General features: G+C 34.2%; 3 protein-coding genes across 4 annotated transcripts; all 3 read right to left on the minus strand.

The window, feature by feature from the left end:
• Window positions 1-13,355: 13,355 nt before the first annotated feature.
• On the minus strand, window positions 13,356-14,759 carry LOC105971471 (uncharacterized). Its single transcript, XM_012996325.2, has one exon. The coding sequence runs from the start codon at window positions 14,757-14,759 to the stop codon at window positions 13,356-13,358; it is 1,404 nt and encodes a 467-aa protein (XP_012851779.2).
• Window positions 14,760-29,469: 14,710 nt separating this feature from the next.
• Window positions 29,470-32,717, minus strand: LOC105971527 (uncharacterized). 2 transcript variants are annotated; one of them, XM_088823952.1, is made up of 2 exons: window positions 32,123-32,717; window positions 29,470-31,410 (listed from the first exon to the last, which is right to left on the minus strand). In XM_088823952.1, the coding sequence occupies exons 1-2, from the start codon at window positions 32,637-32,639 to the stop codon at window positions 31,337-31,339; spliced, it is 591 nt and encodes a 196-aa protein (XP_088680078.1). In that variant the 5' UTR covers window positions 32,640-32,717; the 3' UTR covers window positions 29,470-31,336. The 2 variants fall into 2 exon arrangements, with proteins under 2 accessions (XP_088680078.1, XP_012851834.2); XM_012996380.2 differs by lacking the exon at window positions 29,470-31,410 and having other exon boundaries at window positions 31,868-32,717.
• A 16,177-nt stretch (window positions 32,718-48,894) lies between these two features.
• Window positions 48,895-51,051, minus strand: LOC105951580 (uncharacterized). The gene is made up of 4 exons (XM_088824843.1): window positions 50,772-51,051; window positions 50,095-50,385; window positions 49,923-50,024; window positions 48,895-49,842 (listed from the first exon to the last, which is right to left on the minus strand). Exons 1-4 carry the CDS (start codon window positions 50,772-50,774, stop codon window positions 49,546-49,548), a joined length of 693 nt encoding a protein of 230 aa, XP_088680969.1. The 5' UTR covers window positions 50,775-51,051; the 3' UTR covers window positions 48,895-49,545.
• Window positions 51,052-53,669: the final 2,618 nt, after the last annotated feature.

A 53,669-nucleotide genomic window follows, 5' to 3' on the forward strand; every position in this document is an offset into this window, starting at 1 on the left:
GAGTTTTGACCACAAAGGGTTGTGGGCCCACGGCTAGCTTACACCTGAACCATCGAGGGTCACACTGCTCGTGCACATGAGATCTTTGAATAAACGGTCAGAGATAAAATAGTTTATCTTTGCATAATTGGAAGTCAATACGATTGAATCCAACATTCGTGGTTTGGAATCACGAATGAGAATAAGAAAAGGAAAAGAATAGGCGAACGTGTTAGTGAACTTTCTAAATCGGGAAGTTTCCAAATTTAGAAAGTCCACTGAACTAGGGTTTCCACTTTTGGAAAGTTGGAAAATGAAAGATGGCACTCGTAATGACGAGGACATTATAATGAATCCGAATATGTAATTGTTACAATTTTCCGATCATTGAATTGAGAGAGACGAGCAAGTAAAGGAACTAACGAGCTTAAGCTGTTGGGCCCGGTCCAACTTAAGCCCGCTAGGGTTTTATGCAAGGGACTATAAATACTTGATTTATAGGCCTTGCACACACACACACAACAAACCCTAACCCTAGCGGCCGTCCACTTCTCTCTCTCGGCCACTCTCCCCGCGGCCACCACCGCGCCGTCGCCGCTCCTCCGTCGCCGGAATCGGCCATCTATTGGCCGATCCCTTTCGGTACTCTTTTCTTCTTTCTTTTTCTTCCGTTAATTCTAACTATTACGTGTCTAGTGCCACGTGTTTAGTAGATCGAAGTATACGAGGTGAAATCCGAGAGGAGGAAGATCGAAGATCGAGGAATCGAAGAGCAGCGCACGAGCCGAAGCCGCACGCTGCCCCACGCGCCGCCCCGGAAGACCGCGCGTGTACCTCACGCGCCGCCGTGGCTGATTCGCCGCTGGTGCTCCTGCACCGCTGCTGCCCCGATTGTACGGATTGGTTTCCGTAGCAATCTCGACTTGCTAAACGCTCCTACCTCACGCTTCAAGAGGTAAATACACGAAACCCTAGTTTCGGTTCGTTTAGGTTTAAACTATGAATTCATGTTTGCTATCATGTGATTTTATGTGATTATGTGTAATCGTGTTAATCGTTGCAAGCATGATTATTGGTTTAAACGCGAGCATGTTAATTGATTTAAATTCGGTTAAATTATTTAGCATGTATGTTGTTTTTATTTTCGCTGGAAGCGCAAAGGTACGCAATTAATTGATTTTAATTTGTCGGGCATGTGCTTGTGTGCTTTAAAGTCGTTTAAATCACATTAAATTTTTGTTTTCCGCTGCGTACACGTGCCCGAAACCCAACATTATTGATGTTAGTATTGGTAATGGTAATGGTAATGATAATGGTAATGGTAATGGTAATGATATTAGTATTGGTGATGGTAATGACAATGGTAACAGTAATGATAACGATAATTGTAATGGTAATGGTAATGGTCAAATTAATGGTCAAAGTAATGGTAATGATAATGGTATTGATAATGGTATTGGTATTGGTATTGGTATTGATATTAGTATTTTTATTGATATTGGTATTAGTATTGGTAATGTTATTGGAATTGGTAATTGTTTTGATATTGATATTGGTATTGGTATTGGTATATATTGGTGTTGATAATTGTATTGATATTGGTATTGGTATTGATATTGGTATTGGTATTGGTATTGGTATTGGTATTGGTATTGGTATTGGTATTGGTATTGGTATTGATATTGATATTGGTATTGGCACGTATTGGTATTGGTATATTAGTATTGGTATTAGTATATTAGTATTAGTATTAGTATTAGTATTAGTATATTAGTATCAGTATTAGTATATTAGTATTAGTATATTAATATATTAGTATTAGTATCTTAGTATTAGTATTAGTATTAGCATTTGTATATTAATATTAACATTACCGAATTAATATTAGTAATAGTGTTAGTATATTAGTATTAGTATTAGCGTTACTTAGTATTATGATTAAGATTAGAATTAGTATTAGCATATTAGAATTGATATTAGTATGAATATTAGTATTTGGATTAGCATTATAATTAGAATTGGTATTAATATCGGCATTAAGATTAGAATTATAATTAAAATTAGAATTTGCATTACCATTAACATTAGCATATAAAGATTGGTATTAAGATTACCGTTAGCATTAGCATATTTGCATTTCTATAGGGATTGGAATTATGATTCGTATTATTATTATGATTAAGATTATGATTAGAATTAGTATTAAGAGTAAGATTATCGTTACCATTAGGATTAAAATTTGGATTAGAACAATGATTGAGATTAGTATTAGAATTAAAATTAGAGTTAATACCACGATTAGGATTAGCAATAACATTAGAATTACTAACACTAATAGTAATAGTATTATTATCATATTAGTATTAGTTTTAGTATTAGTAATGGTAATGGTAATGGTATTGGTATTGGTATTGGTATTGGTGACGGTAACTGCAATGGTAATGGTCATAGTAATGGTATTGATATTGGTGATGGTAATGGTAACGGTAATGGTATTGGTATTTGTATTCATATTGGTACTGGTACTACTAGTACTGTACATAATATATTTTTTTTATTTTCTTTAACTTTTCTACTAATTTGTATTGCAAATCATTGATCTTACTATTTCGAGGACTTTTTTTAAATAAAATATTTATTTTTACGATGAATACTCCGTGCAACGCCCGGGTGAAGTACTAAAACAGTGTATTAGTATTAGTATTAAAATTTATCATTATATTAGTATTAGTATTAGTATTAATATTAGTATTAGTATTAGTATTCGTATTAGTATTAGTATTAGTATTAGTATTAGTATTAGTATTAGTATTAGTATTAGTATTAGTATCAGTATTAGTATCAGTATCAGTATCAGTATCAGTATCAGTATCAGTATCAGTAATCAGTATCAATATCAGTATTAATAGTAGTATTAATATTAGTATCAATATTAATATTAGTATTAATATTAGCATAAGTATTAGTATTAGTATTAGTGTGATATTAGTATTAGTATAAGTATTAGTATCAGTATTACTATGAATATCAGTATTAGTATCAGTATCACTATCAGTATTATCATTATCAATAACAACATCAGTCACAATATTAGTATCGGTATCAGTATCAGTATCAGTATCAATATATGTATCAATATCTATATGAGTATTGGTATGAGTATTGGTATGGCTATTGGTATGAATATTAATATTGGTATTAGTATTAGTATGAGTATTAGTATCAGTATCGGTATCGATATCAGTATCAATATGTGTATGTGTATCAGTATGTGTATTAGTATTAGTATCAGTATTAATATCAGTAGTAATATCAGTATCAGTATCGATATCAATATCAATAACTATGGTAATATATTATTATCATTGTTGTTGTTGTTGTTGTTGTTGTTGTTGTTGTTGTTGTTGTTGTTGTTCTTCTTCTTCTTCTTCTTCTTCTTATTATTCTTATTATTATTATTATTATTATTATTATTATTATTATTATTATTATTATTATTATTATTATTATTATTATTATTATTATTATTATTATTATTATTATTATTATTATTATTATTATTATTATTATTATTATTATTATTATTATTATTATTATTATTATTATTATTATTATTATTATTATTATTATTATTATTATTATTATTATTATTATTATTATTATTATTATTATTATTATTATTATTATTATTATTATTATTATTATTATTATTATTATTATTATTATTATTATTATTATTATTATTATTATTATTATTATTATTATTATTATTATTATTATTATTATTATTATTATTATTATTATTATTATTATTATTATTATTATTATTATTATTATTATTATTATTATTATTATTATTATTATTATTATTATTATTATTATTATTATTATTATTATTATTATTATTATTATTATTATTATTATTATTATTATTATTATTATTATTATTATTATTATTATTATTATTATTATTATTATTATTATTATTATTATTATTATTATTATTATTATTATTATTATTATTATTATTATTATTATTCTTATTCTTATTCTTATTCTTATTCTTATTATTCTTATTCTTATTCTTATTATTCTTATTCTTTTTGTTATTATTATTATTCTTATTATTCTTATTATTATTGTTATTATTATTATTATTATTATTATTATTATTATTATTATTATTATTATTATTATTATTATTATTATTATTATTATTATTATTATTATTATTATTATTATTATTATTATTATTATTATTATTATTATTATTATTAGGATTGGAATTCATATTAGTATTAGTATTAGTATTATTATTAGTATTAGTATTAGTATCGGTGTTCGTAGTAATATTGATGTATTAGTTTTAACATTAAATATCCGTATTCGAATTGGCGTATTATTATTAATATTAGTTTTGGTATTAATATTAGTATTAGACTATTTGTATTAATCATTGTATTAATATTAGGATTAGTATTAATATTAGTATTATTAGTGTTGATTTTAGTATTAATATTAGTATTGATATTAGTATTATCAATGTTGGTTTTAGTATTAGTAGCAGTAGTAGTTGTTGTTAGTGCAATATTAGTGTTAATATTAGGGTTGCATAGGCAATTGTACGCCGCAATGTCCAGAGTTAAAAGTAGATTTGAGATAAAGATATTTTTCAACTCAGAATCGGGTGATATAACTAAAATTACGAGCAATGTTGTGTGCACAAAAGATTTTCATCGAATATGAAGGTAAATCACAAACAAATTTATATTTTGATTCAATAAAACATTTTTTTTGGGTATAATTTACATGTATATCAACTGTTCAAAGTTTTCGTTCGTTTTATTTTATCCAAATTTTTTTTTAAAAAAAAATTACTCCCGTGCATCGCACGGGTGAATTACTAGTTTATTTGATTTCAGAAATTTTTAGGTGATTTATGAAAGAAAAAAACGAAAAAAAATGGAAAAAAAGATTAAATTTTTTATATTTATTTTTATAAAAAATATTATTATTTATAAATAATTTAATAAATGAAAAATGAAAATTAAAAAATAATATTTAAATAAATATAAAAATGCATCAAATAATGAGTAGTGGGGTAGTTGGTATTGAATAGCGAAGAGGGGCAAATTGAGAATATAAAAAAAGCTAGACCTATTACTAATATTAAAAATGGGGATGAATCCCTCCTTATTAGAAAAGCACTAGAGGGAATTATCACTAATACCCCCTATTTGTCTAACCAAATACTATAGGCCAAAAAATAAGTACATTAGTAAAATCTATATAATATATAAAGGGAGAATACACAATCAAAGTTTTTACATTCTTCAATTTGGATACAATATTTTTCACTTCTTTCATTTTTGGACTTCTTTCTTTAATTTGAATTTATTTTTCATCCATATTTTTTATATTTTCATCCATATTTCATTTTTCATTTATGTTAATTATAAAATAAATTTTATATTGATATGTAATAAGGAAATTTCGAATTTCCATTGATTTGGCCAATCATATCTTTTATTTTTTTCTTACAAATTTGAATACCTGCATTTATTATACAATTTTATTTCAATGATGCTTTATCATTTTTATTTATTTATGTATATTGCTTTCAAAGAAATTTTAAATTACCATTCTGTTTTATTTCATTTTTGTTTAATATATCCATTCAAATCTTCATACATTTTTTAATGAGTTTGAATTATTCTTTTTGTATATTATGTTCTTTAGTTTTGGTTTTATTTTCATATTTTAAACAACTCTAATTGTTAATGCTATTTATTTTCATATAATTTTATTTCAATAATTTTGTAGCATTTTATTATTGTTTCCCATTATTTTCATTATAAAATTCGATTCACTATTCATTTTTATTTCTATTTTTTATTAATTTCATTCAAATGTTTGTTCAAGTGTTTAACGACTCTGAATTATTTTTATATATTTATATAAAATTGGAAATCCATTCTTTATTTTTTTTTAATTTATTTTAATTTTCTAAATATTTCACGATTTTATGGTATTCATGTATATTTTACATGGTCCCAATAAATAGACTAATATACCGTATTTTAAACCAGATTTATTTCCTTAGTGACTTCTTTCCTTTGTTACTGTTTATATCAATGGATTTCACAATGATTTTTTTTAAAAAGTATTTTACCTGTTTTTCGATATTTTCATGAAATCTATATAATATATAAACGGAGAATATACAATTGAAGTTTTGGCATCTTCAATTTTGATCCCAAATATTTTTATCTTTTTTCATTGCATTCAATATGAAAAAAATTGACCGTAGTAACGAGTTTATGGTAATCAAATAATCACATTATTTTAATTATGGAAAGTTTGTAAATATCACATGATTTTAGTAATAATATATTTCTTATAGTTAATCAATATTTTCCGTTTTTAATATGAAAAGGAAAGACAATAATTATAGAAAATTATTTTAATATGAACCGGATTAACAATATTTTAGTCTACTAATTCATCCCCGTGCATTAACATACAAAAAACACCTATTCAATATTATGGAAAATATATTAATAAAATATTGGATTGAAATGACATATCAAGATGGAAAATCAATAATGGATGTGATCAATGATTTTGGAATTGTGGCAAATAATCAATAATTTTCTCAATTAGCTCCAATCTTATCCTGATTTTCTCAATAATTGTATCAATTTAGTATATTAAAAGTATATTTCCTTAAAGATATATATTATTTACCTTTTATTACATAAAAAATAAGTATAAATACCTCGTTCCAAATCCGTTCTTACTCATTTGTATTCTCCATCCAAATACTAAAAAGCACAAGAAAACCAACAAGGGTCTATACTCTAATGCCGTTTTCTCATTTATTTATTTATTTTCGCATTTTTTATATACTATTGTCTATACCCTAAAAAAATATTTTGATTTTTCTATGGTTTTCTATTTAAACTTTACAAATTTCCTTTAGATTTGATGATTTTGTTAATATTTTGGGTTTTAATTTATTCTTTACCTGATATTCGAATCATGTCGTTAGCGGAAAAAATTATGTGCCGAAATTATGGAGGAATGCCAGATGTGGTATTACAAGGAGACATGAATAGTTCTGATATCGAAAATTGCATGGAATCGCCTTCTTCGTTTTGGCGAATAATGTGTATATTTTACATTTTTTTAACATTGTTTCCGGATTACAATTTATGGGAAAACAAAATAACATCTAAATTAATTATGTTTGTTTGCTATGTACTTTTATAGATCCATTGATAGCAACGTATGTGTCATATACGACGACATCGGCACGAAAGAAGCCTTGCGTTGTTGTATACAATGCAAGGATATGATCCACATATATGGTATGGACGGATTGTTAAAAAAAATAATTCTGATTTTCAATTTGTAGATTTGCCACATTTTGCTTCGACCTTTGAATTTAGATTTTGAACTTAATTATTATCTTCTGATTTTGAACTATATATCAAATATTATTTGTTTTATGCGATCAAAGTGTTTTGTTTTCATACACGCTAATTCTTTATAATTAGCGTAACCACACTTTCACCCTAACTTGGGGTCAATTTATAATCACACCAGTTTGACTAGCAGCTCTAGCTGAGCCATTTCATTATTTTATTTTTCCTTAATTACGGGGTTTTTATAGTTTCCATTAGGGGTTTTTTATTTTGTAATAGTCTGCTTAGTATTTCTTTTTGCAAGTTAATAAAATTTTAATTTTATTAAAAACAAAAAATACCAAATATTATCGTCAGATTTTGAACTATATTGCAATTTTTGTTTTTTAAGCCATCAAAGTGTTTTGTTTTCATATACGCTAATTCTTCATATTTACCGTAATCGCACTTTCACCCTAACTTGGGGTCAATTTGTCATTTCAGCAGTGTGACTAGCATCTCTAGCTAGGCCATTTTATAATTCACGTAAATTTGTTTTTCATTAGTTAGGTAGTTTATTATCTCACTTTCACCCCATCACGATGTTCTTATAGTTTTGCCTTTTCACCCCATTAGGAGGTTTTTATTAAAAATTATGCTTAGGATTTCATTTTGCAATTTAATAAAATTTTAATTGTATAAAAAAAACTGCCAAATATTATCGTCAGATTTACAACTTTATTTCAAATATTATTTGTTTTATGCGATGAAAGTGTTTTGTTTTCATACACGCTAATTCTTCATATTTAGCATAATCAAACCAGAGACCGTGACTTGGGGTCAATTTGTTATTTCACCAGTTTGACTAGCTGCTCTAGCTGGGCCATTTCATAATTTCAGTAATTTTGTTTTTTCCTTAGTTAGGTAGTTTATTATCTCACTTTCCCCCTATTAGGGATTTTTTATATTTTCTACTTTTCACCCCTGATATTTTAAACCCTAAAAGACGCAAATTTTTTTAATATATAAAATAGATATAAAATATAAATTTGTTACCATGATTTTTGGTTGATATTAAGGACAGCTAAATCATCCAAAATTTTCAAAAAATTTGGATGATTTAAATTGAGAATTTGTTGATCTACCAGGATAGTGATATGTATAAGCCAAATTTTTAAAAATTTAAGCGACTTTAAAGGATATAGACTTCTTCGACCCTACAGTCGGTGATAAACATCGGGTGGTATTCTGCTGCCACGTGTCATTTTTTGTATTTTATAATATATTCCTCCACTAGGGTTAACCTGTAAGGAGTTTTAGAAAAATAAAAAAAAAATGACACGTGGCAGCAGAAGACCCACCCGATGTTTATCACCGGGTGTAGGATTGAAGGAGCCAAGGATACATGTGAACCAAATATTCTTCTAAATTATTAAATAATATTTCCATAAAATAATATTAAGTAAAATGACAATTTTAAGGGGAAAAATATGTAGATTTGTGACCAAAAATTATGGATACTTAATTAATGTATTTATTAAGAGCATCTCCAATGTTAAACTCAAGAAAAACACTAAATATCCTAGATGTTATTATTACCAAATGTATTTTAAAATTTTCTCTATCCTATTTGGCAAGATTGAGATTCTCCACTGCAAAGTCTTCTAATATAACACTCAGGACTCAAAATATTTTCTTATGTGTAATTTATTATTGGGTTTTAAAATTAAAATTATTAATTTGTTATTAAAAAAAATTATTCCGCTAGAAAGAGAAAAAAGTTTATTGATGTTTTAGTATTAGTTGGGTTTATCCAAATTTATTTGATGAGAGAGAAAAAAAAATATATAGGATTTTTTTGCGAACATTCATTTGTTAAATATTTTAATGATCAAATTTTAAATTCACATTTTTCCTTTTCGTTTAACCACGAACATATATTGTATACAAACTAGAAAATTATTTATATCACGCGTACGTTGTACGGTTCGTTTATTTTAGGTCAGAGGAATCACATTATTTCAATTGATTAAAGTTTGAGAAAATTTTTGTTAAAAAAAAAATAAGTAATTAATTAGTGTTTTTACCTGAAAGTCGATTTTTTAGAGAAATATATAATTCCAATAAAATAGTATAAAAGAAGTTGGAAAAAAAATAGAGGTAATGGTGAAATACATATACGGTTTGAAGATAATTTAATTATCTTAATTTTTTTTATACAAAGTAAAAAAGAAAAAAAAAATTGTATTAAATTATGAGTTGGCACTTTATAGATCCTCAGGATGACACTATAATTTTAGAGTGTCATCTTAAGAGTCTCTAAAATCACAAGTGTCACCTCATTGCCACATCATTTGGAGATTTTTCTTAAGATTTACATTGTAAATGACTTTTTAACAAACATCTCTAAATATCCTATATGGCATTGGAAATACTCTAAACTTTATTATATTAAATGAAATAAAAAAAATTAATTAAAGCAATTATAACAGCAAATTAACGGGAAGCATTTCCTAACCTTAATGTTATTATTAAGATACATAATGGCTTTATTAAACTTGATTATATTAAATAAATAATTAATTAAATAAATGAAAATTATAACTATCAAATGAGTGGAATTTTTTTCCTACGATTTACCATGAGGAACCTTATTTTTATTAATAAGATAAGAACTAAATATATTTCTAAATTATAAAATAATCCCATAGAAATAATATTAAGTAAATAACAATTTTAATAGGAAAATATACATATTTTTTTTTAATAAATAAACACCAACACATTTCTTACTCCTAATTTCAACAATAATTTTTGTTTCAATTATTTTTATTTGTTTGGAAAAAAGATACGAAGCGATAGATTTGCCAAACAATTGCAGAAAAAATGGGAATGATAATTTAAAAATTAAATCAATTAGGACAATACAATAATTTTGAAAATTGAATTTAAAAAAATATATATTAAGGGCTTATTTTATATACTCCCTAAGTGGCTATTAAACAAGGAATAAACCCAAGTCGGATTCTTTCTTTAACATATCCCCTGAAAAGGCGAAAGTACTATACTATCCTTATGTGCAATTTTAGGCCAAACTGCATTCAATATTTCTGGTTCTGCATTTATCATTTTCGATGATTTATTTATTATTATTATTTCTTTTTTTTATATATATATAAACTTGTTTGTTTAATTTATATATTTTCCTATTAATTTTTTTTATTGATTTTTCTATTTACTTTTTTTTTTGTTTTTAAACTTTTTTTAAATCAATATGTTTACCGTACTGAAAATAACTACCTGTAATTGTAGTAAACTATAGTCATTCGTAGTTATGTTCTTTTTTTTTTACCCCATATTTTTAGTCGATTAATTATGCACACGCACGAATACTGGCTTATACAAAAGAAATTCATAAACTCCAACAATAAAAAATTACAAATTGCAATATTTATATTATAAATCACTTCAAAACCAATAAAATACAAATCAAAAAATACACAAATATATGCATATGTAACTACATGTAACTGTAGAAAATGTAGTCATTCGTAGTTCCTGTTTTTTTACCCCATATTTTTAATCGATCAATTATTTACGCACACGAATACTGTCTTATACAAAAGAAATTTATAAACTCCAACAACTAAAGTTTACAAATTTCAATATTTATATTATTAATCATCTCAAAACTAATAATATACAAATCGAAAATACACAAATATATGCATATGTAACTACATGTTACTAGTAATGTATAGTAATGCATAGTAATGTACAGTAATGTATACAGTCTGTTGAACACTGTAACTTGAAGCAGATGTAACTTCAGCCAAATTTTTTCACACCTTCAAGAAGAGGATAATGGCTTTCATTAAGCTGTAGTCGCAAAATCATAGCAAAAAAATTATTTTAGTGCAAATCAATAAAAATTGAAGAAACATGAAAACACTCAAATCAACAAACACTAAGAGATCGAGAGAGAGAGAGAGAGAGAGAGAGAGAGAGAGAGAGAGAGAGAGAGAGAGAGAGAGAGAGAGAGAGAGAGAGAGAGAGAGAGAGAGAGAGAGAGGGGTGTCATAGCTGCGAAATGCTACGAATTTTAGACCAACCCGCCAATGACTCATCACCCCAAACGCCTCCTACCAAAACCCTAGCCGTCGCAACTACCCAAGGTTCCGCGCTCACAAATGAAAAAAATATAGAAATAAATCAGACAGTAAAAAAAATGAACGAAATTACCATCAAAATATAGATCTCGATGAGAGGAATCCGACAGCCCGTCAAATTCCGACTGTCGGAACACTAATTACACCTCTGGCAAGACCCACCATCGTCATACAAACGGATTGCAAAACAATTGCAGAAACAGATCAAGTGCTCCAAACAGAATGAAATCCCCACCAAAAGAAAGAGCTTGACGAGAGGAATCCAACAGTAGTTAAACCTCGAATTCCGACCACCGAAGAGAGATTTATGACTCCGGGAAGCAATTTCGTCGGTTGGAGTTCCATGGAGCGGGATTTGAATCTGAGATTTGAGAGAGAAAGAGAGAGACGACTGTGAGTGGCTAGAGTTTAAAAATAATTTTAAATGAGCAATTTAAGTACTTCAGGGTGGCCGAAGGGGGTATGTCAAATTATTATCGAAATGGAGGGGGTTTGCACTAGTGTGTAATCCTCATGGTAGTTAGTCCTATATAATTTCGAAATGAGGGGATCTTCAAAATAATCCCATATATTAAATAAGATAATTACAACAATAATTTTCAAATAAGCGGGGAAAAATTACCCTAGAGTTTCACCGGAGCAACATTTTCTTTTATTAATAAGATATCTTCTATTAATAATGTGCGCACATATTTTTTTTTTTAATAAATAAAAACCAGCACGTTTATTACTCCTAATTTCAACAACAATTTTTGTTTTAATTTATTTTTATTTGTTTGGAAAAAAAATACGGAGCGATAGATTTGCCAAACAATTGCAGAAAAAATAGGAAGGATAATTAAAAAAAATTAAATCAATGAGGCCACTATAGTAATTTTAAAAATTGGATTTAAAAATAAAATATATTAAATAAGATAATTACAACAATAATCTTCTAACGAGCGGTAAAAGTTGCCCTAGGGTTTCACCAGAGCAACTTTCTTTTTACTTTTTCTTTTATTAATAAGATTGATTGGTCGTTGAAAAGGATAAATTACACTTACCTCCCCTAAGATTAGGCTAATTAAGTACCTCTCTATCGGATACATCCATCTATAATTCACCGGTCCAGCAACCATTGCTTCATGAGCTAGATGAACCGGCAAATGCATCATAACAACAAAGAATGCCGGAGGAAACAATTTCTCAAGATCACACAAAATTTTCACAATGTCGGAGTGCAGTTTTCGAAAATCTTCAATTGAGTTAGTTTTGGAACACAATTCTCGAAAAAACTGCACAACTGGATTATGATACTAGCCAACTTTTTTGGTAAGTCCACGTTACAGATTGCTAATGGAAGCAACTGTTGCATTAGTACGTGGTAGTCATGGCTTTTTAATCCCCCTATTTTGTCTTCACCAAAACAACGGGCTATATTAGATGCATAGCCGTTAGGAACCTTAACATTTGCTATAACATCACACACGGCCTTCTTGGATTGGGAAGACAACTTGTGATACTTTCCTAATTTTGGAACGAGATTGGGAAATCGAGGACCGGGCTTGCCTGACGGTGGCTTTTTAATTTTTCCAATGTCCACCTTAGCATTGTCAAACCCGTCATTTTTGCCAAGAATATTTAATAACCACCTAAGCAATAATTCACCGACATTTTTCTCAATATGCATGACATCAAGATTGTGCCGAATGAGATTATCTTCCCAGTACGGCAATTCAAAGAATATACTCCGTTTTCTCCATTGGGAAGCTCGATGCATTGTTTGGCCTACGCCAAATGTAACATTTATACCCTCCGTTTTTTATAACACCTCATCTCCTGAAGGCGGAGGTGGAGCCCCGTCTTCAGAAAAACGACTATGACCCATATAGCACTGTTTGTTAGACTTGTACAAAGGTTCAGACACGGTATTTTCGGCACAACTTGGGCAAGCAAGATAGCCACTTGTTCTCCAGCCCGACAAGTTACCAAGTCCAGGGAAGTCATTGATAGTCCACAAAAGTGCGGCTCGCATATTAAAATATTGCTTGGTGTACGCATCAAAAGTTGTTATCCCAGAACCCCAAAACTCATTAAGCTCGTCGATCAACGGCTGTAGATAAACATCAATGCCATTTTTCGGGCCTATAGGACCAGAAATAAGCAATGACATCATCATATTAGAGCGTTGCATGCACATATTTGGTGGTAAGTTGTAAACCATTATAATTACAGGCCATGTGCTATGTTTGCTGCTCAATGATCCAAAGGGATTAAAACCGTCAGTAGCCAAGCCAAGCCTTACATTTCGAGGGTCCAAAGAGAATGACTCGTGTTTCTTGTCAAACTCTTTCCAAACATCAGAATCAGCAGGGTGCCTGAGAACGCCATCGTTACATCGAGACTCAGCGTGCCATCTCATGTTGATTGCTGATTTTTGACATATAAATAGCCGCTTGAGCCTCGGAATCAATGGAAAGTGTCGCAAAACTTTTTTTGGTACCCTTTTGCGCTGAGAGGTTGAAGAACTCGGTTGGTTTTCTACTGGATTCTTCCATCTTGAAGCATTACACACTTTGCATGCATTTAAGTTGAAGTCATCCTTCCAAAACAGCATGCAGTCATTCTCACACGCATCAATCTTGACGTAACCACACCCCAATTTACCGATGAGCTTCTTAACTCCATAAAAAGAGTCGGGTATATTTAAAAAATCAAGTTTTCTCATTAACTGAAGGGTTTCAGTAAATGTATTATCACTCATCTTGCCACGAGACTTAATTTTGTAGAACTCCATGATAAAAGAAAGTTTAGTATATACCCGGCATCCATCATAAACGGGGATGCACCACTCTTCAGTGAGTTTACGAAAATCATCAGTTTCGGGGTTGGGTTCTTCGTGCAGATCTTCTTGATCGTGATGATGATCGTGATGAAGACACGCATGCAGTAAGTCTTCCATGTTATCACGTACATCAACAGGTTCATTTAAAATTGCAACTTCGGGAATTTCTGTATGATTAGTATTGTTCATTTCCTCGCCAATGTATTCTTCTTCGGACTCTCCATGCAGAGTCCATCGGCGTTGCCCATACAGTTTATCCCAACCTCTCCAAAGTAAATGTTTATGAACGAATTCACGATCCCCCCATTTACGACACTTACAGTCTCTACATGGGCATCTTATTTTATTATCAACGTCACATTTAGCGAAGGCAAAATCCATAAATTCCACACAACCATTTTGATATACTTCTAACCGACGATCATCTAATAAAACCCAACTCCTATCTTTTGGCATGCTTTAATTAACAAGATTACCTAGAAATTGGGAAGGGTCACCATTATTAAAATCACAATTATTCTCAAAGTTACATTCATAAACTAAAACTAAATTAAGGTGGTAGTCGCAACGGGAAAGCTTTCAATTTTTAATTGACATCAATTTTCAATTTTCAAAAATCCCCCCTCATTAGTAAGTAAATTTGACTCCGTAAGGGTGAACAAATACAATACGTAGTCGATGGATTGTTTTAATTACCCAAATATTATGATTTTTTTCATAATTTAGCTTTACCTTAGGGTGTGATTGTAATTTACCCTAATTTAAAGCAATTTTTCAATATTTTTCCGAAAAGGTTTTTTTTATTTATTTATATATTTTATAATCATAATTAGGAGTGGAAATCGGACGGATCGTATCGGATTTTGGTGTTTCGGAAAATTTCCGATTTTTTTCGGAAGTCCAAAACGCCTTCCAATTCCGATTCTGATTTTTTCGGAATTCAAATATTGATTCCGATTCCGATTTTTTTGGAATTTTCGGAAAATCGGAATTTTTCGGAAATCTTCATTTTTGGAATTTTCGGAATTTTTTCGGAAATTTTAGGAATTTTTTCGGAAATTTTAGGAAATTTTTCGGAATTTTTTCGGAATTTTCCCAAAAAAAAAAAACAAAGAAAAGAAAAGAAAAAAAAAAGGAAAAATTGATCGCCGACACAGTAGCAAAGTAGCCAAATTGCAGAAAGAAACATACACACAACAGACTCACCAAAACACACATACACAACAGACTCACAAACACATAATTCCGAGCAACATAATTCCGAGCAAACACATAATTCCGAGCAACATAAAACCCAAGAACAGTTCGCATAATTCCGAGCAACAATAATTCCGAATAATTCCGAGCAACACAGGCTCATCAAATCAACATAAAACAAACAAACACATAATTCCGAGAAAAAACCCAAAAATAGTTCGCAATAATAAAAAACATACAAAATTTTCAACATAAACAAACAAAGATTTAAAAAAACAGAAAATTACCTTGAGAAAGGAGGAATGGCGGCAGACGGTAACGGCTGGCGGTGGAGGGCTGTCGGCAACGGCGGAGGGCTGTCGGCAACGGCGGACGGCTGGCGGCAACGGAGGAGGGCTGGCGGCGGACGGCTGTCGGCGACGGCAACGGCTGGCGACGGCAACGGATCGGCAGCGGAGATTGGGGGCGAATTAGGGGGCAGCAGGCGGCGGGATGACGGCGAACCGCAAGCAGCAGGCGGCGGCGGCGGGCGGCTGTCGGCGACGGCAACGGCTGGCGACGGCAGATCGGAGGAAAGAGAGATTGGGGGCGAATTAGGGGGAAGCAGGCGGCGGGCAGCGGGCGGCGGAACGACGGCGTACCGCGGGCAGCAGGCGGCGGGCGGCGGTGGCAGATCGGAGGAAAGAGAGAGGGGGAGAAAGTTTGAGAGAGAGGGGAGGAAATAGATCGAATTAGGGTCTCGTTGAAATAATAAGTCAACCTTTGCGACGTTTCCCGTTTTCGTCGCCAACATATTCGAGACCTCGCGACGAATAACAAACTTACGTCGCTAATATATTCGAAAAAAAAATGTGAAAACATTTCTTGCGACGCTTTCTTGAATCCGTCGCATAGAGATAAAAAAAAAATACTAAAACTGTAGCGACGTTTTACGTCCTTCCGTCGCCATATTTAAAATTAATAATAAATAATTGGGCACTACTAGCGACGTTTCCTAGCAAACGACGCAAAGTATATTATTTTTTCTTTTTGAAAATAATAGTTGCGACGATTCCTAGTGTTACGTCGCGAAATTTGAAATATAAAATCAAAAAATATGTAAATATGCGACGAAAACTGATTTTCGTTGCCCAAATAGGTATTTTTAAATTTTTTTTCGTATTTGCGACGTTAATACCTGTTTCGTCGCGAACTAGCGACGCTTACGCAGAATCGTCTCTAGGGTTTTGAACTAAACCTGGATTTTCTACTTTAAGCGACGATTTAAGCTTTGAAACGTCGCAACCCGGCGACGAAAACATAACCGTCGCGAAGAAAAACGTCGCCGGTCTTGCATTTTGGCCTAGTGATACTTCTTGATGTTTGGTTCCATCCACAAACACAACCCAAATGCAGCAATTAATAACAATAATATTTGCACCAAAATATTTTTTTATGATTCAAAAGAAGTATAAAAACTATTATTTTTCTAGGTTGAGAATTGTTATTCCTCTGCGCTCAAATCATAGAATTTAAATTTCGGTTGGTTTGAGGTTTTATTTTTCCAACAAAAGTACTTTCTTTTTTTTGAGAAAAGGAAAATTTCATATCATAGAATTGATTCAACTATTACAATGTTTTGAATATCCAGTGGCAAACAATTGGAAAGAGACAGATCTTTAAAAGACAATTGAGCTAAAGCATGAGCAGCACCATTCCAATTCCGACGTATATGAAGAGCAGAAAAAACCTCGAAACATGGTGTAATAGCATGAATATCCGCAATAAGATTTCCATACGTCGATCGATCCTCATCCTCGCCTTCAATCACCTTGATGACCACCGTAGAATCGCCTTCAATAACCACTTTCCGCCAGGCCTTGTCCCGAGCAAATTCCACCGCAAGCAAAGCGCGCTGATTTTGCTTCTGCTGAAATAGGATCTAGAGGCTGATGAATGCAAATCGACATCCAACCCACACAATCACCACAATGGTCTCGAGCAATGATCTCCACACCAACTAATCCATCATTGGCATTAACGGCTACATCACTATCAATTTTAATGACACCCGTACTAGGTAGCAACCATTGACTATCGGACGTTACTCTCAGATCATTATTTGACAAAACTCGAGCTGAGGGTTGTCGAAGTTGATTCATAATTTTTTTGCGCGAGTGAGACAGCCATAAGAGAATCCACCTCTTCGTCTTCAAACAAAAAGCGGTTGCGATAGAACTGAAAAGCCCAACAAATAGTCACACACATCTCAAAACCTCCGGTATCCGTCAATTTTCTCGTGTTAGAAAACTAGTCCACCATATCGTTCCCATGCCACTGATACACGCTCCAAGGAATATAACTCAAAGCCCAAACTTGCCTCACAAATGAGCATAACACAAAATAAATGCTGCAAATCTTCATCATCAGCTCCACATATTCCACAACAAGACTCTGATGTTACTTGACGTCGCCGTAAATTAGTTCTAGTCGGCAACAAGTTATTACAAGCTCGGCAAACAAAAATTTTAATTTTATTTGGGAGACTCATAGACCACACCCATTTCCATGTATTAAGTAAAGCACCAGAGGAGCTACTCGTCGCATGATTCGCTCTTTCATTTTCCAGCCGAAAGGCGAGGTGGTAAGCATTGCGAACTGTAAACCGTCCACTATGATCATAGTGCCAAACTTGTGTATCCCCATTGCAAGCCCTCGTGATTGCTTGCTTTTACACAACTTGCTCCGTACTTAGACCAATGAATTCCATGCCCTTTGCTATTCTCCCACCAAAATTTATTCATCAATTGTTCAATATCCTTAGAAAAGTAGGATGGCAATTTGAAACAACTCATAGCATAGGCCGGAATAGCTTGTAGCACCGCCTTAATCAAAAATTCCTTCCCCCTTGGATAACCATTTCTCGTTCCAATCCCTCAAGCCTCTTGCACACTCTATCTTTTATATTGGAAAATATGGTCCTCTTTGATTTACCGATAGCAGCAGGTAAACCTAAGTACTTATCGTGCTTCTCCACAATTTCCATCGGAATGACACCTTTACCCTCCTCAATCAATTCACTCTTAGACGATTTGCTAAATATAATGCTCGATTTTTGGAAATGAACCATTTGTCCCGACGCTTTCTCATAAAACACTTACTTTTGATTTAAATGAAATCTGGAAGGATAAAAATGACAATACAAATATACAAATAGTTGTTTAAGGGTAAAATAGGAATTACTACCCATTTTTCATTGAAATCATCCTTTTTGGGTTAGTCAAATGGGGGAATATATAGCTGATTGGAATAAAATCTCAAGAGAGAAAAATATACTTTTCCAAACTTGAGGGGGTTGAGTTGTAATTTAATTACCCTTTTGTGAAATGTTTTGTAGATTTGGACATTATGTGTGACCATTCGGGCCAAGGAAATTTGGGTCCATGAGGATGGAGAAACACACATTAGATTATTCGGGTAGCCTTTATCGAAACATGTATGTATCATTTGATTCTCATAAATATATCCTCATTTAATTGTGTTGATTAGAATTATAATTCATTGTCGAGGCTGGGTCTAATAACTTAGTGTTGCAGGCTAATTTGCTACTCGATGGTTAATTCAATTCCATCTAAATTGTGATCTATTAATCTTTTATATTTTAAATGAACTTTCGAAATGATCTACCGTATACTTATCAGATTAAGCACACCATCTCGAATACTATTAGAATATAAGACTTATGGATTTAATAAATAGAAAACAATCAATACTGTAGGACCTCAGGTGCTACCAGTTGTCCTAAAACCAATTGGTGTTAGAAAAGGCGCAAACCCTAGCCTTATAGTGCATTCAACACACACAAGCGCCCACGGCATTCGATTGTGGGCCGCCCATACCCGGGCCTCCACCACGTGGACAATTGATGTCAAACTCAGGCTAACAAATACATATTAAAGGCATTGAAATACTAATTTGAATATTTTCACGATTAATAAACTTTTTGACAAAAGATCGATTTAGATCTATAAAAACAAAATTTTTAGTCTATTATCATAATACATACATTATATATACCGAGTATTTGTTCCAAATGAGAGGTTTTGGAGATTTGACCCGGAGATATTCCCAATAATCCGATGTTTCAATATCACCAATTGGATTTTGCGTGAGATTGGGTAAAGGTTATTTTTATTTTTTTATTATATCATTTAATATTTTTATAATACATACATGTGAAGAAAGTTTAAACCAGAAATATATAATGGAACGAGTAGGAGTATAAAAATAGTACCATTTCATTGACATAATTAAATGATGATAGAATTAATGGGTAAATTATGGTCATCCCTTGAGGTATGGTCATAAAAAATTTCATAAAAAATTTCGTATGTATGAGTAATTACAATCATCCTCCTCAACTATGATTCTTCTTACACGTCCATCCTAATGGTGTTTAATTAAACATAATCTCTAGGGTGCACTTTCCAACTGTCTAAACTTAGCAGAGTTTGGAGTGAAGTTTTGAGGGTGTCGATTCTACACCATCAATCTTCAAGATTCCGTGTAGTGTTCTCTAGTTGTACTCATTTTGTGCTAAAATACTGTTTCTGATGCAACACAATCTGATATTTACAATCTGCGAGACACATCTTTTGATCATCTTGTTTCAAAATGTGGACCTCGAATGGAATAAAATTGGTACAAACTGGAGAATATTCCACTAAATTTAACATCGCAAGGGGTAGACGTGTAAGACGTTTCATAGTTTAAGGAAAGTGATTGTAATTACGCGAACAAAATAATTGTTTTATAATTTGATCGTACATCGAGGTGGCGGTAATATATAGTATAATTAATTGAAGTTTGGATGGATGCATTGGCCCACGAAAGATGGTTCTAGTTGTGCATTGTGACAAAAATAATTTGCCACTAACTTCAATGCCTAAACGGAGTCGGCTATTTTGCTGTTTGCCCTTTTCCTTTAGGTTGTGACTAGACTAAGGATTTTAAAATGATCAAAACATAAATGTAAAAACAAAATAAAATTAATTTTCCAATAAAATATTATTGCATAAATTATTTTACCTCTCACTTTCACTAGTTTTCCATTGTTTTCCTTCATTCAATCGCAATCATAGTGAAGCCTAATATTTTAATAATGGAATACATCTATATTTTAAAACATATTATATATATATATATATATATATATATATATATATATATATATATATATATATATATATATATATATATATATATATATATATATATATATATATAAAACAAATATATTTTTAATAGGAATTAATTCTAGTGGGAAGTCTCATTAATGAGTATTAAATTGGATGTGATGATCATGAACTCTAGAATGCCGACTAGGATGGATAAACACTGCTCCAAGAAGCAGGCAAATTGCAAGACTCACTAGAAAAAGGAATTATGGTTATTAATTAATATAAATGACATCATTGCATAAATCCATTCTCTTAAAAAAAATCAATTATTATAAAATTCTTTTCTATATGGAGTAAGTGGGAGCAATGTCACTTTTGATATGTGGTCTAATTTGTTAATATTTTTAGGTCGAACTCGTCACATATAGTAACCATGTTCTAACATTTTAGTCTCAAAAATGGTTTGATCCTCTTATCTTGGTTTCTCGAATTGAGAGATCCATGAATTGGGATCCAGATGCATATAGATACAAATGGTCCAATTGGAGAAAGAATTTCCAGGAACATTTGGAACATTTCGTTTCTGAGCAGAAGGGCCATTTTCAAATAGTGTTCGACCGGTTACGAATTATTATATAATCACATGAATTAAGATATTAAGTATTTGTGTTAATTTAAATATGATGATGTAAAAGAAAGCATTAAAAAGGAAATTAGTGAAGATTCCCTATTATCTTATGATGCCTACCTCTCATTTTCAAAACCTTATCCAAGTTGGTTCCTATCACATAGACAATGAAAACACAGCAGAAAATCCAAAAAAAAAAAAGGAAAAAAATAAAATAAAAAAGTGGCTTATAGTGACTTATACAATGAATGAAAAGTCAGTAACAGTTGAATTGTTAGTTTTAATAATTAATTATATTAAAAATGCCAGATAGAAATGATTAGGAGCTTACATAATCTAATCTTGATGAAGTTGAAATGTAATCTTTCGATAATCTCAATTGAACAAACCTTTTTTAATCATGACCTGTTCAAGTTTCAAGTTATACATATATAATAACAAAAAGGGTCAAATACAAAAATACCAACATACCATGGACTTTGTATCATATATCCTCTTATACTATATATAAATACAAAAATCTCTTTAATGTTATATTTTTTTGTAAAATCTGACGAAAATAGCCCTGCTAAGCCTATGAATATAAGGGTTTGTTTGAGCCATTTTCCACTATAGTTTTTTCACATATTCGACCAAATTTTTACTTGGGAAATTTTGATATTTTTATTTTTTTTCTTCAAAACATTTAACATTTAATTTCTTCATATTTTTCTTAAATGTCTTCCGATAGTTCAAATTCTCAACAATAATAGGATTGTAAAGATGTTTGTAATCTTAGGATGTTTGAACTACCGGAAGACATTTATACAAAAGAAATGAAGAAACTCGAAATGACAAAAATAAAGATTTTATTCAGAAAATTAAAAAAATCTATGCAATTAAATGTTTTGGAGAAAAAATATAAATACCAAAAATTTTCGCGTAAAATTGACTAAAAATGTAAAATATATAGTGAAAAATGGCTCAAACTATATATATATATATATATATATATATATATATATATATATATATATATATATATATATATATATATATATATATATATATATATATATATGCTTGAGTATGGGTGTTTTCGTCATATTTTGAAAAAAATGTAATATCGAGGAGGTTTTTGTATTTATGTGTACTACAGAGGATATATGATACAAAGTTCATATATAGTACAGGGATGTTTTTGTATTTAACCCTAACAAAATCATATGAAAGATATAACTCCAGTGCCTTTTTTATTTATTTATTATCGAATGAGTTGAATTCGAACTTGATTATGTTGCACCAACATTCAGGTTGGAGTTAGATCGGAATCGGCTCGCGTAGATAAGAATCAGTTAAGGGTTGGGGTTTTCTCAACCGCCGTCGGTTAACGTAACGAAAAGATTTTTAATTAAGAATTTCATGGACCGGTGTTTTGTAAAAATAATCAAGTTGGCATTACCAAAATGAGAAAGGGCATAATATAATGGCTCCTTCGTCCTTACACCCGATGATAAGTACTGGGTGAATCTTCTGCTGCCACGTGTCCTTTTTTATTTTTCTAAATTTATATATGGTTTACCTAAACCCCTTCAAACTTCGCAATGAAAGTTTTGTTCTACTCTAGTTGTACGAGTTGCACGTGCGAGGCATGTGAGATTTTGGGTGGAAAAACGTCAATTCATTTACATCAAAACTAAATTGCAAAACTTTCATTCGCACTCTATTGAACAAACAATTTCCTCTGCATAAGAGAGCTTAAGCAATTTATTCACTCATTGGGATTTCGGCTAAAAAATACCCAATAACTAATATTAATTAATCTCTTTTATAATTAATTACTCAAAAATAATGAATTATAGTAGTTAGTAAAAAATCAATAAATCAGTCTTCTAAGAGTATATTATTATTTACATTTTGTGTTATGACTATGATACTATAGTGTCTATTATATTCAAGATTGTAAATATTATATATTATGTATATAATTATAAATATGATATAATACTCTATTTTATGATGAATCGTATATTATTTTCTTTTAAATAACGATAAAATATAATGATTAGTTCAAATTTGAAGTTTGTTGTTACTTGTTAACGAGCTTATGAGATCCTACACCTGGTGAAATTCATCATGTGATTTTGGAGATCTGCATAAATAACTTTTCACTAAGCACACATATACATGTGTGTTTATTATGCGTAGATCTACAGTTTAAAACTACATGATGTATACATCAGGTGAAGGTTTTACAAAACTTTTGTTAGTATGAACAGTTAATAGGGTAGATGCCTGCATGAGTAGTGTAGCTCAACTGGTTACGGGGTGGTAAGTTGGTGCAAGGTCCTAGGATCGAATTCTGACAATGTGGAAATTTCAATTCCAATGATGGTTGGTTCCTTGTGGGCACCAGGTCCGAGTCCGCTACCCTAAACGGGCCATTGAGTCACCATGAATTTACATCCCTCCATCAAATACTTGTCGGGTCAAGGGATTTCAAATTCATACTAACAAATCTTTCGACTTGTTTGGATTGAGGGATTTAGGAATGGATTTCATATTCACCGTGCTCCTTTTTACTTGTTTTTTGAGCAATCGTGGTGGATTTCAAATGACTCCAATTACATTTGGAAAGGAGGGGTGTGGATTAGAAATTCGTTGTCAAGTCCCTCACTACAAACAAGTGCAAGGGATATGATATTATGGATTTCTAATTCTCCATCCAAATGGACTAGAAACAAGTGCAAAGAATTTGTTACTATGGATTTGTTCGTCCAATTCTCTTTTCCAAATCAAATCGTTCCATTCAAATGGAGCCTAACATTAAAATTTAGCTATTGAAAGCTTTTGGAGATAATTATTGTTCGTTGAGAGATAAATTTAGCTGTTAAAGAATGAGAATAGATACTTCCGACATGCTCTCATACATCAACTTATATCGCTCACAATGAGTTAGCTAAAACATCGTGGGCTAAAACCAGTGTTCTAAAAATCGGCTGAGGCGGTCGATTAATCGGTCTTCGAGGCGGAGGCGGTCACAAACCTTTACAATTTTAGTGTAGAGGTTTGAAAAATCGGTTTTTTACCTGTGAGGCGGTCTGAGGAGGTCAAATCTTTAAGGCATGACAAACTCGATAGCAAATATCGGTCAAAATCTATCAAAAATCGATTTTTTTTCTTTTCTTCTTATTATTCAAAATAAAAGTTGGGATTCTAATAAAAGAAAATGTGTTTATGCTTTATTTTGTTTATGTTAATTGTTATTGTTAAAGAACTAATGATGTATGCCACGAATGTTCAAGAATAAATGTAAATTCAAAATATTGTCTTTTTATTTGTATTTTATAAGGATATTTATGTATTATGATCTTATTATTATTGAACTTTTATTATGTTATTAGGATATATACGTGATGAAGATATAACTATATTTAAATATATTTTTATATATGTTTTGAGTATTTATAAATAATATGTGAAAATATATTATATTAAATTTTAAAAAACCGATTTATTTCCAATTTATCACCGATTAATCACCCCCACACCGTTTAATCGTGAGTCGGTGTCTGACCGCCTTCGACCCGATTACTGTTCTTTACAACCTTGGCTAAACCACAGTGGCCTCGTTTGCTGGAAGTCCAAGTAATAAGAATTCTACAAACAAAGCGCATTCACTGTCATCTTGTAGGCCTCGTTTGGTTGGGGAGATTAACCATTATCAACTAAATAATTGGACTTTATTTGATGTTTGGTATCCTCAATAACTTACCGGGTCGACCCGCAAGTATTATGTTATCATAGTTTATCTTGCCTTATCTCTTACCTTTTAGTGGGTTTTTTTTTGTTGGACGTCCCGAGATCTAGGGGTGTGTTTGGTAGGGCAACGGTACCAAACTCCTCGAATCACACCATTACCGAAATTTCGATATTATGAAATTCATTACCATTGCCCTACAAAAAACTTCGGTATACCAAAAGTTCGGTACGGTAGGGTATTGGTAATGGTAGTTACCAATTTATGTTATGTACTATTTAAGTCTAAATTGAATATCATTTTTTCAAAGCAATTCAAGGTATATACAAGTTTAAAATGTTCAAAACTAGTATTTAAGATATAAGCATTCTAAATATATGTTCTTAATTTACCTAATATAAAATATTTTTGACATACCTAAAGAGTATAATTAATTTTAACTAAATGTAGTTAATTAGGATATTGCGTTCACTTTTCATATATAATAAAATAATTATTAAAAATAAAATTTTATTTATTAATAATATTTCGGTACAATAAAATAATACCATTTTAATAATATTGAGTGTCGTCGCCCTACCAAATTTTTTTGGTATGGTACGATAAGGTAATAACTCGGTAGAAATATTTTGATAAAAAATCAGTAGAGTTCGTTAGGGCGACAAGTTGGTAAGACAATTTGGTATAAAAAATCCAACCCCTACCGAGATTCAATTAAATAATTAAATTTTCATTAAACTATTTGGTCTTATCTTGCCTAATCTTACTTCGACAAGCAAACAACTAAGCTTACCACTAGTCCCACGTATGATAGTTGTTGATGGTGGATGTGACTACATTCGGTCCAAAAATAAAAAAGGCGAAAGGCCTGCAACATGATATGGGCCAAGGGAAGACCCACTTGCTGCTAGCTATAAAAGAAGTGATCACGTATGTGGATTCTTTCTATTGAACTAGGCTCAGCTACCAAAAAACGAAACAACTTGCCCGCAACAGACAAGCAAATTCCGAAGTAATCGCATCACTCTCATGTGTGATTTGACCACATACAGGATAAGGGGTCCACCGCTCTGTCCTATGATAGGTATATTTATAATCTTGAGGTGAATAGTCTCTCTGGCATTCTAATAATCGTTGGTGTGCTAACACCAAGAAAACCATTCACCGACACTCCTCTTTGCAGGTCTCCTAAGAGTACGAGTATTTTGTTTTGAGTTCTCTTTGATTCAGGCCGATTCTATTAGCGTATATATTATATATGTATTACGTATATTATTATTATTCCTATTTATTCTAGTTACCTTGTATAATAGGTTACCTTGTGTAGTTAGGATTAGGGTTTCCTACATAATAACTATATATATGATTAATATACGTGAGAGATAATTCATTCTCTCTTTTCTCCAAAACCTAATTCTCATACATGGTATCAGAGCCTAGGTTAACCTAGCCGTCACCACCTCTTCTTCTCTTCTTCTTCATAGCCGTCGCCGTCGCCCCCCTTCTTCTCCATGGCCGGCGAAGCTTCTTCTCCCTCCACCGCGCCTCTCAATCCTTTTCACCTTGCTCATGCCATCTCTAATATTAAATCTCTCATCCCCGTTACTCTAGATCTAAAAAATCCTAATTATCAAAAGTGGAGCCACTTTTTCACGATTACCGTCGGTCGTTTCTGCCTCTCCGACCTTCTACATGGAAAACCCCGACCGGATTCGATTTCCGCCGACGAATGGCAGCGCGCCGACTATCTCCTCCAATCTTGGATCTACGGCACCATCTCCGACGATCTGTCCAGCATGGTTCTCTCAAAAACCTCCACCGCCATCTCTTCTCTCTTAACTGATAACAAAGATTATCGAGCCATTCAACTTGAAGAAAAATTCAAGTCCCTCAAGAAAGGCGCTCTCTCCATTCACGATTATTGCCAAATAATCAAAACCACGGCGGACAACTTGGCCGATGTCGGAAATCCAATCTCCGACAAACAACTCGTCCTACCAACCCTACACGGCCTTCCGAAACATTACGGGACCGTCGCCAACCTAATCTCCTTTCAGAATCCCCTTCCCACTTTTCTATAGACTCGATCTCTTCTTCAAATGGAAGAAACAAGAATCGCTGAACCGGAGCAGACCGCTGTTGTTCTCTACGCCTCCAACGCGAACTGTCCATCCAACAGTTGCAATGGTTCCTGCAACAGTTCCCGCGGAGGTAGTTCTTCGCGTTATCAGCGCGGGGGTGGCCGATCCAACCATCGCGGAGGTCGCAGCACTAACCGTCACCCCATGCAGCACTACGGCTACCATAGTGCCCATGGCGCATCTCAACTCTGGCGTGCACCTTACCGACAACCGTCAATTCTGGGCTCCGCTCCAAATACATCGGGCCACTCATCCACTCCAGCGGCTCAAGCCTACTTTATTGGACCACGTGAACCCTACACCGGCCACTCGGCTCCTACTCAGGTTCATCCGCAGCAACAACCATGCCACAGCTCTAACAGTTTCATCAACAATTGCAACAGTTCCTGCAACAGTGCCAACGTGGTGGATCTCGCAAACTGTTTGAATACGGTGACACTTCAGCAGCCTACCGAGTCACAGTGGTTCATGGACAGCGGGGCGACCTCTCATATGGCACCGCACTCAGGTAATTTCAATTTTGTTTTTAATCCTGGCAGTCATTTCCCCAAACATGTCGTCGTCGGTAATGGTTCCACCCTCCCCATAACCCACATAGGCCACACAATTCTTCCCACCACTCATTTCCGCCTCACAAATGTCTATGTCACACCCAATATCGTCAAACACCTTATCTCTGTTCGAAAATTCACCCGCGACAACTCATGTTCAGTTGAATTTGACCCGTTTGGTTTTTCTGTGAAGGATCTTCGGAGTCGAGTCGAGATTTTCAGTGCAATAGCTCCGGTGACCTATATCCATTTAAAGTCCCTCCCCCCACCTCACATCCCGTTGCTTTCCTCACTGTCGCAACACCTTCATCTCGCACTCTTTGGCATCGGCGTCTAGGCCATCCCGGCAAACACGTCATGTCTCGTTTATTTTCTAGCACTTTTCTTTCCTATAATAAAGACCCTGGGGAGTCTCTTTGTAATGCCTGTCAATTAGGCAAACATTTTCGTCTACCATTTTTTTCTCAAAAATCTACTACTGTTGCCCCATTTCAAATTATTCATGCTGATTTATGGACTTCTCCTGTTTCTAGTTTTACGGGTTTCAAATATTATCTTGTGTTAGTTGATGATTTTACCCATTATTTATGGACTTTTCCTATTCGAAATAAATATGATGTTTTTACAACCTTTGTCAATTTTCATATACTTCTCAAAACTCAATTCCAACATCCCCTGAAAGCCTTACAAAGTGATAATGGTCGTGAATTCAAAAATGCGGATTTTCAAAACTACTTCACTAAACACGGCATCCTAAATTGCTTTTCGTGTCCCCACACCTCCCCTCAAAACGGACACGCAGAACGAATGATCCGCACTATAACTAACATGATTCGATCCCTCATCTTTCAAGCTCATCTTCCTCCTACTTATTGGGTCGAAGCCCTTCATATGGCCACACACCTACTCAATATCTTACCTACCAAAACCACACAAAACTGGACTCCTCACGAAGCTCTTTACCTCATCAAACCTACATACTCTCATCTTCGAGTATTCGGCTGTCTCTGTTATCCCAACCTCACCGCCACCACAACACATAAACTCGCCCCCCGTTATACTCCTTGTGTCTATCTCGGTCACCCTTCCTCTCACAAAGGTTATCGTTGCCTTGATAGATCCACTGGCCGAATCATAATTTCTCGTCATGTTACCTTCGACGAAACTAACTTTCCTTTTGTGGAGTCCACTCCCCCCAAAAACACACTTCCTCCTTCTGCCTTGGACGAAAACACACCCTCCCTGTTCCTCCTCCCTCAGACTTCGTCTAACTATTGCAACAGTTCATCCAACTGTTCCAACAGTGAACCACCCTCTTCCAACAGTTCGTCCAACAGTCCTATAACACAGCCAACACCTGTTTCTCCTGCAGCACCACCTCTCAACCACGGCCAGCTCACAACCCCTTCTACTACTTCCACATCTCCTTCCCCTACTCCCACACCTCCCCCACCTCCCCCCGCTCACCCTATGGTGACTCGCAGTAAAGTGGGCATCCACAAACCCAAAGTCCCTTTCTCTCTCGTTGCGTCCTCTACCTCTTCCATTCCCACCAACTATCGCCAAGCTCTTCTTGACCAAAACTGGCGAAACGCCATGATTGAGGAATATACTGCTTTAATTAAAAACAATACTTGGAATGTTGTGGATATACAAACTGGATATACAAAACTGGATTAAAAACAAAACTGGCGAAACGCCAAGCCCTTTCACTAATGCTATTTCTGGTAAGTGGATATACAAACAGAAACTCAAGTCTGATGGCTCTCTTGAGCGATACAAAGCACGGTGGGTTGTTCGTGGGTTTCACCAGCAGGCTGGCATCGACTTTGACGAGACTTTTAGCCCAGTTGTCAAACCAGCCACTGTTCGAACAGTTCTCAGTATTGCTCTCTCACGATCATGGCCAATCCACCAGCTTGATGTGAAAAATGCCTTCTTACATGGCGATCTCTCTGAAACTGTCTACTGCGAGCAACCTCCCGGATTCGTCGATCCATCTCGCCCCACCCACGTGTGTCGTCTCAACAAAGCACTCTACGGTCTCAAGCAGGCACCACGTGCTTGGTACAAGCGTTTTGCATCTCACATTACTACCATGGGGTTCAGAGAATGCAAGTCCGACACTTCACTCTTTGTGTACTGTCGCAACAGTTCACGCGACTGTCGCAACAGTTCATGCGCCTACCTTCTGCTGTATGTCGATGACATTGTACTTACGGCCTCCACACCTGAATTGCTCCGCTCTATCATCGCTGCCCTTAATCAAGAGTTCGCAATGAAGGATCTTGGCGATCTTCACTACTTTCTCGGCATCTCAGTTACTCGCTCGTCGAATGGGCTATTTCTCTCTCAACGCATGTACGCCGACGAGATACTAGAGTGTGTACACATGGCTTCCTGGAACCCTTGTCTTACGCCAGCTGACACAAAGAGCAAGTTGTCTTCGACCACTGGACCCCCCGTTGCTGACCCTACTCTTTATCGCAGCCTTGCCGGTGCACTGCAATACCTCACGTTTACTCATCCCGACATCTGCTATGTTGTGCAACAAATATGTCTATTCATGCATGATCCGAGAGAACCTCATATGGCTACTCTCAAGCGTATCCTTCGCTACATTCGTGGCACTCTCGATCACGGCCTTCAGCTCTCCCCCAATCCGGACCTCTCCCTTATCGCTTACTCCGACGCCGATTGGGGTGGCTGCCCTGACACTCGTCATTCAACATCGGGCTATTGTGTTTTCCTCGGCAACAACCTCATCTCTTGGTCCTCCAAACGACAAGTCACTACTTCTCGATCGAGTGCGGAGGCCGAATATCGAGCTGTCGCAAATGCCGTCGCCGAAACGACATGGTTACGCAACCTACTTTCTGAGTTGCTCTGCCCACTTTCAAAAGCCACTATTGTCTACTGTGACAACGTCAGTGCCGTCTACCTATCCAGCAATCCTATTCAACACTCTCGTACGAAACATGTGGAGATCGATATCCACTTTGTCTGAGACAAAGTTGCTTTGGGACACGTTCGAGTTCTTCGCGTCCCATCCGCCTACCAGTTTGCCGATATCTTCACGAAAGGACTCCCTACTCAACTGTTCCAACAATTTGTCTCCAGTCTCCACGTCCTCTCCTTTCCCGTTTCGACTGCGGGGGTGTATTAGCGTATATATTATATATATATTACGTATATTATTATTATTCATATTTATTCTAGTTACCTTGTATAATAGGTTACCTCGTGTAGTTAGGATTAGGGTTTCCTACATAATAACTATATATATGATTAATATACGTGAGAGATAATTCATTCTCTCTTTTCTCCAAAACCTAATTCTCCTATAGATTCGATTCATTTATGTTCAAATGAGTCAATTGGGCTACATCAACCGTAAAATTAAGATTACAATCTCTCGGAAGTAGCTCTTGTCCTTGGAGATGTTTCCTTCTTTTCTTATTCCTTCATCATTTTCGGACTTTGACCCCTAATTTTGTGGTCCATTTTTCTAGAAACTTCAGTTCATACTTTTCGTAGGTCCAACTAATTCTCGGATTTGAACATCTCTTGACCTTCAATTACGAGTCTGCCACTGCTCGTTAACGTTGAAGTTGTACCTTCAATAACAAAAAAACAAATTAAAATTGATTTGTCAAAAAAGTTAACTAGAAAGAAACATAAAAATATATATATTATATTTCTGCTTAAGAAAAAATTAAAGCACATAGAAAAATGCACAGCGTGACGACCAAGGAATAAGAAATCAAACTAAGACCCACATCGAAATCTGGGTTTACGGGCAGCCGACTACTGGAAACCTCCTCTCCTCTTTCTTTTTAAGGGAAAAATAATATTTAATTTATAAAAAAAAATCTTGTTCAAAAAACAAAAAGGAAAAAATACATTTAACAATAAAAAAGAATAATAATAATTAACGATTTTGATATTAATTACTATTTACTTTTTTGCAATAAAAATAACGAGTGTTTTGGATAGTTTTGTCTTCAGTCAAGTCCTTAATTTGCTTGGGAAAATTGTCTTGGTGAAAATTAAGAAATGAAATCTCCTTGGAAATTTGTACTGCCCAATAAAAATTGAATTTACTTCATAATTACGCAAAATTCTAATATTTAATTACTACTATACAAACAAATTGTCCAACTGAAAAAAATATTGGGTTTCCCGGTCACCGGAGTAAAAATTAACCCTTTTCGGTAATAGAACCCAGCCGTCTCGATGACGTGTCACCGGCGGGTGATTTTAGCAAACCCAATAAGTTTCAAGATTTTGCCATGGCGGACAGGCGGCTGGGGCGGGGGCGGAACTCACCGCGGCGGCGCTGGTTATGGGAGGAAGGGCGAATCAACGCCGCGAGAGCTCTCGTCACCAAGTCACCCTCCACCGTACCGATTCGAACCAGAGAATTTTTCATGGCGGACCGCCTCATATTCAGCCTGCTCGAGCTCCCACACGACGCCGTTCTCGGGTTGTTCGAACCGGTGGGTTTGTTGGCTTTGTGTAAGCTGCATCGGAATGAACCGGGGTGGTTTGTGGGGGAGCACATGCACGTTTGCTTCTTCTGAGGAGCGGCGGCGGGTTTACCGGACCGGGTGGTGAAGGATATGGACCGGTTGGGCGAACCGGGCCGGTCCATGGAAAACCTGAGTGAAGGAGAAGAGTAGTTGTACAGGGCAGGGGAGGCAGGTCTCTGGAGGGAGGCGGCGGCGGAGGAGGAATGGGACGGCGTGGACTGGTGGGTGGCGGAGTAGTGGCGGTTGAAACTAGAGGAAGGGGAGATGGACCGGATGACCGGTCCACTGGATCTACGAGCTGCTAAAGCCGCCATTTTCGCTGATGATTGATTGGGAGAAGAGGGGATTTGCGTGTTCAATTTGGCAAACCGATCTCTACTCCACCTATCTATTTATACTCTCTCAAACTTTCATTTTTTAGGGGTGGGGGTGGGGTGGGGGTGGGGGTGGGTTAGGGGGGTAATAGGGTAGGGGTGTGATGCTTTGTTTACTTTCTATTTTTCTTTTTTTTTTTTTTTTTTTTTTTGGGTATGGCGGTCTTGGCTTTTCATTAATTGCACTTGTGGCCCCTCATTCTAGATAATGTGATTAAAGACTCGTGATTTGGCGCAAATTGCTTCATACTAGCTGTTGGGCATCAAGATTAATTCTTCTAATTGAATTAGCATCATTAACGTGTTAAAATTTTGTCCTAGCTTTGTTTTCGGTGTCATTTGATTAGGAGTCTGATGGAGCCGAATTCGCCTCTTTTGACAGGCTCGAGCTCGAGTCTATTTTATTAAGCTCGAGTTTGAACCCAAGTTCATTTATGATTTTTTTATTATTGTAAATTATTTAGATTATAAAAAAAATTACACAATAAACAACAAACTGTAGTTATATATATATATATATATATATATATATATATATATATATATATATATATGAAAAAAGGGCTCGCGAGCCGGCTCGTCAGTTCACAATGACTAAAAAAAGGTTGACCTCAAAGCTTGAGTTCGAGGTCGCACTCAAAAAACTCGAGTTCGAACGAGCTTTTTTCTAGCCGGCTCTGCTGCATTTGATATGGTATATAGATTTTAATTTTTGTTTCACACCAATAACTCTAATTTAAAAGTAATTATTTTATGGAGTTATTGTGTTGATTTTGAATTCGTACATCTAAACTCAAAGAAACAAGAGGTCAGGGATCAAAATGGAAAATATATTATAATAGGGGACCCTAGAAGTAAAATATGGTGCAAGTGGTACATTAAACAACTAGAGTAAAACTTTGACCAAATCTTGAACTTCCTAACCAAGAAAGAAAATCAAACCATAGTTACAACTTACAAATATCGGGAAGCGCAAGCAAACCATGGGCTTTGCTCGCCCATACTTGCAAAACGACAAAACACAGAGCCGTTTGATTAACTACCTTTTCTGTGGGGAATGCATGCCACGTACACGATCTACTTCGGTGACACTCTCCCTTATAGATTCCACGTATTGTGTTTCTACTATTTTAATACTTATTTAAGGGTAAAATACAATTTCCACCCCCAGTTACTAGGGGTGAGCAAGTCGGACCCATCAACCCGCTACACCTGTCAAACCCGTGAAAAACTGCCCTGTTGGGACCGGACGGATAAATCCATCCATAGGATTGGGTCCTAAAATGGTGAAAAACCGTGGTTTTGGGTCTTAGACGGGTTCAATTTTTTTTAATACCCGTGAAACCCGTCCCGCCCCGCCATACAAAACGACGTCGTTTTGTTTACATTATATAGTATAATAAATTAATAATATTAATGAATAAATAAAGTATCTCTAGTGTATCAAATACATAAATCAACTAAACTATAATTGTGGAAGTAATAGCTATAAAGATTATGAAAATCTCTAAGAAAATGTAGGAAAAAAAACATATATATACAACGGTCAACACACGGCAGAGAAAAAAAGGAAGAAAATGGTATTGAATAGAGCTGAATAGCGTTGGTTATGCTTGAAAAAACTATATTTATTTTATTAAAATTTTGTCTTTTAAGTTATGAATTAGTTATTTTTAGTTTTATATTAATTTTTATTTACTCTTGACATTTACATTATTTATGTTTGGTTTCAATTTAAAATTTTAGGTTATTCATTTTAGTTTCTAATTATTCTCCCGTAAAACTTATAAATTATATATAAAAAAAAAAAATAGTTAAGACGATAACGGGTTTCGACCCGTAAAGGTTGGGTCCTACTACAAACCCGCCATGGACCCGCCTATCGTAAACCCGTTAAAAACCCACAAGTTTGGTTCTTCAAAATCTGAAACCGTTGTTTGACGGGACGATGGCGAGTTTTGATAGAACCCGCGGGTTTATGGCCCGCGCACACCCCTACCCAGTACTATAGTCATTGTCGCATTAACCCCCTTATACCACCGAAAATACAAAATGCCCGATACCGTTATTAAATTGGTCGGTCAAAGCTGTTGAGCCACGTTAGCCTACTATATTACAAATAAAATAAGCTCTATTATGTAATAAAATTACAAAGTAAGTACAAAAAGGAATTTACTATGATAAATTCCATATATAAAATAAACAAATATTAGAAAAATTATAACTCGTAAAATTGCAAAAAAATAATTTATAGTAAGTACAATAAATTATTTTAAATGGCAAAAAACTGGCAAAAATTACAAAATAAGAAACAATATCTTATTATGATACATAAATATTAAAAAAAATATAAATTGCAAAATAATAAATTTCTATTCTTGATTTAAAAAATATAAAAAAATCATTTAAAAGATCACATATTTAAAAATCAAATAAGCTATATTATCTTATAAAATGGCAAAAGAATTGTGAATTTTATAAAAGTAATTATTATACATTTTTGTTCCTTTTCCCCAAAAGAAGCTCCAGTATCCATCACACTGTTTTTATTTCCTTCATTTTTATGCTAGTAAAAATTGTTTGTAATTATTATTATTATTGTTGTTGTTGTTGTTTTGTTGTTGCTGTTGCTGATGTTGTTGCTCTTGTTTCAGAATTAGATGAAAGAAATGGTCAACTAAAAGATTTTCCTCACGGTACAAATGGTAAGGGCAAAAATGTAATTGCAGAGTGATTTTTAACACCGTCAAAATTCTGTTAAAAATAGGGGCATTCTGTATTTTCCGATAGTATAGAGGTGTGAATGCGACAATGGATATAGTATAGGGGTCGAAATTGTATTTTACCCTTCATTTAATTAAATTAATATGCGAATCAATTTTTTTATGGAAGAATAATAATAATAGGGGGTGTTGGGTGCGGAGATAATGATCATGTGGGGTGTTCATGTGTTGTCCTCGTAGGATATGACATTTTTCGGTGCTTTTTTTTTTCTTTTTTTTTTTTTTTTTGGTTAGGATGATTTAAGAATGACTAATCAATGGTTTAGGTTAAATCATACAACATTTATTTATGAAAAAATATGTTTGATTTAAGGTACTTGGGACCCATTTTAACTAACAATTGCTCAACCACGATTTATAACAAATTATCATGGAGTTCCAGTATATCTATAATCAATGGCGCATTCCGAATATTTTATATGTGAGGCGTTCTTTTCTTTTCTTTTCTTTTTTAATAATTAATAGTGGGGTAAAATGTCGGTGGTTAGAGTAGGGGTGTAAATGAGTCGAGCCGGCTCGCGAGCTTTCGAAACTTGTTTGAAAAAAGCTCGTACTTAAGCTCGATAAATCAAGCTAACGAGTCCAAGCTTTTCGACGAGCCGAGCTCGAGCTTCATTCCAGTTGTTCGACAGCTCGCGAGCCAGCTTGCAAGCTTTACCTTTTTTTTTATCTTTTTTAATACATATTAATAATATATGATAATGAATATTATTAATAATAAATAAAAAAGAATAATATTACTTTTCTAATTGAATGAAAATTTGGTTGTGCAAAGCTCGACCTCGAGCTTGTTTGGTATATGAGCTCGAGCTCTTTAGAAACACAAAACACAATGAGCTCGAGCCTTGTATAGTTGTAGCGAGCTCGAGCTCGAACTCGCGAAATAAGGCAAGCTCGGTTCGAGCTCGACTCGTTTACACCTCTAGGTTAGAGTACGCATCTTTGTTTTTTGTTTAGCTAGATTTTTGGCTGCACGGATTGAAGTAAAGTTAATACAAAAGTAAAGTCCAATTTACACCACATAATTGATGTTTCAATTAACATTGATGTTTTGCTATATGTATTGATGATAATCCCCTGTTCATAAATTTTTTTTTGCCATATTTATTAATTAAACTTTATGTTTTTGATGCAATATGGTTGTATATTTATCTTATTTCAGCTAATGTAGAAGTTCGACGAATATTCTTATTTATCACCCATAAGAGGTCTCAGAAATTTACCGTAAATCAATGATGCCATTAAATCTCAAGAATTTACCATCAGGAACCTTACTTTTATTAATAAGATAAGAACCAAATTTTTTTCTAAACAATTAAATAATTTTCCCACAAAATTAATATTAAGTAAAATAACAATTTTAGTAAGAAAAAATACGTATTAAACTTGATTTATTAAATAAGATAAAATAATAAAATTAATTAATTAAATAAACAACAATTATAACTATCAAATGAGTGGAAAAAATTTCCCAAGATTTAGCAGGAACAACCTTATTTTTATTAATAAGATAAGTTACTTATATTGAATTAGTTTGAATTATATGAGTTTAAATTTATTATCTACTGACTAACTGTTTTATTGGATTAGATCGTTCATGGGTAAATTACAACCAACCCCCTCAGGTATGGTCAACTTATGAAAAAACTCCTCTTGTTTAGATAATTAAACCTACTCCTTCAACTATGATTTTTTTCTTACACCTCCACCCTTATGGTGTCAAATTCAACATAATCATCTGGATTTCGTGGAATGTGCTCTAGTTTGTACTCGTTTTGTGTAAAAATACAGTTTCTGATGCATTACAATCTGATATATACAAGCTAAAAAACACATATTATGATCATCTTCAAAATGTGGAGTTCGAATGGGATAAAACGGTTACAAAAGTAATAATATTTCATATAATCTAGAAGATTCCACTAAATTTTATAGTTGAGGGGTGGTTGTAAATACCCAAACAGGAGGGAGATTTTCGTAATTTGACCATACCTCAGGGAGGTGGTTGTAATTTGCCCGATCTTTTATTAAATATGCTATATTCTGGTATTAGCTGAGATTTATCGTGAGAATTACACTTTCCGCCCCACATGTTTCACTCGATTCCACTTTTGGTCTTCGTTATTTTAAACTGAACAAAATGCACCTCAGAAGTTCAATTTAAAACACATTAGGCCCTCGCCGTCACCTGCATGTTCACATCTAACGAAAATCACTATTTTGAGTCAAAATTGAAATTTAAAACTATTTTGTGGTTAGAAAATAATTAGAAATGGTAGAGTACTATTAGTATTAGTAATTATTTTTTAGTTATAATGCGTTTAAATAAAAACAAATTGAACAGTATTTAATTTTCAGAAACAAAATACAAAAATATATATACACTTTAATAGATAGTTTTATCTTATGTACTTAAGCATTGAAAAGCTTGACATGTCAAATTATTCTCATCAGATGAAATGTGTTGTCCATTTGTAATAAACATCATAAATCAAGAATGATAATACTTGAAATTCAATTGGATAAATAGGGGTGTTGGTCGAATGAAATAAATATATAGAATTTCGTGAGCAATTTCATTTTCGTTTCATTAGCAAATTTCGAAATTATTCATAATTTCATTTCCTTCCCATACATAAACACACTACACATTGTTTTATATTTTATAGTAGAGTTCTGATACGACATATAATTTAATATATTACTTATTTATTGTTTAGTTAGTATTTTTATTATTAATTAATTAGCATAGTATATTTATATTGAATATAGCCATACGTGGGTTTAGGGTTAGGAGGTTTAGGATATATATTAAGTAGTTAATTAGTATAGGTAATTATGTTTCCTAGTTAGATTAGGATTCTAGGGTTTTATTATCTTTAAATAGTCGTTTTGTGCTAGGGTTTTGTTATGAAGAGAAATAATAAACAAGAGTTTTCTTACGTTCAGTACAGAAATCTTATGATACTCGAGAGATCGCATCAATTGGTATCAGAGCGAAGTTGCGATTAACACCAACGCTTCGTTAGCAAGGCAGCGATTACATCAAAGCTACGCTGGAGCAAAGTTGAGATCACATCAAAACTTTGTGAAAATCACGATGTCAGAAACAAGACGGTTAGAGCGATTAGAGAAATCCGTAGAGAAATTACGGATTAATTTTCAGAAATTGCTCGAACAAAGTCAAGGACGACGTCAACGCCATCACAAAAGCCGAAGGGACCGCTGCCGAAGGGACCGCTGCCCGTCACCGCCACAGCCATCGCCACCACCGCCACTGCCAAGCCTATCGTCGGAGGGAGAGGAAGAAGACGATGATGACTTTTTCGAAGAGCCCCAATTTTTTGTGAGTTCGCCGAAAGAAGAATTATTGGATTCAGTTGAAGTAATTTGGGATGAAGACGAGAAACCAAACAAGGAGAAGAACGAAGAATCACTCGTCTTAACTGAGGTAATTTGGGACGAAGATGAGGAATTAACCAAAGATGAGAAGGAAGAACTACAATGGATATTGGGAGATTTCCATGATGTTGAAAGGAAAAAAGACGAACAAGAATTGGTGATTGTGAATGAACCGGAATCTGAAAAGGTAATTGAAGAGGCTTATTTATCGGGAAAAATATTGAGAATCTTTCCAAAAGCCTTTAGGAGTTCGTTCGATCAACATAAACAATGTGGTAAAGATCTTGATCGTTCATCATGTTTTTCGGAGTCAGAGTCGGAGTCAATCGGGAAGCAAGTCGATGAAGTCAAACATAGGTGGAAACGCAAATTGACTCGAACCTTGAGGACAAGGTTCATTTCAAGAGGGATGGTTTGATACGACATATAATTTAATATATTACTTATTTATTGTTTAGTTAGTATTTTTATTATTAATTAATTAGCATAGTATATTTATATTGAATATAGCCATACGTGGGTTTAGGGTTAGGAGGTTTAGGATATATATTAAGTAGTTAATTAGTATAGGTAATTATGTTTCCTAGTTAGATTAGGATTCTAGGGTTTTATTATCTTTAAATAGTCGTTTTGTGCTAGGGTTTTGTTATGAAGAGAAATAATAAACAAGAGTTTTCTTACGTTCAGTACAGAAATCTTATGATACTCGAGAGATCGCATCAAGTTCTTATATATTATATTTTATAGTATATTGTATAACATTTATCAGCACCAGATTTTGCTCGAAAAAAATTTGTTATTGTCGTTATTTACTATTTATTTTATTTTACTATAATTTAGATCCTTGATCTATTATCGAAAAGACAAACGAGAATGATGACCGAATACTTTAGTATTTTATGCACTATCATTTCTCAAAGGATATAATTAGAGATGGCAATGGGGCCGGTATGGGGCGGGTTTAATTTGCACATCCCATCCCCGCTATTGAAATCCCCATCCACATTCCCGTCAAAATCCCCGAACTTTATAAAAATAATCCTCATACCAGCCCCATAAAATCTCCACGTATACCAGGCTGGGTAAAAATCCCCATCTATTTTTTTGGGTAAATTACATCCACACCCCTGTGGTATGCTTAAATAATTTTAAGGTCCCTATGGTATCGATAATTACACCCACCCACTGAAACGTAGTTAGAAACTCTAACGGGATAATGCATTGGGTACATTATTCCGATAGGGTTCTAATGGGCTATTACTTTTAGCTAGTGGTGGAGATAACATAGAGTTATGGGGAGTTATGGTGTGACATGGCTCCCCCAATATTTTTTAAATCATCCATAACTCTTTGTTGTCTCCACTACTTCCTGAAACCAATAGTCCGTTAGAACTCTATCGTAATAACGTATCCAATGCATTATCGCATTAGAGTTTGTAACTACGTTTCAAGGGGTTGAATGTAATTATCGATACCACAGGGACCTTAAAGTTATTTAAGCATACCTCAGGGGTGTGGGTGTAATTTACCTTTTTTTTAAATAAATAAATATGTAATCTAGTTACAATTTAAAGGTTTATTTCAACAAAAAAACCAATATTTGATTATATTACTAATATTTAATTATATAACCGAAACCTAAAAATCATCATTTGTAGCTAATATTTAATATATTACTAGTTTACTACTATTTAATTATTATATTTAGTATCATAATTAATAAATATATATTATGTATATAAATAATGCGGGGCTGGTACGGGGGCGGGTACGGGGTGGGTACGGAGCGGGTAAGGGCGGGATTACGGGGTGAGTATAGGCAAACTCGTCCTTGTACCCGTATCCGTACTCGGTCAAAAATAAATAAAAAATCAATACCCATACCCGCCCCATTTTTTTCGGGGCGGGTCGAGGCGGGGATCCAGCGAGGCTGGTTAAATTGTCATCCCTAGATATGTTGAATTTGTGTATATACATATATAACTCCTATCATGATGCTCGTGGAGTCAGAGAAATAATAATCTCCGTTTAAAGTCAATTTAGAGGCTATCTATTAACTCCGAGCATAGTAGCCGTACAGTTTAACAGAGACCGTACACTACAACACAAATCGTTATCCATAGCGTTTGAAAAACGCTATCGTAAGATTCTATAGCGTTTTTACAAACGCCATGTCTTCCCGAGCTATAATAGGCCTAGGTTTTCTTATAGCGTTTTTGAAACGCTATAATAATTGTAATTTAGATAGCGTTTAGTCTATGCTATGGTACGGTATTCGTTTTTATAGCAATAATAAAATGCTATTGTACGTCTATGATAGCATTTTCTAATGCTATCAGTAATTTGCTATTACTTTTGAAACGCTATCAAATTATTAATGACCACGTTTCTAAAATGCTATTGTCTTAGAATTGATAACAAAATGGTACTGTAGCAATTTTCATCACTATTATTAATTATTATTTATGCTGAACATGCTAATATTTAAAGAGTTATCCCTGAAAAATACAAAACAAGTACAAGAAAAGGTAGATTACAGAATAAATACTTTTCATTAATATTTGAATCCAATTCATGTAAGTCTACAAATATACTAGCTATCTTCTAGTACTATTCAAAGTAGATTCTCAAAAAAAAGTATGGAGTACAATAAAATGTATGTGACTACATGAGAGCATTGCATCTCAAACTCATATATGTAGCTATTCACCATTCTTGACCTTCACCTGTTAAAATTAAAAGAAAACTAAAAATAAGTTATTTCAGTAAACAAAGAAGAGCGACCGGCTATAAAACTATTTTCTCCACGTTAAAATATCGTACAACCTACGTTCATGATCAATTTCATACCAGTCATATGGATGGAGACTCGTCAGCCTCAATATTGCATCAAACATCTAATAGTTGTTCATTTGTACCAAAAATTTTGTACAACAAGAAAATAAGTGATAATGCATAAAAGAACTTTTATAGATATTACCTACCATTTGAATCATCGAAAGTACCGAATCTTCCGTTAATATGTTCCATCTAATACCTGAATACATAAAAAAATATATGTTATCAGTAAATTCTATCTGTATAGAAAAAAAAAAAAGAAAAAAAAAAAAGCAAGTACAGAAAGAGAGTTTATTCAACACATGAAAAAAAAATGGAATGTACTATACTCATGTCTAACATCTCTGTTATCTAGTTTTATGAATGAGAATTTGTATAAGGCAATTTGTTTTTGGCATTCATGCTAAAATTTAAAGAAAACACAATATCTAGAATGAATTACATGGTGCAAAAAATCAATTGAGAACAAAAAAACTATATGCATTCACAAGTTATTAGGAAAGATATATGAAAACATAGTATCTGTGCTTCGTGATAAAATCCATTATGTATAGTCAGGCATAGAACTCTGTCTACTAGTGCACAAATAAGAACCTGCAAAAACGTATTTATACATTAATTTTATATAACAATATATAAGTAAAGTTGCATAAAATAATCAATAAAAGCTAAAGGGTAAAAAACAGTTTGTTGCAAACAAAAACGATAAATAAGAGTCTGATAAATGTGCCCCAATATAATAATGTTATAAATTCTTAAACAAATTTGAAGCATTGTAATTTAGAAAACATATAAACAACCAATACCATTCAACAAAAGATTGGGTAAATCAGTAGCGAATAATTGAGTAAATTTAGGGCTTTTTGCAAATAAATTAGAATCCAAAAGAATCTCGAAATTGACAATTATACGTTCAGAAAGATATCTATGGCGCATCGATTGCGAAGACTGAAGAGAGATGATAATCTTTAAGCATTGATTCGAGCCTTCGTGGCACCGACAATAGATAGATTTTTCTTGCGCAAGACATACCTGCTATAGCTCGAAAATAAGAGAAAAGCCGAGCAATAGGAACACCAACCGATTGAAATCTAGGAGAGACGGCAGTCTTGAAATTGAAGAAGGGTTCCGCTTGGAAATATAGTCGAAAATATTGAGGCGCACGAGTCAGAAGGGATCTTTTTGCCAAAAAAAATTGTTCTCTTCTAGCGTATTTTAAAGGTGAAAATTAGCGTGGGAATGTTATAGCGTTTTATTTACTTACTATTAATCTATAAAAATAAAAACTATCTACTATAGCACTTGCGTTAAAAACGCTATAAATATGTGCTATCAAAAGCCATTTTTCTTGTAGTGGTATAGTGGTCATAAATATAACTTCAAGCTAAAAAACTCATTGAGTCACGACATTGAAATTCCTATCAAATAAATGAAATATAGCTATTGGCCTAAGCTCGTTGAAACAAGAAAACAGATTTAGAGTCTAAATCGTTGAGACAAGAAAACTGATTTAGAAGCTAAATCACAAATATAACTCCTAGATGAAGCTCGCTGAGTCAAGACATGATAATATTCGTCAAAATATGATTTAATGGCTAAGGCTGTAAAAAAAATCGAGCGTGAAGCTTGTTGAGTCAAGACATAGAAATATCTGTCAAAAATCGATTTAAAGGTCAAAGATCTGTAAATAAATTTGACTCTGAAACTCGTTAAGTCATAAGACGTGGGAAGACCCATCAACAGCCAATTTAGATGCTATTAACATCAAGCCCAAACTCCAGAGGTTTTGGGGTTATATATATATATATATATATATATATATATATATATATATATATATATATATATATATATATATATATATATATATATATATATATATATATATATATATATATATATATATATATATATATATATATATATATATATATATATATATATATATATATATATATATATCAAGGTTCTAAAAGGCGGTTATCGGGTACGTGGCGGTTAGGGACCGCCACACGATAAATCGGTGCGGCGGTGATTTATCGGAGATAAATCGGAAATATATCAGTTTTTAAATATAGTGTAATATATTTCTAAATATTATTTGTAAATACTTAAAATATATATAAAAGAATATTTAAACATAATTCTATCCTATCATTCATATGTTATTATATAATTCTAATTACTCAATAAATAATAAAAATTTAAAAAAATAATAAGATCATAATATAATAAAAGATTCTTACGAAATACAAATACTACGCAAGTCTTTCGCATCAACAATTAATATAAACACAACAAAGCATAAATTGCGGAGTAGTACTTGATTTGGTTTTGGAAGTTGAAAGAATTGGAGAAAAACAAAAAATCAAAACATATTTTCATTTTAATTTTAATTTTAATTAAAAAAAAAAAAAAAAAAAAAAAAAAAAAAAAAACCGATTTGTTGACCGATATATCGGTTTAACCCGCCAAAAAACCGCCGCAAACCGCCTCGACGTAAAAAACCGATATTCCAAACCGCCTCAACAAAATCGTAAAGGTTTATAACCGATACCGATATGGCGGCCGATATATCGACCGCCACGACCGCTATTTAGAACACTGATATATATATATATATATATATATATATATATATATATATATATATATATATATATATATATATATATATATATATATATATATATATATATATATATATCGGAAGGTCTAATTCTTGAGATTGAGCTATTTTGAGTGTACTCATGTATAACCTCTCTTGGATGGAGTGATTCTCAAGATTGAGTCGTTTTGAGTATACCTACATGTACATATCTCCCTTACAGGATAAATTCATTAAGTCGAGCTGAATTTTGATCACCCGTACATGAAAACATATGGACAAATATGACTATTGCCTACTCGATAGTGCAACTACACACTCAATATTCAATAACAAAATATATTTCTCTAGTGCGACGTTGTGCAATGCACAAGTTAAAACCATGTCAGATCCCGGGAAGATAAGATAGCTTAGGGAGTGTAATAATTATGTTGCCTAATGGTGCCACGTATGCTTATGATCTACGCAAAATGTGGCATATTTGCATTTGCTAGCACAAATTATTGTGCAACACTGCGAATAAATGTGGAGCACCCAATAACATATGTTCACACTCAAAATGGTCTTCCGAAAATAATATTGTTGGAGGAATCAGGGTCGTCAACCAACATGAAATTGACCATTTTTATCTTGACAAGAGGGGCAGTGCCCAGAGCTACTGTCAATTTTACTTGTCCCATTGGGCGAACAGATACTCCCGTGAACCCTTATAACCTGGTTGAGACTAGTAAGATATCCGCCTCTAGGTCCATGCGTCGGAAACAGTCGTAGAAAAGTATATCCACCGAGCTTCCATTATCCAAAAATATGCGAGAAACATCATACCCGACTATATTGGCCGTAATGTGCAGTGCGTCTGTGTGCGGTATATCCTTGGCGGTGTAGACTTCTGGTCCAAAAGAGATGACGAGGACGCCTCTCTCTTGACTAGTATCTGACTGATTTATTTCGCTTTTTCGAATCGATATGAGGCTATGTTTCCTGGCCCTATCAGAATCCCCTTCTGTGCGTCCACCTATTATCATGCTAATAAATTCTCGCTTAGCCACGGGCCTATTGTCCTCTTCTTCATCTTCTCTTCTTCTCTTTTCACTTTCTTCGTTTTTTTGTTGCAGCTGGAAGACACGTACTCTGTTAGCTTCCTAAGTGGATAACCTCTCCAATTCGTCCCTCAGCATGAAGCATTCGTTAGTTTCATGGCCATAATCGTTATGGAAACGATAGAACCGACTGGCGACCGCAGTTCCACGAGGTGGATCACTATGTTCTCGAGGCCAGTGCAATCTAGAGTGGTCGACTATCTGTTCCAGGATAGTTGCCTTTGACGTGTTCAGCTCGGTGTACGCATCGTACCTCGGATCTCCTATTTTAAACCGCGCCGGGGGGGCCGCGGCGGATTGTTCCCTCGAGTGGAAGTATACTGAATTGAAGGTTGATCCTCATGAAGCCCAACTAGGGGTCATGAGAGCGGTCGATATTGTTCCCCCGCTCGAATATGAGCACGGACTGTAACCCCCTAGCGTTTCTCGCCAGCTCCTCTGCCTCTGACCCGTTCTCCCTCTTCCATATTCCGACAATCCTCGAGATTAATGTATTTTTCAGCTCGTTCAAATAGCTCTGGAAAGGAAGAAACATTTCTCTTGCCAAGTGATCTAAAGAACTCTCCGGTGGCGTAGCTGGGACCTCAAATTTTGCCGTTGAAAATCGTCAAACGTACTCACGGAGTTCTTCATTGTCTCTATGTTTCAATGCGAACAGGCCCATGGCCGTCTTCTGTTGTTTCCTAGAACTTGAGAAGTAACGCAAGAACTTTTCACTGAAGTCCTCGAATGATACGATGGATTCTCGCGGCAAATTATTGAACCACATATGTGTTGGGAATCCGACACGTGTACGCAGTGGAAAACAAAAATTTTATGCGATTATAAACAAATTTAAATCACATAATCACATGCCCGATAGTTATAAACAATTAATTGCGTACCTTTGCGCTTCTAGCGAAATTAAAAACAACATACATGCGAATTATTTAATCGACATTAAATCAATTAGCATGCTCGCATTAAATCAATTAACGTGCTCGCAATAAATCATGAATTTCATGTAATAATATAAAACAGACAAACTCATAAAGCATACTACGAAAACGATCATGCATAATTTAATCTAATTAAATTAATTTCGAACAAATACCGGATTCGAGAATTTACCTCTTCAAGCGTGAGGTAGGCGCACGAAATGAAGCAAGATTGCCACGGAAACCAATCCGTGCAATCCGGAAGCGGCGACGGCGAGATCAATGGCAGCGCGTGAGGATCACGCGCTGACTTCGGGCGGCGCGTGGGAGCGCGTGCGTCGTTGGCTCGGGGGTTGCTCCTCGATTCTTCGATTCTTTGATCTTCCTCCTCTTGGATTTCACCTCGTATACTTCGATCTACTAAAACGTGGCACTAGACATGCAATAGTTAGAATAAACGGAAAGAATAAAAGGAAGAATAGAACTACCACGATTGATCGGCCAAGAGAGGCCGATTCCGGCGGTGTTTCGGCGGCGAGGGCGGCGGCCGTGAGCTAGTATGGCCGAGAGAGATAGAGGGCGAGCGGCTAGGGTTTCGTGAGATGTGTTATCTTATGTGCTAGACCTATAAATCAAGTATTTATAGTGTCTTGCATAAAAGCCCTAACGGGCTTAAGTTGGACCGAGCCCAACAACTTAAGTTCGTTAGTTCTTTACTCGCTCGTTTCTCTCAATTCAATGATCGGAAAATTGTAACGATTACATTTTCGGAATCATTACAATGTCCTCATCATTATGAGTGCCAATTGTCGATTTCCAACTTTCTAAAAGTGGAAACCCTAATTCAGTGCACTTTCTAAATTTGGAAACTTCCCGATTTAGAAAGTTCACTAAGATGTTCGCCTATTATTTTCCTTTTCTTATTCTCATTCATAATTCCAAATTACGAATGTTGGACCCAATCATATTGACTTTCAATCATGCAAAGATAAAACATTTTCATCTCTGACCGTTTATTCAAAGATCTCATGTGCACGAGCAGTGTGACCCTCGATGGTACAGGTGTAAGCTAGCCCTGGGTCCACAACCCTTTGTGGTCAAAACTCGTCCCTTACAGTTACGATTAAGATGAAGCTCGTTTCACCTTAATTACCCAACAAATCAAGATTGGCGTCTAGCAACTACGCGTCATGATTCCCTAGATACAAATGAAGTGCCTGCAAGAACCTTTTGATATAGTTAGCGTACAGTACGATCCCTTCGATTCATATGTCCCGATTGAACTAGAGGCATTGGTTCATCGAGACCTCCTTAGTAGTTCACTGACTGTGCGATCGTTCTAAGTGTTGTAATCGTTACGTGCATGACTTAGAGAATCGAATTCTCTAAACATCACTTAGTCAGCTCTGGCCAGAGACTTAGAGATTACAAACTATGAGAACACACATGACATCCAAGACTATTCTAGCGATCGAATCCCCGACTACAATGCACAAACCTCCCACTAGATTTCAGACTGTACGAACACTGGCCCTTGGGGTGGTCCTCGGTGGAACTCAGGGACATGTCACGATACAGTTGGTCCTCTAGTGAAGTCACGGTGATATCTAGGTCATAAGGACTAATGGTGTACAACTATACCATAGATATCTCTACTCGATTATTGAGAACCACTTAGAGATTTCTAGGGTGAGGGAGTTCAGTGAACTCTTCAACTTACGAGCACCCACTTATGCATGCCGATATCACAATACCGTTTACTGATGAGATGCAGTACACATACACTAAGTGCTAGTCTCTTAATGGGAAAGGCCGATATCCTCATTGGTGGCGTAACCCTTCGACTAGGAACACGTTTAACAGTTATAATACTAAAGTAAATATCTCACGATCCTAACGATCAATTACTAGTACTTGTAATAACTGTAAGAACTATATCTATGCTTGTGACAAAGGGACAAACACTACACCATATAAAGGATTTTCCAATGGATATATCCGTTGGTATAAATATTTCTAACGGCGGAAAAGCATTAGAAATAGTGCGTGAGAAATTTTGATTATGTAGTTTCTGACGGATATATCCGTTAGGTAAATAAATAAGACCGTTAGAATAAATATATTTGCTAACGGATGTATCTGTTAGAATTACTATTGTAACGCTTGGTTATGTAACACTATATCTACCCTACTAACGGATATATCCGTTAGAAGATTAAACGAAACTTTAGAAGAATACATGTTTCTAACAAATATCTCCGTTACGAATAGTACTGTAACGTTTCAATTGTTAACACTCTAGTTGTAGTACTAACAGATATATCCATTAGAATCGTAAATCAAAACCATTACAAGCATAAAGTTTCAAATAATTATATATATTCATTAAAATGGTTTTTATTGTAATATTTTTTTATTAATTCATAAATTCACTCAAAATATATATATATATATATATATATATATATATATATATATATATATATATATATATATATATATATATATATATATATTATTAACTCAATAAGACATATACAAATCATGAGAACCATTCTCCATAACCAATATCATAGTGAATAATACACACAGTAAATCATAAGTATAACCATTTCTTGAAAATCAACTCCTACTAGAAATACTGTTGTACAATGGAAATAAGAAGTTTAATAGAAAATACAAAAAATCCATATGGACTATTCACTATTACAAAATTTATCCTTGGCTGGTTCACATTAACTAAAGTTTCAAGCAACAAACTTAAAAATAAAATACACAATGCAAGCTCAAACAGGTGCTAACCAATTCTCGAACCAAATCACATATCCCCCTTGAACAAAGCCGGCCAAAGTATCATAACCACCTTGAGGAGGATCTCACAATCAAGCATTAGGATTAATCACTTCTTCTATATATATATATTTTTTTTCATTAATTCCAACATTTTTTGAAATGACACGTCTTAGATGTACCATCTGTCACCACATGCCCGATTGCTACTTTTTTACCAAACTTATCAAATAAATAGACTCGAGGATTTTCAACAAGAGTAATCGTTGGAGGGACTGGTGCTACTCCAAGGGTGCGGAAATTATTGTTTAGGTGTTGAGTAGCATAAATAGAAGGGCTAACAGAATTTGATCCAAGCTCACTTGAAGATGTAGGTGTATCACTTGTTTTTTCCATTTTTTCCAATTTTTAAAATAGCGAAAGAAGCATACCTTCGAGGCCATCAAATCTTGAGAGTATCGCAGCCTTCTCATCACTAGCATCTTTAAGAGCTTTATCTTTTTGTTCAATCTTTGACTTCGCTACCGAAAGATGAGTAAGTTGCTTTTTGGATATGTAGGAACCTACGGCACGAACTCCTCCTTTTTTCTCGTTTCCAAACACTTCGGCTATCTCATCACTATCAATGTCTTCCCAAGTCTCCGTACATTCCTCTCCAGTACAGCTTCGAGATTTTCTTTTATTAGCAGCGGCCTTCACTTGCTCCTATCATATCAAATATGAAATTGGTGAAAAAAAACTAAAACTAAAATAAGATGTTACAAACTATGAAATACTTCACTTACATATTTATCCTTAGCACTCTCAAGAACTGTTCCATCCTTGTGCTCATGTGCAGCCAACCATTTCTCAGCACGACAAATCGGTTTCGAAGAATTTTCTTGTAGCTAAAAAATAAAATTAGCAAGTTAGGTAGGAAAAAAAACAGGAGGGATAATTATATGAAATAATACAAACCATTAAGTATTCCTTTTGAGCATAGCTTCGACGACCAAGACAATGAGAGAACACTGACGCTTTTCTATTTTTCTGGTTTTGTTCATTGAGATCCTTGTTTCTTTGATCCATTTCGTTTTCTACAAACTTTCTCCAAATAATTGGGTCAATACCTTTTGGCTTTGTTTCAGTAGGACCGTTTTTCTTTAAAAGCGCCCTCATCGAGTTTTTGTGTGTCCTAAATTTTTGGGACCACGTCTTCTCAGCCAATGGTTGAGCCACATGTGGTGGGACATCTGGTTCGAATTCACCCTGCAATTAAATTTATTTGAATTTATTAATATAAATAACTAGTATTTGGTATGCATTTTTAATTAATTTAATTTCACTTTCAACCCTCTAGTTTATTTACCTATTAACCCAATATGCCAGTAAATAATACATTAAAAGAGAGGCCAAATGAATGAAAATTTATACAACTCATATCATTATTCAAGGCACCAGATTGTACTACGTCATTCAAGTCATTTAATCATAAAACACAATAGTCTAAAAAATAAATGATGTACTAATAACATCAAATACTCAGTCAATCATCAACTAACCATCACAACTTATCTAGTTTTTATTAGGACCAATCACCCATAAGGACATATTGAAAAATGACAAGTAATGTAGATTGGAAAAGTAAAATTTACCATCAAAGCATTCCAAACATCATCTTTAAAATTTCGTGGAACTTCTCTGAAATCCTTGTAACTAATTGAAATGTGAGCTCTCACAAAATCACCTGTACGGGAACTCCATTGCTTCGAGTGATCACCTACTACACCCCCGTCATATTCGATTGTAATCTTCTTTTTATTTTTTTGGAGTTTTATTTTCTACAGATTCGCACGAGGGCTGAACTGGAGGACCCTGGTTACCTGCAATAGATGACATAATACTGCAAAAAATAATGTTAAAACAAATGTAAGGATAGATGAACTTGATGACAAAAAATTACAACAACAAAGCAAGTTCTTATTTAAAGAATATTCTTACCGTCATACCTAAAATGTATACAAGTAAAATTAATAAGAAGACAATTTATTGAAAAAATGTTCAAACACAAAAATTAAATTCTCAAAATAAAACAATTAACACAAAATAACATTTATGTAGAGCCATATTGTTTCAACAATTCTTCCAAATGAGGTTGGTCTTCAAGAGTAGATTGAAAGCTTGTTGGTGTTGCTAGCTCATCTACTTGACTTGCCAATCTCTTCGGCAAATACAATACTACAGACCAACCGGGATTTCTAAGGTCTTTCGAATAAAATACTTGACTTGCCTCAGAAGCAAGAATAACGGGTTCATCTAACTCACTACTACAACTCTTTAACTTATCAAAATTTACCATCACCAGATTAGAGTCAGGACAATGCTTACAACCATTTGTTTTGTCCTCTATTCTCACCCACTCGCAATAAAATACTACCTCTTGGAAAAGTGTATAATCTACCTCAATGATTTGTTTAATAACCCCATACCACATAGTCCAAGCATCTTTGAGCCTTTTGTCACTTTTTTTTTCTCTAAATGTAGTCCATGCCTTCATACATACACCACTATCTTGCGTGATAACAACATAAATACGAAAAAGGTTTATTTATTACAATAATAAATGGAAAGACCACAACCATAAGTTGGCTTGTTGGTTACCTACTCTAACAATCTCCCACTTGACCTAAAGCCAACTACCCATGAATCACAATCCCATCTCAATGTTTCTCATGGACCGACCTTGGTAAAGGCTTCGTGAAGGGATATGCAATGATCTCTTCCGAGGTGACTCGTTCTACTTTAACTTCACCTCTATCAATGATCTCTCGGATCACATTATACTTTCTCAGAATATGCTTGGACTTCTGATGAGATCTCGACTCCTTAGCTTGCGCCACGGCTTTGGTGTTATCACAGTACAACGGTACTGGATCGTTAGCAATAGGAATGACACCCAACTCTTGGATGAATTTCCTTATCCAAGTCCCTTCTTTTGCAGCTTCGGACGCTTCAATGTATTCAGCTTCGGTAGTGAAATCGGCCATCATGCTTTGCTTGGAACTCTTCCAACACACGGCACCACCATTAAGCGTGAATATAAATCCCGAGTTCGACTTTGAGTCATCCACATCCGATTGAAAACTAGAGTCGGTAAAGCCCTCTAATTTCAACTCGGCACCCCATAGACCAAAAATATATCCTTAGTCATTCGTAAGTACTTGAGGATATCCTTTACGGCCTTACAGTGAGTTGGACCGGGGTTAGACGGATATCGGCTTGTGACACTCACAACATACGCGATATCGGGTCTCGTACATAGCATGCCATACATTATGCTTCCTATGCTTCCTCGATTTCACTATGTGTCTGAGGACACATGGATTTCGATAGACGAACCCTATGGGACATCGGCAAGAATCCCTTCTTGGATTCTTCCATGCTAAACCGTTTCATAACGGTGTCTATGTACAGGCTTTGGGATAAGCCAAGCATATTTCTTGCTCTATCTCTATAGATGCGTATTCCTAATACATAAGATGCTTCTCCCAAGTCCTTCATTGAGAAACGTGTGGACAACCATGCTTTCGTTTGTTGCAACATTCCTACGTCATTCCCAATGACTAGAATGTCATCAACATAAAGCACCAAAAATATTACTGCCCTCCCACTAACCTTCTTGTATACACAAGGTTCCTCCGGGTTCTTCTCAAAATCAAACTCTTTGATAGTTGAGTCGAACCTAATGTTCCAACTATGGGATGGTTGTTTCAATCTATAAATGGATCGCTGGAGTTTGCAAACCTTTTGCTCACTTCCAGAAGACATGAAGCCTTCCGGCTGCGCCATGTAGATTTCTTCCTCAATGTCTCTATTAAGGAAAACGGTCTTCACATCCATTTGCCATATCTCGTAGTCGTACCACGCAGCTATGGCCAGCAAAATCCTAATGGACTTCAGTATCGCGACTGGTGAAAAGGTTTCCTCATAGTCAACACCTTGCTTTTGAGTATATCCTTTCGCTACCAATCTAGCTTTATAGGTCGATACCTTTCCATCTACTCCAATTTTCTTCTTATAGATCCACTTGCAGCCTATGGGAACTATTCCCTTACGTGGATCCACCAAGGTCCACACCTTGTTGGAGTACATGGAGTCCATTTCGGATTTCATGGCAGTTAGTCAATGTCCCATGTCCGCATCCGATACGGCCTCATTGTATGTGCTTGGATCTTGTCCAAGATTAACATGATCTTCGTCATTTTCGAGGAGGAATAACCTATCCGCCATTTTCCGAACTCTTTCGGATCTACGCACCATAGGTTCATGAGGTATATTAGTGGATTTTTGTATTGGTTCGGTTACTTGTTTTTGTGCTTGAACTTCACTTTGCGGTTCTTGAACTACTTCAAGTTCTATCATGCTGCCTTTTCTATCGGATAGAAACTTCCTTTCCAAAAAGGTGGCATTTCTCGAAACAAACGTCTTTGCTTCCTTGGCATAATAGAATTCGTATCCCATTGAGTCTTCGGGATACCCCACAAAGTAGCACA

Source organism: Erythranthe guttata, chromosome 10 (genome assembly GCF_056151865.1).
Source record: "Erythranthe guttata isolate IM_541 chromosome 10, IM_541, whole genome shotgun sequence".
In the NCBI taxonomy this organism is placed as follows: Eukaryota; Viridiplantae; Streptophyta; class Magnoliopsida; order Lamiales; family Phrymaceae; genus Erythranthe; species Erythranthe guttata.

Bases quoted from the DNA above. Each gene is read 5' to 3' on its own strand.
- LOC105951580 (XM_088824843.1), bottom strand. The intron at 50,025-50,094 runs GTTTGTATTATT...TTTATTTTTTAG, and splicing joins CTCAAAAGGAATACTTAATG to CTACAAGAAAATTCTTCGAA. The intron at 49,843-49,922 runs GTAAGTGAAGTA...TTGATATGATAG, and splicing joins AGAGTGCTAAGGATAAATAT to GAGCAAGTGAAGGCCGCTGC.
- LOC105971527 (XM_088823952.1), bottom strand. From the start codon at position 32,639: ATGGCGGCTTTAGCAGCTCGTAGATCCAGTGGACCGGTCATCCGGTCC. The intron at 31,411-32,122 runs GTGAGTTCCGCC...TTGTTATTGAAG, and splicing joins CCATAACCAGCGCCGCCGCG to GTACAACTTCAACGTTAACG.
- LOC105971471 (XM_012996325.2), bottom strand. From the start codon at position 14,759: ATGGATTTTGCCTTCGCTAAATGTGACGTTGATAATAAAATAAGATGC.